At 40.5% G+C, this 66209-nt stretch overlaps 3 protein-coding genes across 7 annotated transcripts in view; 2 read left to right on the top strand and 1 right to left on the bottom strand.

Annotated features, from left to right (window-relative positions):
• Positions 1-1135, bottom strand: part of LOC106035751 (interleukin-5 receptor subunit alpha-like) — a 47239-nt gene extending 46104 nt beyond the window's left edge. The window contains exon 1 of one of the 3 annotated variants that reach the window (XM_013180791.3): positions 1-1135. This exon is cut by the window's left edge and continues 293 nt beyond it. The gene's annotated coding sequence lies outside the window, so the exon portion shown is untranslated. The other 2 variants (XM_048081158.2, XM_013180792.3) reach the window with 2 other exon arrangements.
• A 16122-nt stretch (positions 1136-17257) lies between these two features.
• LOC106035717 (granulocyte-macrophage colony-stimulating factor receptor subunit alpha-like) lies at positions 17258-59350 on the top strand. 3 transcript variants are annotated; one of them, XM_066982997.1, is made up of 19 exons: positions 17258-17416; positions 23531-23660; positions 23753-23922; positions 26062-26201; positions 27841-27879; positions 28761-28899; positions 29443-29530; positions 30103-30184; positions 42041-42134; positions 42315-42448; positions 44428-44554; positions 45870-45999; positions 46093-46268; positions 48186-48325; positions 49906-49944; positions 50972-51101; positions 52619-52715; positions 54195-54276; positions 55435-59336. In XM_066982997.1, exons 1-19 carry the CDS (start codon positions 17350-17352, stop codon positions 55504-55506), a joined length of 2076 nt encoding a protein of 691 aa, XP_066839098.1. In that variant the 5' UTR covers positions 17258-17349; the 3' UTR covers positions 55507-59336. The 3 variants fall into 3 exon arrangements, with proteins under 3 accessions (XP_066839098.1, XP_066839113.1, XP_066839106.1); XM_066983005.1 differs by lacking the exons at positions 17258-17416; positions 23531-23660; positions 23753-23922; ... (3 more) ...; positions 29443-29530; positions 30103-30184 and adding an exon at positions 39626-40217 and having other exon boundaries at positions 55435-59350; XM_066983012.1 differs by lacking the exons at positions 42041-42134; positions 42315-42448; positions 44428-44554; ... (6 more) ...; positions 54195-54276; positions 55435-59336 and adding an exon at positions 31866-32308.
• A 5386-nt stretch (positions 59351-64736) lies between these two features.
• The window catches only part of LOC136786937 (granulocyte-macrophage colony-stimulating factor receptor subunit alpha-like), a 23575-nt gene continuing 22102 nt past the window's right edge, over positions 64737-66209 (top strand). Inside the window, exon 1 of the mRNA XM_066983039.1 lies at positions 64737-66209. This exon is cut by the window's right edge and continues 699 nt beyond it. The gene's annotated coding sequence lies outside the window, so the exon portion shown is untranslated.

The raw sequence follows: 66209 nt of genomic DNA, 5'->3' as shown, positions 1-66209 counted from the left end.
TATCCTTTTTGCTATAGATCAGTTTACTCACCTCCTTGTGTGTTACCAGATCAGTTAACTCTTAAATTAGAGTCACTCCCAGGCACTACCTCATTTTTTAACCCTTTCTAGTACACTTCTTCATGCAAACAGTACCAACTCTCTTGACGCAAGAGAACTAATATTTTCCCAGATGAGTCAGGGTTGTCATCGTTCTGTTAAACTGCTCACTGCTTTCAGCTGAGTCATATTCATTTCCCCACTTCCATTTTGCTTTATCTGACAAGTATATGTGGCTAAACATTTTCTTCCTTTTAAGCAGTTGTTCCTTAGTTTAACAAAATTTTATTCCTGAAGAATCACCTCAGGTGCTCCAATGCTGGGAAAAAAAATAAGAGGAAGATAGAGTAAACATTGTGCAAACAAAATAGAGTTAGCTAGTATTTGTAGCAGGTAACCACCCCACTGAACCTACCAGTACCAGTATCAGATGACGAGACATTTGTGGCACTATGCAAAGATCTATCTCCACATCAGGAGTTTGAGATTCACCTGCCATTCCTTAGGTATCTAAGATCCCTAAGTCTGTGGTCATTATCTTGAGTTCCCCTCATAGAGAAAAGAGAAAAAAAGTTGTTATGATTTATGTATCTGTAATCAGGTTAATCTCATCCCATCAAGCAGAGCAAATGAATTTTCAGAGCTGCTCCTTTAAAGCCCTCTTGGGTGAGACTCTGGATCAGACGTAGATATAATTTTCAGAGGGTTAACATTAGAGATAAACCTCAACCTATGCATTTGGAATGACTTTTCTATTAAAAACTGGCCTTTTATATCTATTTATATCTATGATTATATTATAGATATTATATTATAGATATTGTAATATATATCATATATTATATTAATATATTATATATATTATTATTATATCTATTTATATTTATTAGGAACTCAGATTTGGAAAAATAACCCCATACCAAAGCGTCTTTTGCATACATCACATGAAGACTGTTCAAATCTCCATCTTCTCCTGAAGTTACTAGGAACCTATCTTTATTGGGTCATTAGTTCTGATAAACTTACTATTTAAGTTAAGGAGCAAGAAATGTTCCTGCATACTCTGACCTGTAACTGTTTTGCTGGCGAGAAAGACTACACAGATTACACACCTGAGAATGTGCCGTTGCAGAAGAGGAATTCTTATCAGAGTATGTGGTGTACAGAGATACTCTAGTTCAATTTTACTTCACTCTTCTGATTGTTTTAGGAAGAAAAAGGTAAAAACAGAGTTCCTGAGAGACTACCGACATTTAGGTGGAAAGGGTACTAATAAATACTTGATACTTAGTGTTTTAAAAAGACTTGAAAGAAGAAAAGGCAAGCAGGATTGGCTTGGATAATATACCATGAACTTTAGCAACAAAACAAAACAATGAATGAATGAGAACAAATCTACTCTAAGGAAAAACCTCACTAGAAAGTAATGATCAGAATATGATAAGCCCAAGCTTACAAAGAAATCCAGAAAGGCAAAGGAAGAACGTCATTAGTTAACTTCCTCAATATATTTTTTCAAAAAACTCAGAGTAGCCCAGACTGGAAACCTGAGCACAATTCTCCGTGAGTCAGGGTACAGTAGTGAGTAAATAGGAAAGAAATGAAAATCCTTACATTACTGAGCTGGAGGACTGTTACCATGGTAATGATAAACTCCCAGCCAACCCTGAAGTTGTGAGGGATTTGCTGCTCCGTCTGGATGCATATAAGTCTATGGGGCACAATGGGATTCATCCCAGGGAACTCAGAGAGCTGGCTGATGCCTTCACAAGATCTCTCTCAATTATTTTCCCATAGTCTTGGGAATCTGGAGAAGTCTCAGTCAAGTGAAAGATGGCAAAGATCATTCCAATTTCAAGAAGGACAAGAAAGAAGACCCTGGTAATAACCAGCCTGTCAGTGTCACTTCTGTGCCTGGTAAAATTATGCAGAAGATTATTCTGGAGGTTATTGAGAAACACCTGAATCAATGCAGTCATTGATCACAACCAGTACAGTTTCACAAGTCCTGGTTAATGAACTTAATTTCCTTTTATGACAAGGTTACCCATCTAGCTGATTGATGGAAGCCATTTGATGTCATCTTTTTGGATTTCAATAAAGCCTTTGATAATATTTCTTGGAGTATAGAGCATAGAGTCCAGCATAGAGCTAGGTAAATATGTAATATGATGGGAGAACAATTAGCTGATGGCTTGGGCTCACTGCAACTTCAAAGACAAATTAATTTTGAATTCAAGAAATGTTTTGTTTTGCTTTGCTTTGTTTTGTTTTTACATTGGAGATATTTAGATGTGCACAAATTAGGTCCATCTATTGTTATTGTCAATGAAAAACTACACTTTGACAAGAAAACATTTCATTCACCCCATTCATTTCACCCAGAAATCATCCATTGTTCATGAAGTGAGCAGACAGCACCAAAACTAAGGTGTAGATTGCAATAATATGAAGTTTTAATCTATAGTCCAGAAATGAATCCCATCCTTGATGTCTCATTTAACCTTCACTGTATGAATGAACTTTAAAAAATGACTGTAAGCAAAAACATTATTTCCTCTGGTCCATAAGCCTACCTGCAAATGCAGCATTGATCTGCTCTTCATCAGTATATAAAATCTGTTAACAGAACTTTTATTTGGGTATATTTTGATTTTTAAATTAATTCTGGTTAGACAAAATAAAATAAAATAAAATAAAATAAAATAAAATAAAATAAAATAAAATAAAATAAAATAAAATAAAGTTCAAGACCAGGATTTATCAATATCTGTAACTGAAAATCTTTGTCTGAAGTATGTTCAGTTTTCCGCTTTTTAAGCAATTTGGTGTACATTGGGAAAAAGAAGATAAGATAAATTGACACCACATCAAACATTCAGTTTGGATTTCTTGATGAAGCGATCCAACAAAGAATCCTAGTCAGTTCTGCAAAGAATATAATAAGGATGTAATTTATTTTTAAATATTAATTGGATTGTACATGAATAAACATTAGTCCAGTAAAAGAGCCTTTATTTGGTACAAGGTTCTGGTCTACAGTATAGGCTTCCATTCCACCTGGAGATCTTTCCTACCATGATGTCTGCAAAGCTACACCTTTACATATTTCCGTATTTGTTTGTTTTGATATACAATCTGAAGTAATATCTCAGAAGCATAAGCTTTGGAGCATGTTGGCTAGATTCCAGCCATACAATCTCATTTACATAAGGATGGTTGAAGCTCTGAGAATGGTGTGCATGAAGAGAAATACACAACATAAATAAACCTATGTCTTAGAATTTAATGCCTGGAATATCCCAAAGAAGCTACTTACAGAAAAACTTGCACCTTTTCCTTTCTGAAATGAAGGTACGTTTTGTCCATTTTTAGGGGTTTGTTTGTTTGTTTGAGGGGGAATGGGGGGGAGGGGGGGGTAAAGCAGGACAAAACATACACGAATCAAAGGGAAGAATGCCTAAGAAATAAATGAATGCAATTAAGAAGCAAAATTAAACCCTCTGAAAGCCACATGTGGATTTGATGGTGTACATAGACAGTGCCTTGGTGTTTTCCAGGCTGAGAAGTAATCAGCCTTTAGGATCCTGTTACTTGGGAAGATTCTCAAAGTGGCCACATGATGGTAGCCTGTGATCAACGACAAGCAAGCATCAACTGCTAAATCACGTAAGGAAAGGAAATTACTTCTTGTAAACTGAAATCAAAGGAAACCTCTAAACCCGTTGGTACCACAGAGGGAAGAGCTAAACTGTATTTTGGCTTCCAAGCTGAGTAATATCCACAAAAGGGCTCTCTAGTGTACCTATTGGATAGACTTGCATCTAGATATGGTCTGTGTCTGGAGTTCTGTGACATCATAGACGAATTTACAGCTAGTGAACTTGTCCTTACACTTCTCTTACATGTGAGGTCATAATATCATGTCATGTCATGTCATGTCATGTCATATCATATCATAATCAGCTACAATTTCCAGTTTTATTTTGAAGTGCAAAACAGGAGTAAAAAGTTTAAACAAATCTCCTTGCTACAGTCTCAGAGTCTCTTGTGCACTATACAAAAAAAAAGCTTTGGCTGTATGCCATAAATAAAGGAAAAGAGGACTTTTTTTTTTTTTTTTTTATATATATTGGACAGTATCACCCAAATTTATAGGCTAGGGATACCTGGCAGTATTTGCTGTTTTGAACTGATTACAGGTAATAGTTTCTCATTTTTGGAAGGATATGAAAATTGCTTTTAAGATTTTAAGCTTATTTAGTTTGTGTAAAAAGAAAAGCCAGTTTGTGTTCAACAAAAAAATTCACTGTCCCTGAAGCCAGCTTGGGGCCTGAGTAATTCTAGAGCACAAATGTATCTGTTTGTAAGATTAAGAAATAAAAATAATAAGGAAAAAATAAATAAAGTTCTAATCCATACCCAAGTTTCTAATATCATTTTCTTTCTAGGTCTGGTACCTCCAAAGAAAAGCGATAAATTTAAAATACATTAAGGCAGAGAAACAAAAATAAAGATGACTGAAAGATTGTCTGATTATCAACTTCTTCCTGATCAGCAATCCTCTTTCTTATGCATGCAGTTCTTTAAATTGTTATGTTTCAAGTTTAAGGTTAGAAAGCTAGTCATATAAAGCCTCTGCAATGATTCTGGTTTTGAAAAGACCACAGATCGGCCCTAAAAGTCTGTGGTATAATGTGCTGGTCTAGTCAGTGGTGCTTTTACACTACTCTGGCATGCAACTCCCCTCCATTTCATAAGCAAACCAAATCAATCTTCAGACTGACAGAGCAACTATGGGGAAATTCACTTTCAAGTTGACTGTTTTGGTAAAAACATCCACGTCTAGGTCAAACACTGATAATAAACTGCAAATAATAAATAAATAAATAAATAAATAAATAAATAAATAAATAAAAGTGGGATCCAAACCCTCTTCAGAGCTTACTTTGTGCATTTTGTGATTTTCTGTCAAGTCATATAATCATAGAATCACAGAATCATAGAATGGTTTGGGTTGGAAGGGACCTTAATTATCACCCAGTTCCACCCCCCTACCATGGGCAGGGACACCTCCCACCAGAACAGGTTGCTCAAAGCCCCATCCACCCTGGCCTTGAACACTTCCAGGGACAGGACATCCACAGCTTCTCTGAGCAACCTGTTCCAGGGCCTCACCATCCAATAATTTCTTCCTAATATCTAATCTAAATCTACCCTTTTTTAGTTTAAAACCTTTGTCCCATATCACTCCCAGGTAAAGAATAGCTTCCCAGCTTTCCTGTAGGCCTTCTTTAGGTCCTGAAGGCCACTATAAGGTCTCCCCAGAGCCGCCTTCTCTCCAGGATGAAAAACCCCAACTCTCTAAGCCTGCCTTAATAGGAGAGGTGCTCCAAACCCTTGATCATCTTTGGGGCCCTCCTCTGGACTCGTTATAATAGGTCCATGTCCTTCCTGTTCTGGGGGCCCCAGAACTGAACACAGTACTCCACGTGGGGTCTTATGACAGCAGAGTAGAGGGAATCACCTTCCTCAAACTGCTGACCATGCTTCTTTTGCTCAGGATACGTTTGGCTTTCTGGGCTGCAAGCACACACTGCTGGCTCATGTTCAGTTTTTCATCCATCAGTTCGCACAAGTGCATCTCAATCCGTTCTCCGCCCAGCCTGCATTTGTGCTTCGCATTGCCCCATCTCAGGTGCAGGATCTTGCACTTGGCCTTGTTGAATGAACCTCATGAGGTTTACACAGGCCCGACTCTCAAGTCTGTCAAGGTCCCTCTGGATGGCATCCTGTCCCTCCAACATGTCAACCACACAACACAGCTTGGTGTCATCTGCAAACTTGCTGAGGGTGCGCTCAATCTCACTGTCCACGTCACTAACAAAGATGTTAAACAGCACCAACCCCAATACTGGTCTCTGAGGAACACCACTCGTTACTGATCTCCACTTGGACATTGAGCCATTGACAGCAGCTTTTTGAGTGCAACCATCCAGCCAACTCCTTACCCACTGAGCAGTCCATCTGTCAAATCCATGTCTCTCCAATTCAGAGACAAGGATATAATGGGGGACAGTGTCAAATGCCTTGCACAAGTCCACGTAGATGATGTCAGTTGCTTTTCCCCTATCCACCAGTGCTGTAACTCCATTGTAGAAGGCCACCAGATTTGTCAGGCATGGTCTGCCCTTATTGAAGCCATGTTGGCTGTCACCAATTACCTCTCTGTTTTTAATGTGTCTTAGCACAGTTTCCAGGAGGATCTGCTCCATGATCTTACCTAGCACAGAGGTAAGATTGACTCATCTTTAGTTGACCAGGTCTTCCTTTTTATTCTTTTTAAAAACAGGGGTTATGTTTCCTATCTTCCAGTGAGTGGGAACTTTACCCGACTGCCAGAACTTCTCAAATATGATGGACAGGTGCTTAGCAACTACATCCGCCAGTTCCTTCAGGACCTGTGTATGCATCTCATCAGGTCCCATGGACTTGTGAACCTTCAGGTTCCTTAGATGGTCTTAGTTCATTGACTACGTCTACACTGGTTCACCATTTTTCCAATCCCCACCTTTGCCTTCTGGGGTCTGGGCTATGTGGCTCAAGCACTTTTCAGTGAAGACTGAGGCAAAAAAGTCACTGAGTACCTTAGCATTCTCCATATTCCAGGTCTCCTGTTTCCTTCTGGAGAGGGCCCACAATTTCCCTAGTCTTCTTTTTATGAATGATGTACCTATAAAAGTCTTTCTTGTTCCCCTTGGTGTTCCTGGCCAAATTTAATTCTAAGAGGGCTTTGGCTTTCCTAACCTGATCTCTGGATGCTCAGACAATGTCTCTGTGTCTCTTCCAAGCTATCTGTCCTTGCTTCTGCTCCCTGTAGGCCTTCTTTTTCTGTTTAACTTTGGCCAGAAGCTCCTTGTTCATCCATGCAGGCCTCCTGGTGTTTTTGCGTGACTTCCTCTTTGCTGGAATGCATCCCTCCTGAGCTTGAGGGAGGTGATGTTTGAATATTAACCAGCTTTCTTGAGCCCCTCTTCCCTCCAGGGCTTTCTCCCATGATACTCTACCAAGCAGATCCCTAAAGAGGGCAAAGTCTGCTCTCCCAAAGTCCAGAGTAGCAAGCTTACTGTGCTCCCTCCTCACTGCCCTCTGAATCCCAAACTGCACCATATCATGGTCCCTGCAGCCAAGGCTGCCCTTGAATTTCCCATTCCCTACCAACCCCTCTTTGTTGGTGAGAATGAGGTCCAGCACAGCACCTCCTCTCACTGACTCCTCTATCACTTGAAGAAGGAAGTTATCATCAATGTATTCCAGGAACCTCCTGGATTGCCTATGCCCTGCTGTGCTGTCCCTCCAACAGATATCGGGGTGGTTGAAGTCCCCCAGGAGGACCAGCACTTGTGAACAGGAGGCTGCTTCTCTCTATCTGTAGAGGGCCTCATCTGCCTGGTCTTCTTGATCAGGTGCCTCCAGCACACTCCCACTACAATGTCCCCTGTCCCTGCCCTCCCTGTAATCCTGACACTTAAACTGTCTGTCAACTCCTCGCCCATCTCCAGGAAGAGTTCTATGTACTCCAGCTTCATATTGACACAGAAGGTGATGTCTCCTCCTGCCATTTCCTGATGGGAAATCATACATTCCCAGAAGTTAGTTAGTTAAAATACTTACACTGAAATTGATAGCACATTGTTTATTCTGTATAGATAATGAGGGTTTTAACTGTTCTAATCCTTTTTTTTCTTTTCATAATTAAGGAAGTTCACATGGCAATAAATTAACTTTTATATTGGCTAGTTTCCTGTATCCTAATTCACTGTAACAGTTACATCATGACCCAACTTCCCCAGTACAGGAACTTGCTGTTCCAAGTGTAATCCTGTTATGAGAGTCCGCAGGGCCCAGTTTCAAGAATTACAGAAGCTGAGTAGCCACATGAGTCACAGGACTATCTTCAACCTGTAGTAGGACCCTTTCAGTTCCTCTACAGATTATTAATCAGAACAACTCAGTTCTGAGCAGCTCCATCATAATTAGTTCCTTTGCTCTCTCATTTCCTGTTCTGTGAATACAGTAATTGTACTGAGTAAATACATTGTCCCATAATTCACAAGATCACCCAATTTCACATACATTAGCATAATGAAATTTGTCAAAATAAAATTTTGACATAATTGTGGACTTCTATCTGGCACATGTTTATGGGTGTGCTTGATGCAAGTATTTGTGCGAGGACTATAAAAAGCTACACAACTTAGCTTGTCTCAGTTCAGTACCACTATCATTGCACATGCTCTGGCATGCATGTGCTTCAGTGCTTCAAGGCTTCACTGCTTCAGGAAGGTGTTTCTCTTCCTGGAAGGACCTTGGTAATAAGCATTATCAGGTTGTGAAGAAAAAGCAAATTCTGTGTCTTCTTACTGAGACCTGTTGGCTTCCTCATCATGACCTGTCCAGTTTGCTTACTCTACCAGGTTCAAAGAGGTTCTCTTGATTCCCCTGTGAAATAACAACATTAACCATTCCCTGTGTGTTTATCATGTGAAATGTTTCATGAAATCACCTTCAGATCTAACTCAGGGTTACTGATGAAGGAGAAACAAAATTTAAACCATAAAATAAATCCCCACCTCCTCCTTATAACAACCTCACCACTAGCAATAAAGCTTTTATGTAAGACAAACGCATCAAATGAAGTGCCCATTTTCTTTGGGGCGTTCACATTGGAATCGGTCTGCAGAATGCCCTGCACTTTACACCTCTGAAGGCAAGGCAGAGCATTTGTTTACCTTTGTCTTTGGATTCTGTTTCCATATTTTCACAGTAATTCTACATATCTTCTTTTAATTGATCCCACAAGCCTCCAATGAAAAACCCCTTGCCATTTATGCAAGCTATTACTCTTTAGAAGAAAGGGAACAAATAAGTCATAATATTTTCTCTTAACTAAGAAAAAACTAATGACTTCCCTCAGCATTACTTCATCTGCTGTTAGCCACAGTACATGCATAAACACCATTCATCTAACTGTATTTTATGCTTAATGTACAAGAAGCCAATCGAAAAAAAAAAAAAGAAAAAAAAAATTATTACAATATAGGTCAACTACCTCATTCCTTGTGGCCACATTATAGCAACTACTGATCATACAATTAGTTCTGTTTCCTTTATTTCTCTGTTGCTATTCTAAACCTTGTGATCTGGTTACCTGACCAAGCAACTTCTCTAAAGTGCAGCTTTACAGTGAATTTTCAACTTTTTACCACATTCATTATCATAGTGAAAGTATTCCAGCAAAGGCAACTTTACAATCAGCAGACAATGGGAAAACGTATTTTAAACTACTTTCACTCCTTGAGAATGTGCAGATGAGAGAATTGCTCACCTGATGAGAGAAATGCTCACTATTGCATTGGAAATGAACTGCAAACCTAGATAGAGCTTGAAAGCCGGTTCTTTCCTGAGGTAGGCAGATAGCCTGGCATTCAGAGAAGGTCCCTGAATAACAGGCAGGCCTAACCAGTTCTGCCTACTCAGCACAAGGTGGAAATTATAGGTAAGGGTATTCTAAGCCTTTCCTTGGCTTGTGGGAGAAACACTAGCAACATGGAACATACCTATGGTAGATGTATCCATCAAGAAAATGTTGTGTGGACTCTTGCAGAGGTTTTGAGGGAAGCCATTCCAAGCACTTGCCAAAGCATTCCCTTCACATACATGCACTCAGCATGCAGAAATGTTAATACGAAGGAGAAAGGTAGCAGAATTGGTGCTTTGCCTTGCAGCAGGAGTAGAATGCCACTTGGTACTTGTATTTTTCTTCTTTACATCATCAGTAAAAGGAGTATGAGTAACTTGCATGCTGGATTGTCATGAGACCACTTGTCTTACATCTCATCTGGTACCAACTTGGCATATTGCCACAGGTGCTACATGGGCAGAGATGGTTTGACTGAATTTTCTCTCATAATGAGATTTTCTCAGTGACCAAGGGGAGAATGCACACTAGTCACAAGAACCCCAATTAGCTTTTGCTTTACCTGAGCATAATAACATAAAAACACATTTCATAACTTAGTGGTTACCTTTCTGTACACTATAGAACAGTGACATAGAAACAGAAACATATTTCCAATAAGATCTGCCACATGGACTGAAAGATGTGCCCTTATTTTGGTGATTTCACTTATCTCCTGATATTAGGTCATGGTTTTTATTTTGTTTTCATTTTTAGTTGCAAACAATTTATATATTGTTTCAAGGAAGATGGAGTGATTGCATGCAACTTCACCACATGCCACAACTTGGGGCTAAATTAAATACTAAGGTCTGAACCAAATGCAAGGTAAAGTTCTCCCTCTGTCACTGCTGACAAAGAAAACATTATAGTTTTCTACTGTACAAAACAAAACAAAAGAAAACAAAATAGTTTTCTTCTGCATGATCCCACATTGCAGTTTTCAAGAGTGGCTTCACCTGAAGGCTTATGTGTTCCATGATAGATTATGTAGGAATTTGTATGCAGCACTGATGGGTTTTGAACTCTTCTGCTCTAGCTTTCATTAATCTTTCAATTGCTTTAACTTCCAAGTTTCCCTATACAATTTGCCCCTACCAGGCACAAGGGCAGGGTGGCAAAGTCCTTCTTTTGTCATTGATTCATTAAAGGGTAGTATAGAATTAACTGATGTCTTAAAAGACAGTATCCATTACACAACAACTAGAATTTCCTTTCTTGCCATCCTGGAAAGTTTTGATGTCAGAGATTAGAAGAGGACAGGCAGTCCCTGAGGGAGCCTTGGTTGACATACCCTGACTGAGCTTTTCCAAACACACAAGCAGTGCCACCAATTTGAAGGGCAGGAGAAATTGGGTTTCTCCCTCCTGCTTTCTATTGCTCTTATACTCATGTGTTTGCCCCTTATATATTCCTTACCTTCCTTTAAAAGGGAAGTGTTAATATGCCAATATATATTCTATAGTTCTATCTAGAAAAAGAAAAAATATATGAAGAAGCAGGCATATTTTGCAGGGATTCAATATACAAAGAAAAAGCAAAGATATTTTTTTGTCAGTGCAGGACCAATGATGCATAAATGTATGGATGTAGACAATAATAGGCAGAGCATCAGACAGGAAAAGTGATATGCTTTTCATCTTGGGGAAGATATATGAACAGAGGGGTCTTTTTTGCCACATAGATGAGATGAGGAGGGTTTGATAGCTGCAGAGAGAGACCGAGGGCTTGTTGAGAGACCTCTGAATGTCTCAGCCATGTTGTCAGAACTGATTCCATGCCTCTGTCCTGCTCACAGGTGATTTTATGTTTTACATCCTTTCCTGTGATACAGTTTAGTAGCAGCCCATTCTGCTTTCTACACGGGTTAATGTATCACTCTTCTACATCCCATATTCATATCTACATCTAAATTTCATCTCCAAGGATAACCTCCCCTCTCCCCACTTTCTCAGTTCTTTACCAATCATCCCTTTTAAGGATTCTGAACTATTTTTCAAGGAAAAATTAAAGGAGCAAGAGTTCTTTGTACAGCTGAACTACACTACATCTCTCCTTCCTACGCTGTTTCCTTTTCCATGCTGTTGCCTTCTCTTGATGGTGTAAGCTGGTGGCTTCTTGTTTTCATGCTGGGATGGAGAGAGCTCAATCTCTTGTTATTGACATGAGTGTTTAATAGTCATGCAAGCAGAACTGTCTCATGATGGCTTACTAAATATCCACTGTAGCAGACTCTGGATTTGGTGCCTAGATTATTCCCCTTATTGGTTATTCAATACAAACTCCAGTCACACACTGCACTCTGCAGAGCTAGAAACAATGCCGATGAATCAAAGAAACCATAGGCCTCTTTTACTCTATTTTTAATATCCTTTCCAGTACTGGCTAGTAGAGCTTTTACTGTGAAAATATGCAATTTGTTTTTTCTGAAAATACGATGAGTAATTATGTTTAAAATCACAGCTGATAAAGAGAATAACCTAAGGGCTTTGGATCCAGAGAACGTTACAGCAGAAAAGTAACTAGTTTAATGCTTTTTGTGCTATAAAGCTTCATATATCCAGCATACATAAGTTACAGTAGTTAACAGCAATGGTTTGCTAAGATTTCCAATACTGTAATTGTTAATTTGTATGTAAGTTTCAGAGGTAAAAACAAAATTGCTCTTAAAAATATTAGCTAAGAAAAATCAACAGTATTCTACCTTTTATGAATTTGTTTTATTAACATAATACAAAAGAAATGGAAAAATGGTGAACTCTAATCTGATGTAATTTCAGTTGAAAGATGAAATAAAATATAAATAAGAAAAACCTTTTCTGGGTTGAATTCATGTAGCTCTTACTCAGCTATATGACCTTTAAAATGGAGTTGTTTTAAAATTTTCATGCAAATAATTTTTTCAGCATAAAATGCTGTTTTGCGCTATAACTCAGCAGACCATCATTCTAAATAAGCTCATCAATTCTGGTCAAATTTGACAAATTGCTTGCATTTTAAAACAGAAAAAAAAAAAAAAGAGAGAGAATTTAAAAATAAAAATATTTTATTATTTTGCATAAGTCACACATTGTTTAACTGACTGTGATATTTTAATTTTAGTGTTTTCTACCCCAATAAGTAAATAAATAAATAGTAATTTTCATAGAGGACCAGAAAAAGAAAATGAATTTGCATCTGCTGCCATCCCTGGGGGAGAACCCATCACTCCCAGGCCTTCAGAATTCCCCTGCCCCTGTGGGAATTAGATGGAACCTTACAAGTTTACAGGGCTTCTGTTGTATTTTTGCTTCATCCCTACACCTGTCATGTAGTGTGCGTTACAATTACAGGAGCAAAACTAGGGTTTCACGACAGGCACATTTTCCTGCACCTGACAAACTGATCAAGTTATCAAGCACTTGAGGTGGAACACGAGATTCTCATTTGCTTGTTCTTTTGTTTCTCTTTCCCATGAAATCAGCAAATCCTGGAAAAACAGCTCTTATGTTCAAGCTGATGTAAAACCATAGTAGGAGCAACTTTAGGTGTATGTAACTAATGCAGTTTCATCAGATACCACTGCTCAGATAAGTCCCAAATCCTTTTCACAGGATCCCAAATGCCATGAGTAATTTGGTCAGCTGTCCAGCTGTGGTTCTTTCTCACTTCCACCTGAAAACACACCTGAGTCACTATAATGAGGTTAAAGGTGAGTAAAGTCCTTATAATTATGGCAATGGAGGGGAAATAATATTTCTTCCTATCTAATCAGTATTATCTTACCAAAGAAAATCTAAATGTTCCTATGTGATTCCAAATGATTGCATGAAGTGAAGCATCAAGTATATGAGAAAACATGTCTATATCTCAACAATTTCACAAGTCTTCCCTTAAAAAAAGTCAAACATACAGTTAACTAAGAGTTGAAGCAGTTTCCCATATCACAAAAGAAACTGTCCATGTACCATGTGATTATTTAATAGAATTTTCAATACTTTAGAAAGTACAATTTAAATTAAGAGTAAATTGTGAAAGTAGAGCAAAATTATCCATCCTCACTTATATTTGCTTATACCACCCTATTTCTTTTGGGATGTGTGCATATTAATTGTGACACAGTCTTTAATTACATAATTATATCCTTTCCACAGAAGATTTGTTTCATTCTGTGCACCTTACAGATGAATACGAAGGTCAATTTTTTAGCTTCCAACCTTCTCAGCACTATTTTCATCTAGCTGGATGGATTGTATATACCTCACTAAAAATGACATTTCAGGCTTGCTGATAAAAATTTATCCCAAAACCACATTTCATTCCAGTTTTAAAATAAGTCTCTACCATAGAAAGTGAGAAAGAGAACAGAAGATCTTACTTGTACAGCTTCTCAAATGAAGTGTCATATCAGGGAACAGTCTAGTGTCCTGTTGGCTAATCTATGAATACAATTGAGGAAATGAGACCTGAAGAAGAGGAAACATCTTCTCAAGAAACTCCCAATTCCTCCTCTGCTCAGAAGGGCAAGAAAAACAAAGGGTTATAGGAAAGAAGCTGTACAAGACACAAGCAAACAGAAGCAGGACAGATCTCAACTGATTTACCACTGTTCAGTGATATATAACGAATAAGTGTAGAAACACAGGTACACTCAGTGAACATTATAAGTCATCAGATTTAAATGTTGTTGTTTCATAAACTTATTTTCCTGTTCAAGTAATTCAAACATGAGAAAGGCAGAGGAATCAGTAATCACAGTCATAAAATCATATAATCACAGAATGCTTTGGGTTGGAAAGGACCTTAAGGATCATCTAATTCCAACCCCTCTGCCATGGGCAGGGACACCTCCCACCAGAACAGGTTGCCAAGAGCCCCATCCAGCCTGGCCTTGAATACCTCCAGGGATGGGGAATCCACAGCTTCTCCAAGCAACCTGTTCCAGGGCCTCACCACCCTCAGAGTAAAGAATTTCTTCCTAATATCTAATCTAAATCTACCCTTTTTTAGTTTAAAACCTTTGTCCCATATCACTCCCAGGTAAAGAATAGCTTCCCAGCTTTCCTGTAGGCCTCCTTTAGGTCCTGAAGGCCACTATAAGGTCTCCCCAGAGCCGCCTTCTTTCCAGGATGAAAAACCCCAACTCTCTAAGCCTGTCTTAATAGGAGAGGTGCTCCAAACCCTTGATCATCTTTGGGGCCCTCCTCTGGACTCGTTATAATAGGTCCATGTCCTTCCTGTGCTGGGGGCCCCAGAACTGAACACAGTACTCCACGTGGGGTCTTATGACAGCAGAGTAGAGGGAATCACCTTCCTTAAACTGCTGACCATGCTTCTTTTGCTCAGGATACGTTTGGCTTTCTGGGCTGCAAGCACACACTGCTGGCTCATGTTCAGTTTTTCATCCATCAGTTCGCACAAGTCCATCTCAATCCGTTCTCCGCCCAGCCTGCATTTGTGCTTCGCATTGCCCCATCTCAGGTGCAGGATCTTGCACTTGGCCTTGTTGAATGAACCTCATGAGGTTCACACAGGCCCGACTCTCAAGTCTGTCAAGGTCCCTCTGGATGGCATCCTGTCCCTCCAACATGTCAACCACACAACACAGCTTGGTGTCATCTGCAAACTTGCTGAGGGTGCGCTCAATCTCACTGTCCACGTCACTAACAAAGATGTTAAACAGCACCAACCCCAATACTGGTCTCTGAGGAACACCACTCGTTACTGATCTCCACTTGGACATGGAGCCATTGATAGCAGCTTTTTGAGTGCAACCATCCAGCCAACTCCTTACCCACTGAGCAGTCCATCTGTCAAATCCATGTCTCTCCAATTTAGAGACAAGGATATAATGGGGGACAGTGTCAAATGCCTTGCACAAGTCCACGTAGATGATGTCAGTTGCTCTTCCCCTATCCACCAGTGCTGTAACTCCATTGTAGAAGGCCACCAGATTTGTCAGGCATGGTCTGCCCTTATTGAAGCCATGTTGGCTGTCACCAATTACCTCTCTGTTTTTAATGTGTCTTAGCACAGTTTCCAGGAGGATCTGCTCCATGATCTTACCTAGCACAGAGGTGAGATTGACTCATCTTTAGTTGACCAGATCTTCTTTTTTCTCTTTTTAATGAGGGTCTTTTCTTTAATGGAGAACTGCCCCAAACTGCTGGACATCCATATATAATGAATCTCAACTTCAGTAGACTTTTTCACATTCTGGTTCTTCAGATCGAACTGGATCTTCTCCAAAAGTGGGAAGTTCTTCATTCTCTCAATCCCTGTATTTGAATTCCGTGAATTCGGCAGTGTGGCTAGAGCACTTGCCAATGATGACTAAGGCAAAAAAGTTGCTGAGTACCTCAGCCTTCTCCATGCCAGTTGTAGCCAGGTCTCCTGTTTCGCTCATCAGGGGGTTACAGTGTCTTTTATCCTCCTTTGTTTCCCTATGTATTTCAAGAAATCCTTCTTGTTATTTTTTACATCTCTAGCTCCAGCTGTGCCTTGGCTATCCTGACGCCTCCCTGAACTCCCAGGCCATATCCCTATAATCTTCCCAGGATATTTATCATTACTTACACTGCCTATGTGTTTTGGTTTTGTGCCTGAATTTGGCTAAGAGTTCTTAACTTAGCCAAGCTGGTCTCCTGTTTCCCTTGCCCAATTTCTTGCATGCTGTGATTGAGCTCTCTTATGCCCTAAGAGAAATATCTTTAAATATCTCCCAGCTCTCATTTGCTCTATTATCTCTAAGGGCAATTTCTCAAGGGATCCCACGTGCTTGTGCCCTGAACAGCCAAAAGTTTGCCTTTCTGAGTTTTAGGGTCTCAGACTGTACTATGCAGCATAAGAAAAGGCAGGTGCTATGTTTCTCAGTTCACAGAAAGACGCTTTGCTGGACAAATGTCTTTCAGGGCCCAGGCACGTGCTTCAGTCTCAAAATCAGACAAAAAGCCTTGGGCTACTACAGAGCCTGTTAACCTGGGCAGTTATGCATCTCCGTGCCTGGGTAGTGTGATAGCTCAGGACTATGCTCACATCACTGAATGCATCTGGAAGGAGGATACAGACTCTGCAGCCAGAGGGCAAGAGGGACTGTACACCATCCCAGGACCAGGGCACTAGTACAAGCAGGTGCCATAGTGCTGTTTTGGTACACTCAGGGCATTTGCATGCCAGAAGAAACTTTTCCTTGACTGTGCATTGAATTCACCCCCCCAAAAAAATATGTACGCATAGAGGACATTAACTTTGTCAAGTAGAAAAGCTGTGGAAGCTGGTGATATTGGTTTTCTGCCCGTCTATGGAACTCTTCACGAACTTGCGTGTCATGGGAGCTGTCTTTAAGTATGACTGAGGCAGAGCTGTGAACAGCTGTTATGAAGTCCACAGCTCCAGGCATAATCTCCCATGCAGGGCAGTGAACCTGGGCAATAAGCTGAAAACAGTGGTGTGGTTTGTAACAATGGTGCTGACCTATACCTGAGCCAGAAGTTCAACTTGCATCTTCATCTGCCTTTGAAGTTGTGCGCGGTATGGAAGCCTCTGTGAAACACAGGTGACAGGAACAAATGAAAATTATGCAAAGGAAGTGGTGAAGAGCATGTCACTCTCCTCTTACTTATTTGCCTTCCTGTAGCAACACAATGGATGTAGCTGTGCTTTTTCCCTGTTGCCTTACGGAAGTGTGGGGTAAGGGAAATGAGTAAGACGTAGGCGGTATTTTTACACCCTCTTACGTGAGCAGTTTAGAAGACCTTAATAATGAAATAACACTAACAAAGCACAGAAAAATATGCCTCCGAGGCAAATTTATGGCTTCCGTCCCTTCTGTGCCCCTTTACTATAATCGTCACAGGGAAACATCTTTGCAAGGAGGAGGTATGTTTATTTTTTTATTTCTCTGTTTTTAACTTTTATCCCAAAGAAGCTAGGCAACGAAATACTATTTTGTCATTGTGTTGCTGTAATATTCTTAAAATAACTCCGTGAGGGGTGGATAGACACTACTTAAAAAATGCATGCTTTTGTCTCCAAAGACTGTCTTAGACAACGTTTTGATGGCTTATTAGCACGTTTTTTCTGCAATCTGAAAATAGTTATTTAAAAATATCTAAAAATGAAAAGTGACCATATTAACAGCATTATTGGGTTCATCCAAGTAGCAGTATTTTGCTTGTTACAGCAAAACCTGCATTACAGTATTGAAGAGTACCTATGTCACTTTCTGTATTCTCTTGCAGAACGCACAGCTTGCCTGGAAATATTCAGATTTTTAAACTCATAGAGCAAAATCTCTATACAGAGTAAATTCCTTTGAGTAGTACTGCATTTAAGTACCAGTTGAATGGAAGTATTTATGTGTCTTTTCTCTTATTCCAATTTTAATACTGAGGTAGAATATTTCACAATATCCATAATTCTCTAAAAATGTCAGAGGAATGTAAGCATAAATTTATCCTCATAGCACATAAAAAATGTAAGCAATAGTTACAGCTCTAATACTCCCCTACAGGCAAAAATAATTCTCTAAATGTCTCAGAGGTAAAGCTGGGAAATAAACTCAGAGGTCTAGTCTTAAGTAAGATGCCCAGCATTAATAAGGTATTCCCTCCCTGCCCATCCCCCCCTCCCAAGGTGGGGGGGGAGGGTGAAAGTGTTATTTTTGTTTGTTTGTTTGTTTTCCAGTAAGAAACCTTCCTTTCCAATGGTTATAAAAGTCACAGCATTATCAGACATGATAAGCTACATGGTCATATATTACTTACAACCAGCAGGTTATTGGGCAGATTTTTTCTTGTCTAATCAGTCTCTTTTATTCTCTAATCAGTCTGAATGAGAATAGTCACTGCAGCAGGATTTCAACCTAGATAATATTTCCAAATTTCTAAAATAAACATTGTCAGTGGACATTTCTCAGGACTGAGCATTTTCAGAAAAAAAGTAATTAAAATTGACTTATTCTGCAGTATGAAGTCCAGCTGTAGCCAATTTTCATGGAAAATTCTACAATGCAGAAAGAAAACAGCTTTGCATGGAAATACTTTGTTTCGTTAAGATTTTGGTCAATAATCTGCACAGCAATTACTTGAGATGGAAAAGAAAGTTTTTCCCACCACTGAGGAAAAAAAGTACAGTTCTACTGCAACTGCTTTTCTAAAGAGAAGAAATATATGATAATACCACAGGTATAAGAAAGTGAAGGAAAAGATATTTTCAAAAATAGTTTTGTGATTTTCATAGAAAAAGAAGAAAGGCAGCATTTCTGTGTAGTAGTTACATGTGGATTCCAGATAATGAGAGATGCAGAATGAATTATTCCTCCTGAATTAAAGGCAGAAAACTTTGTTATAGAGGGATGCCTCTAGGCTGGTCATCCTGACCTATCTTTCCAGTGACTGGTGGGAAACAAACAGAGTGAAGGCTTTATTCATCAAATCCTAGCTTGAATAAACAGTCTTAAGTATTGTTTCTTTCCGGCCACTATAAAGGCAACATAGAATTACTGGCTCCCTTGTGGGCACAGCTATACAGCGCTTGTATAATGTTAAGTGAGATGAACTCCACCCTGCAGTCTGGTGGCATCTTCAGAGTTAGGTTAAAAGGTTAAAGCAATTTAATTTCTTTTTGTTTGTTTCCAATAGTAAAGTATGATGTTTTAATTCCAAATATGTGATTTGTAATCCTTTACAAATTATGTGATCTATTGCGTCCAAGAGCTGAGAAAAGTTTATGCATTTTCTATTCAGGAACTTTTGAATAAAAAGTAAAAATGGTCTTGGACTCAAGGCCCAGAAGAGATCCAGTCCTTCCTTGTTAGCAATCCTGATTACCACAAAGAATGCAGAGTCAAATTTATTTTCTTTGACATTTTTCTGCAGATACAACTCCCACAGTTTATAATATCCACAGAAGTGATGGAGCTAATCTAAGTTGACTCAAAGAAAGCAAAGAAAGAAAGATAGATAGAAGCAAACACACAAACAAAGTAAAGAAAACACTGTTTGCTTAAAATAATGTGTTGTTATAGAGTTGGGTGCAATCACAATCATCACATCAGTTCCACTCAATTAAATGCCCTACCTCTTTCACAAAAAGATATAAAGAATGCCCCCCCCCGAAAAAAAAAAAAGAAAAATCATACATAGTTAAAGATACTAAAATATGGGGAAATAAATTATTCATGTTTGAAACAAAGGATGCTTGTGAGGATATTATATACAAGCTAGTATATTTGCTTGTGTATTTCATTATCATTATTAAACAACTTAGGAGGCAGTTCAGAAGAAAGAGTGCACTACAGAGAAACTAAGCTGTCCTTTGGCAGCACAGCATACAGAAAATGATCATGACAGTATGGTCTTACTTTTTTTTTTTTTTAATGAAATAGTGATAAAGAAGTTATCAATACAGGGTTATTAAAAGAGGAGGTGTTAAGCAAGATGCCACTAGAACAATTTAACTAATTCTCAAGCACAAACTGGAAGGAGAAAAAAATCAGTATCTCACTGAAATAATGGGAGAAACATCTCATGAAGACTTAGTTCCATTCCAGATGTTATTAAAAATAAAAGTAAAATTGTAAAACTAACACTGTAGGTGAATACAGTAGGCTCAAAAATCAACAGCATCTTGAAGAAAGGTTAGCCATAATTTTGTACACCAGAGAAAGGTGAATAAAGAAGAAATTAAAAATAAATCTCCACAAAATTTGTAATGAAAGTCCTATCCACAAAGCAAATGTCACTCATGCATGTTTGAGTGAGCTTCCCAGTGTGTACTTGATTTTGATCTGAATGTGACACTTTACAGATGGTCATGGCTGGTTTGTATACAGAGTAACGTTGTGGCTGCAGAACTCAGGCTCTTAAGTTTAAAGAATATTTGAATATGTCTCTATATGCTTCTCTTGGATATAAAAAGCTGAAGCCATCACTGGAGTGGCCAAGGAACTGGTTTCATTTGCCTTTCCTTTTACCACAGTGCCATCTTAGGAGTTCCCTTCACCCTATGTCCTGTGTTCCCAGTCAACTCAACTGTTTGTTGGGACACACCTGAACCAGATTGTTGTCTAATCTGACACCAGAATAGCCTTTTTTTCTTTTTATTTATTTATTTATTTTTGATTTGTAGCATCACCAAAGGCTTTACAAAACCCATACCTCTAAGACCCTTGTACAGCACCTGTTATCTAACTTCAGACTACTGCAGTTACTTGACGGGAAGAAAACTTCCCTATTTCCATTCCAGTAATATTTCCCTTTTGTAAATGCAGATATGAAGTGCATAGATTTGATTGACCCAGGGTCATAAAGTGAATCTGTGTCGGAAGAGACAACTGAGTGAAGCTGTCTGTCACCTTACTACTGAACCATACTCACTGGACTCTCAGGAGTGGGATGTTATACATATATATAAATATGTATATAAGTTGGGATATGTATATAAGTAATCATTATGATGCGTGCTTACATGTCTCTAGCATCTAGATAAGTTCAACATTTCTTGCAACAGCAGGAGTAGCTCAGATAATTCTCCTTAGATAGCTGTTGGTTGCTAACCCACACCATCATCTCAGGTGAGTTTTTTCCATTACTTATAATAAAAGGTGCAAAGATAGATGGAAAAGCAATATGAAATAAGAACTACTGGGGTGGCAAAGCATTATTGGTTTTGGAGATGATCACTTCTTCAGCTCATCTCACTAGGATGCTCTGCAAGGAATGGCACAGCCAGGGAGGCAGGATGGAATCAGGAAGGGGCCACGGAGGATAGAGAAGGACAGAAAATGCTTAAGCCAACACTACTGTTGAAAGAAATGTTGTTGAACTGAGCTCTTGAAAGAGTTCCAGCCTTACTCTTGGAAGAGATGAAGCTTTCCAGAGATCCAGGAGTATTATGGCAAATTTGTAGTCTCTTGAACCATTCCACTTTATTTCCAAAGGTATACAATTTAGATGGTTGTTACTCTTGGGACTTCTTTGCAAGATCTTGTCCCTGATAACATTTCCCGTAGTGTCTGCTGACTACCCATGTGGTGAGTGTTAAAGGGATATTTCCACCGAGGTGTTCTGAGTGATGGGATTTTATTCCTCTCTCTATATATCTAGCTAAGGTATATAACATTGTATTAGGTCTTCTAGATAGCAGCCTCATTGTATTAGGTGTCCCAGATAGCAGCCTTTGCCTCTGGAAACTTTGAACCAGGCCACATTTATTATGTGCCTACATTCCTAGTATGTTCAAATGAAAAAGAAAAAAAAAAATCCCTTCTGTAGAGTAGTCCCAAAAACCTTTATACAGCACAGTAACTGCCTGAATCTAGCCAAGAAAAAATATGAGGTACAAGGTATAAGAGTGTATTCTTGAGCACCTTTTCTGGAGAAAGATTACTTTTTCTCACATCACTGCTGAGGACAGAAAAGGATCCAGAAGGAAAATACACCTTTTGAATTCTCTCCTTGCTCACCCAAGGGATGTGGCGGAGGCCAAATAAATCATAGAATCATTAGGGTTGGAAAAGACCTCCAAGATCATCTGGTCCAACCGTCACCTTATTACCAATGTCACCCACTAAACCATGCCCCTAAGCACCATGTCTCAACCTTTCCTTAAACACCCCCAGGGACGGTGACTCCACAACTAAAAAAACAGATTTATAAAGGATGGAAGAAATTAATGGGGGATCAGGCTTTCTCAGACTGCTAAGTACAGTGATCGATGAAGTAGCTCTTAACTTTGAAACCCCTTAGGACACTTCTCACCAGCAGCTGAGAGACTGTATAAGTGAAGGCTTGTTCTGTGCTTTCTCTTTTTTTTTACTTTTCTCCCTAAGAATTCACTGATATCAGTTTTGGTCTGCTCAAATACAGCATTTTGTTCGAAATCAGTGCTGTCGGCTATGTGATCAGTTGCTCTATGGGGAAATAAAGAAAAAGAGGCTTCCAGCTTGGACTGCAGTAAAGCTTGGACAGGAGACAGCCAATTTTTCTCATAAGATGATGACTTCTTAACATTGTTTGGGAACAAGTGTTTGACATAGGGGGTGCTTTAAGGCTCACTATGAAGGTACATCCAATGGTAGGCAGTGATGGTGCTTAAGCTCAACGATTCACTGTCTTGGAAAGCTGTGATGCAGTCCTTCAGTTCATGATGACAGTAGCTGCTGCATGATTATTATTTCCCATTGAAGATCTTACCTTTTGATAGGGAAGACACAACACATGGAACTAATTCCTCATGGGAATATACAACCTGAACAGTTCTTTGATGTAAGCGAATTATCAATTTACACTTCATTTTTTTCTTGTTTTTGCATTAATGACATAGATATTTGGGCATATCAAGTCCTGTGCATTCAAAATTCCCCATATCCTTGAATCCAAAGTGCCTTAGTCTTGAACAGATTAACAATGCTTCTAAATTCAAGATTGAAAATACGCCATTCTCTCCTCAAAATGATGACAGTTCTGCAGGAGCTAGTTTTGGGAAAGAGTCTCAGGGTAAGATTGTAAGCATCTAATTGTTACACAATGAAAGAGGTGGAAAACTTATTTTAAATCCTTAGTCCTTTATAAATCAACCAAACTTCACTGCATAACACAGACACAGGATAGAGAACTTTCCTGGCTCATAGTTGCAGAATTTATATTCCATTGTAGGCTGGACCTTAGACAAACTGAGGATCTAAACAAAGGACTCAACAGTGACCGTCTTCATTAGTAGTCTCCACTACATCATGTCCCTGAGCTGATTAAATCATAGTGAAATTTTCAGTATCTGTAGCAACGGTAGATAATCCTCAGACTCAACACAGATAAAATCACTGCTACGTTGAAGTAAACATGTAATTGCAAGACCCAACTAGTATGCAGTTGGTTTTGTTAATCAGGTGCTTAAAAAATCACTAAATAGGCATGCAGAGCTCTACAGGGTTTAAGCAGTTACACAGTCTCTCCACAGAATTGATGTGGGATATTCTTCATCTGTTTGCAGACATGAATGGCACAGCCATAGAAAATTTTATCTGTGTGATATATAATGTTTCCTTCATGAACTGCACTTGGCATGTGAGCAGGACAGCTCCAGGAGATACCCAATATTTCCTGTACTGGAAGAGCTCACGGTAAGTAGGTCTTCTTGAGTCTTGGGAATTTTGAACTCTGGTCTGACATGTGACATTGCTAGTATTTAACTGAAGCAGTTTGTCATATACAGGAAAGAAGATTTCATAGGATGCCAGAATTATGTCAAAGATAATTGTGGAAGGCACACCGGATGTAGATTCCAAAATGTGACAATAAAGAATAAGAGTGCTTATTTCCTGGTAAATGGAAGTGGACAAAACATTCAGTCCTACAAGAATATGATTGCTCTGTACAAAATTGGTAAGGATGTATATTTTTTTCAATTTTATTGCATGAATCATAGAATGGCCTGGGTTGAAAAGAACCTTAAAGATCACCTACTTTCAATCCCCCTACTCTGGGCAGGGTTGCCAACCACTAGAGCAGGCTGCCCAGAGCCGCATCCAGCCTGGCCTTGAATGCCTCCAGGGATGGGGAATCCACAGCTTCTCTGGGCAGCCTGTGCCAGTGCCTCACCACCCTCTGAGTGAAAAACTTTCTCCTAATTTCTAACCTAAATCTCCCCTGTCTTAGTTTAAAACCATTCCCCCTTGTCCTATTACTATCAACACACATAAACAGGCGTTCCCCCTCCTGTTTATAGGCTCCCTTCAAGTACTGGAAGGCCACAATGAGGTGTCCCTGGAGCCTTCTCTTCTCCAAGCTGAACAAGCCCAGTTCCCTCAACCTTTCTGCATAGGAGAGGTGCTCCAGCCCTCTGATCATCTTAGTGGCCCTCCTCTGGACGTGTTCCAAGAGTTCCAAATCCTTCTTGTGCTGGGGGCTCCAGGCCTTCACGCAGTACTCCAGGTGGGGTCTCACAAGACCAGAGTAGAGAGGGACAATCACCTCCCTCTCCCTGCTGGCCACCCCTTTTTTGATGCAGCCCAGGATATATGGCCTTCCAGGCTGCAAGCGCGCACTGACAGCTCATGTCCAGCTTCTCATCCATCAGGACCCCAAAGTCCTTCTGCACAGGGCTGCTCTCAAGTTCTTCTTAGATCAGTCTATATAAATACCTGGGATTTCCCCAGCCCAAGTGCAACACCTTGCACTTGGCCTTCTTGAACCTCATTAGGCTCTCATGGGCCCACTTCTCCAGCCTGTCCAGGTCCCTCTGGATGGCGTCCCCTCTATTGTATTGACTGCACCACTCAGCTTGGTGTCATCTGCAAACTTGCTGAGGGTGCACTCAATTCCGTTGTCTATGTCATTGATAAAGATGTTGAAGAGCACCGGTCCCAAGACTGACCCCTGAGGGACACCACTTGTGACTGTCCTTCACCCAGGCATAGAACTGTTGACCACAACCCTTTGGCTGCAACCAGCCAACAAATTCTTTATCCACCTAACAGCCCATCCTTCAAATCCATACCTCTCCAATTTAGAGAGAAGAATGTGGTGAGGGACCATATCAAAGACTTTGCTCAAGTCCAGGGGGTTGGAATTTAAATCTCCTCAGAACAGATTTTTTTATTCCTTTTCCTAGTCTTAATGGCTGAAAAGCCAAATGTACAAGAGTGAAAAAAAATGAACAGAGAGACAATCTGAAACCACAGGTCAGATAATTTTGAACATTTCAGTCAAATATGTGTTCTATGAAAGAACAAGCTCATCTTTTGGAATTAAGTAGCTATGGATGCCTGAGTGGGACTAACTAGATGTTAGGTCTATACCAGTATCTCAGAATTCTGAACTCTGTTCATCCACAGAATACAAAAGAACCAAGTGCCTTAGTACAATGAGTAAAATATTTTTTCCTTTTTTTTTTTTTTAATGGAAGGACAAGTTTCTAGTTAGAAAAAGAAAAAAAAAAAGGAAGGAAATTGATTTAATTTAATATGAACACAAAAAAAAATCGCTGCTCAGATTAAATTTCTCAATTCACTAAAATATTACAACGGGTTTGTTTCATAGAATCATAGAATAATTAAGGTTGGAAAAGACCTCCAAGATCATCTGGTCCAACCATCACCCTACCACCACTGTCACCCACTAAACCAGGTCCCTAAGCACCACATCCAACCTTTCCTTGAACACCCCAATGGACAGTAACTCTACCACTTCCCTGGGCAACCCGTTCCAATGCCTGACCACTCTTTCTGGGAAGAAATTTCTCCTAATTTCCAACCTGAGTTTGTTTGTTTTAATTTCATTTTACCTACAGTTACTTCTGATATTCCAGGCTGCTCAACTGGAGTGTTAAATCAGGAAGTTCTGCTTTTGAATATGGGGTGAATCTGGTAACTCTCACAAAGCTGCATTACAACTTTTTAAACCAGTTGCTTGAACAGCCACCTAGCCACCTATATTTTAAAAAGACACAGTAAAAAGACTTGTTTTTTAATCAGTTGTATTCATAGATGCATAATAATTTTATTCTTAATTAAATTATTTCAGAGAAGCTCACCCCTCCATTAAATGTCACTGTGAACTGTACAGGACTTTCTCATAGTTGTGAAATTAAGTGGCAACCACCTCGTACAAGTCATGTGAAAAGAAACACTTGTTTCAAATATCAAGTTGTCATAGAAAAGAAGGTAAGAAGAATTGATTATAACACTTAACTCTTTTTGTCTGCTTGTATTTGCACACACACTACCATACAACCGATCCCCTGTTCTTCTGTTTGAGTGACCCCTCCATTTTTTATACAAGGTGTCCTTGCACAGTTATAGGAGTGCTTTCAGTCAGCTGGCCATTAAAGAAACTGGGCAAGGATCCCCACGCTGAGGGTGAATACACAGAGCTAAATCTTCCTCACCATTACCACTACCACCTCCCTCCCCTCCCACCTCCCCCCCCCCCAGAAAAAAGAAAAAAAAAAAAAAGACACCCCAGCTTGGCCTTCTTGGTTTTGCTATGTGTGGAAGTTGCCTGACATGAACATAATTCTGCTAAAGGATGTAGTTAGCCAATAAAGTGAGTTACACAGTGAATTCAGTGTGTAACTGGAATTCTTGGATTGTTGCAAGGGCTCAAAATTGCCTAAAATTTTAATTTTAAATGGAGCTAGCTGGTTTAAAGATCAGAAATGTATGATGTTACTCATTTGCAGTGCACTAGAGGAAAAAAATTGAGTGATGCAAAGTAGAAAAGTGGATGGTTTAAATAGATAATGCTAACAGCAATATTTAACATGCTCATCTTATAGCTTGTGCCAAGTTCTCCCTAGTGGTTTTGTTTTTGTTTTGTTTTGTTTTTTTTTTTCTTGTGTGTTTCCTGTTTTACTGTTAACTGGAATTCTGTAATTCTTTTGTATGCAGCTTTTGTGCAAACAAGCATCCTCCCAGATCCAACTGTCTACTTAGATGACCTCAGAGTCTGTACCTTATCTGATTCTGAGGTTTAGCTAAAGTAGGTCTGCACCTTATATACAGTTGTGAATTTCACTGCAGCTGTCACAATCAGATATAAATGGGCAGAAATACACATCAGTTCATTGTGGGTTGTGGGAGGGTTTTCTTTTTCTTTTTCTTTTTTTCGCTTTCAGTATATTTTTTTGTTAACTTAAAGTGGAAAGAACCTTCCATGTCTTAATACATATGCATATATATAGTCATGTTATTAGTACAGAATATCCAGGTTTCCCAGAACTTACCTATATATGTTTGTTACTATACATTTTAATAATTGCAAGTATTTTGATATGGATGAATACACACAGTAATATTATATCCATCAAAAATATTGCTTGAAATATTTATAGGAACAGTTGAATTCATTGTTCCAAAGGTAAAAAATAAAAATTAAAAGGAAGACATAACATAACTAATGAAAAGATTAACAGTGCAAAAGTTACAAAGACAAAAGTTTTGATGGAGAAAACATTGCCCCAGTTTGCTAGGATTTTTTAAGATACTCTTACGTACAAGTGAAACATACACTTTTCATTTGTGGGCAACCTGAGCCTTTTGTTGTTGTTGTTGTTGTTTAGTTCTTTGATTCACAGTTCTGCAATCAAAATTAAAGTGTACATTATTTTAGAGCATTAGTGGTAAGCAAAAATGTTTCAGTGGAAGAACTGTTTAACTTCATGGTCTATAAAAGAAGGCATATGAAGCATGTGGGGTTTTTTGTTATTGTTTTCTGAAAATCAAACATTCATAAGGCAAGACACTTTATTATAAAGAAACAAAAGGAACAATCATAAACATTCAAGTTCTCTGTTGTTGCTAGGCTGATCCTGAGAAAGGCATCAAAGACACATCTAAAATGGTAAGTCTTTATTACCCTATTAATCTAACATTTATGCTGGGTTGAAAAGCCATCTGTATAAGAACATCCTCCAATCAAATTGCCTTGGTTTCAGTATACTGTGTATGCTTCTCATTGACAAGTTTCCTCAACATAGTTTTAAACTGTTTATAAAATATATTCCTGCATATATGAAACTTTATATTATTTCTTTGCAAGTCACAAAATCTTCCATTTTACAGTTCATTGTACTTCCTAGCAAACTCAAACTTGTGTATAAATATGGATCATAATTCCACGTTGTTGTTGTAGACAAGAAAAAAAAAAAGGAGAACTGTGGAGATTTGTACTTTATTAATGGTATCTGGGAGAGGTTGAGATGAAGGATGCAGGAAAATGTCAACTGAAAGATTAAATCAGTATAAAGGAGGAAGAAGAAGAAGAAGAAAAAAAAAAAGCATGTTTTCAAGAAAGCTCAGTACTCTTCTGAGAAGCATTTCCATATATGTCAAATGTTTCACTTCTATGTAATCTGGTTGTTAAACTTTACTTCAGTTTTGAAAACAATTATGGGAAAGGGAATGCCAATTCTTCAAAGGAGTTCCTGCTAAAAGACTTACAGATTGAAAATACACTATTGATTTTTTTCCAAAATTCTGCTCTTTAGCAGAGGTTAAATGCTGCAAATTTCATCCTCCCAGCATCACCGAAAAAAATGTTCATACAAAAGGAATTAAGATGGAACAAGCTAATTTCTTAAGGGATGATTTTCTATTTGTTATTTCACTCATCTGTCGATCGATACATGTGCAAAATTTGTAAGTGTCTACGTCATTAAATGAAGCAGACACATTGTCATCCAGCAAAGAAAAAGCTCTCAGTCTAGTTGTTTTCCTATTTAGGAAACAAACATCACTGGAAACTCCTACATATTTGACAGCTTCAATGCAGAAAAAAGATACAGCATCAAAATCAGAGCTACTGACAATGGTTGCTTAGTGAGCAAAAACTGGGGGGAGTGGAGTACACCTGTAGAGTTTGGTAAGAATGAAAATCATTTTCTTGACCTAATTTTCTCTCAGATATTACTTGTCTGCCTCACTTCTTACTTCACAGATAGAAACATTTTTATATTTGCAAATTTCTTCAATTTGCTAGGATGAAAGGAGCAAAGAACCGGAATATCTCTTAATATAAGGGAGGTTTCCAACCATTCTGTTGTGACAGTTAATTCTTCTTGCAAGAAGATAGTGTATAAAGCACATTTTTTTCAGGTCTTCGTTGCTAGCTGTTTTCTTTCTTCTATTTCTACTTCTGTCTTTATAAACTTCTCATTTCCCTGTTGCTCTCTGCCACTTTGAATTTTGAAGTACTCAGTAGGCCTCAGAACCTCACAAAATGCTTGGTAGTCTCAAGTTACTGGAGATGGCCCACATACCATCTGCCATCCTACTCTTTCACATTACAGGATCATGAGGAGCTAGGCTAAGGAAGAAGTGACTTCATACTGGTGTTTCACATAGTTGAGCAATCTTTCTTTTTCTGTGATACTAAACAACATTTTGATGACTACATGTCTTTCAGGAGGAGAACAACTTATGTCTACTTCATCATATGTGCTACTTCTGGTATCAGGACTGGCAGCAAGTATCGTATTTTTTCTCTGTGCAGTGTAAGCTTTGTTTCTTGTGCATTTATTTTTATTTTTATTTTTATTCTGTACCTGAAATAACTCCTCTTTCTCCAATAGAAATGTTCTGGTGTCTTTTAAGGAGGGGGGAGGTGGGAAAAACTTTCACTGAATTATTGCAGGAGTCATGACACCATGGACATTCCTCAAGTGGGCTCTACATTTCTGATTGCCAACCTTTTTACTTTCTTGATCAACATTGCACAACTCCTTTCAAGACAAGGTCTTATATCAGTTCCCCTTTCCTACTTTCAGATACTGCAATGTAGAGGGGTGGCATGTAAAATTTCCTTGTTTTAAGAATATTTCTCTTTAAGAGGATGAAAAAACTTCCTATGATTTCTTAAAAAGTCATAAAATAGATTATTATAATCCAAATTCTGAACAATGAACTGATGCCATTGTTTTCAATTCACATAATTTTTTAGTTAATCTTTCATTATTTTTGTCTTGGAGGAAGAAAATGATAACTCAGGAGTATAATAATAATATAGTATATTTTGATATGTTTGCATGCTGAGTCTTTTCTTCACCACCCCTTTTTGTCACTGTAGAAACATTTATTTGAAAATAGTACCTGCTAGAGTACTACAGCCAAAAGACCCATTCCATGAGATCGCTCCAGTGAATTTCCAGGTATATTTTCCTTCCATTTGTCTGAAATTTGTTGTAAATGAGGATCCATTGCAGTTTCAAAGGTATGACCTAAGTGTCAGAGAAATGTGTAGAAGCACAATTTTTTTTTTCCTTCTATTGGTGTACTGAAAGAGGAGTTCCATATGAAAATAATTCTTCTGGTTTTCCTTTTCCATTCTAAGATATTTGTGATATGTCCACCTGGAGCATTTGACAAATACATAATTTCACCCAGCTCTCCCTATAAACCATATGTTATCACTAAAAGAGAGCTGAGCCTAAGCTCAGCACAATAATAACGTAGATCCAGGCTGCTGCTCAGCTATGGGGTGAGAATGGACAGAGAAATCTACTTCTGGTCAAAAATACTTGTGTCATAGCAGATGCTGAGACCATGTTAATATTTGGCAACACTGCTTAAGAAGTGAAGTTTTTGAGGTTATGGTAAGAAAGCACAGTAGAGAGCTAAGAGATTCTAGCTTACGCAGAGTGCTCGAGAGATTCATGAGAGCAAGGAACAGATTGCAAGTAACAGGGGAACTGACAGTCTGGAGAGCATTGTGCAAAACTTGCTGCAATTCAGAAAGTATTTGAGTTGGTTACAGACAGGCCTGGAAGCAAGAACATGTCCACAAGGAAACACTGGATCACTGGAAGCCTCTCTTAATCCTTTTAATTTCAGTTCCTTAGTTACACAAACTTTCCAATGTTAAAAAAAAAAAAAAAAATTAGATTTCTGGCTTTTGAGTGGAATAACCCCAGGCACCAGTACAGGCTGGGGGGTGACCTGCTGGAGAGCAGCTCTGCAGAGAGAGACCTGGGAGTCCTGGTGTGCAGCAGGCTGACCATGAGTTAGCAATGTGCCGTTGTGGTCAAGAAGGCCAACGGTATCCTGGGCTGCATTTGGAAGAGTGCTGCCAGCAGGTCAAGGGAGGTGATCCTCCTCCTCTGCGCAGCCCTGGTAAGGCCACACCTGGAGCATTGTGTCCAGTTCTGGGCTCCCCAGTACATGAGGAACATAGAACTACTGGAGTGAGTCCAGAGGAGGGCTACTAACGTGATGAGAGGGCTGGAGCACCTGTCGCATGAGGACAGGCTGAGAGAACTGGGCCTGTTTAGCCCAGGAAAGAGAAGACTGAGGGGAGACCTCATAAATGTGTATAAATATCTGAGGGGAGGGTGTCAAGAGGATGGAGCCAATCTCTTTTCAGTTGTGCCCAGCAACAGGACAAGAGGCAACGGGCACAAACTGAAGCACAGGAGGTTCCAGCTAAATACGAGAGGGCACTTCTTTACCGTGAGGGTGACAGAGCACTGGCACAGGTTGCCCAGGGAGGTTGTGGGGTCTCCTTCTCTGGAGATATTCAAAACCCACCTGGATGCCATCCTGTGCAACGTGCTCTAGGTGATCCTGCTCGGCAGGGGTGTAGGATTAGATGGTCTTCAGAGGTCCCTTCCAACCTCAGCCATTCTGTGAGATGTCCTTTGGTCCTCTTTGCGGAGCTCATCGTGAAGGGAATATCTAGATGCTACTACTTCAGTCCTCTCACTGACAGAGTCCTACAACAGCTTCTATATAATAAATAACTACCGTTTAAATAATAGGAGGTTCAAAATTGTAAACTAGTGACTAATCTAATGCAGGAAACACTAATTAAATATTTTATTCTTCCTTTAATAGACAGAATATGAGAATCAATTAATAAGGCATGAAACTGAAGAAATAATAACCGTTATTGAAGAAGTGGCATAATGGCATGCAAGTGAAGAGAGTCAGATTTTGTTGTTGTTTTTGTTTTTGTTTTCACATGAACAATTATGTATCTTGTTGGCAATAATTTATAGGTTTTTCATATTGTCCTTCTTGTAAACAGAGATAACAGCATTGCCTGTAGAGGCAGCTCCTCAGGAACCTGTCTTTGAAAAACTCCTTGTATTTGCTTGCATTTTCCAAAAATATTTTCAGTTGTGTGAACTTCCTTCTTCCTATGACGATTTCTTCATTCTTCTTATGAAGACCATTTTTGCAGTGTTTTAGCAAAAATATTTCAGTAGAGCTCTGGAAGTTATTATACTACTTTTCAATCTCATCCAGAAGAATATAATAGGAGCAACCAAATTTAAGTGTTTTATTCAGAACCTCCAGTGGTCCACTGCCTAGGAAGCAGCTTGATCAAGGCTGTAATCAGGAGTAAAAATTTATCATCTCTATGAAAACCCACTGAAAATAGGCCAAGATTAAACATCTCAAAAATGCTCACTTGCCCACAGAAAATGAATATTGTTAAAGATTTCAGGAGACAATTTTCTCATAAACCCATTTGTTGCCTCCAAACTATGTTGCTAAGTCCTTCAGCACAATATCACCTAGAGGCTGACCCTCACTATTTACAAACCCAAAGGTTTCTTCCCACTTCTCATCACTTCATATTTGTGGTAGATAAAAATATAACTTGAATTGTGAATACTAACAGGCATCAGATAACTGGGAAGGGAAGGAGGGATGGTGTGCAATGTCAGAAATTAAACGTTTGAACTTTCAACCAGAAGCCTGTCACTTGCAAGCTCTAGTACAGGCTGGCTGTTTTTATAACACCTGGACAAAACAGAAGTGACACATCCTGAACCTCTAACTAGTAAGCAGATATGAGACACAACCTTAGTGTGGAAGTTAATCATGCATTTCACTTTAGCACGTGGATCATTTCAGTTGGGGAAACCAAGGGTTAGAGGTCATTCATAACCATGGGGTGCCCAGTGGCCCATCTCTTATTCCCCCTGTGCCTGTACACCTCATTATCGTATCCTGTGTCTCCACTTCTAAAGGCCTCTGCTGTCATCCAAGGATACACTGCATCAGTGGTGGTACCTTGGTGGTACCACACAAATATAAAAGTAAACAAATTAGCTACAAAAACCTGTTCAATGGTCTGTTACTAGCAATAGAAATACCATATTACAGGACTACATGGCTACAACAGCTGAGTTCACTATTACTGCCATTGTAAACGATCTGTTTTTCCTCATGCCAGCATTACTGGCATGACTGTCTCTCCAGGCTCAATACTAAACGTCTCCCATGCCTACAAAGCAATTCTGTTCCTTACTGTTTTTTCAAAAGCTTTCCCTAAGACTACTAAAGAAACTTATTCTGGAATTGGTTTCGTCTTTGTTTCTGTGATTCTGCCAGAAAAAGAATCAAACAAACAAACAAAACAAGCAGACCCCCTGGCTGGAGGGAAGCATGCCTTGAGCCATCCCATAGCATGAACTGAGGTCCACCAGGCAGGCACCAAGTGAGTTCCTGCAGCAGAGTAGGTCCTCAAAGTCAGGAGGAAGCAAGTGGGGGTAGAGGTCTCGGAGACCCTAGTCTGTGTGGTATGAGAGGACACCTCTGGAATGGTAAGTTGTGTGCCAGGGGCAAAGGTAGCAGATGTCAAAATCTGTTTAAAGATGTTACTTGGGACTGAAAGGGATGAGCTGTGGTCTGTATCATGGTATCCAAGACACAGCAAGAAGAGAAAGGATGTTCTGGAACCTAAATCCAGGCTTCTGGCAGGACACTTCCATAGAAGTCTCTGAATTACTGCCAGTCTCCTAGCTAATATGTGAGAGACAGACAGAGCTCTGGATCTGAGACCCTATCCTGCCCTGAACAAGCTGAAGTTGACTCTCATGACATCCAATGTATATATTACACTATTTGCCTTTCTGCTTTCTCTCAGGATTTTGAAGTCCATCACATCATAGTCCTTGCATTCAAGACTGCCCTTGACTCACATCCTTGACCAGTTTTTGTTTAATGAGTTGCAGATCCAGTTGAGGAGCTCCTGTAGTTCGCTTGTCCAGCATATGTATCTAAATATTGTTTCTGGTGATTTCTATAATTCTCCTGTTTTGCATGTATCCTGACACATTGCCCTTCCAGCAGGTCTCAGGATGGTTAAAAACATCTCAGGCAGCTGAAATCCCATCCTGGCAGATAAAGTTCACTCAGGGTGACAAAATTCCACTAGTCCACATGACCTTCAAGAAGTCCCCTTTGAAACCAATTTTTTCTGATTCTGTGTTTCCAAACAAGCTTTTATTAACATTTTCTTTCAAATACCTTTAAAAACAGTAACAGAGAAGGAGCCTACTCTTTAAATTATTGCTTCCTAACAATAAGAGCTTCTGCATCAAAAGTGTCCAACTAAAGGCAGAGTTTATTTTAATTTAAGGGAAATGAAACAGATAAAGTCTACTGGATCCTCTCACTCCTGTTTCGCTCGCATTCAATCATGGCCATTGGTGAACTCCTTGCATCCACACTGCTTTCACTAGGAAAGCTGATGAGGCTACAAAGCCACTCAACAACCTGGAATTCACTTCTAGCATCCTGATGAGAACACGAGAGATCCTATCCATGACAGAGTGGAGGAGGGAGTCGGTGTGGGGTTAAGGTATCCCTTTCCCATCCCTGAGCAAAGGCCCCATATAATGACAACTACAAAAGGATGGTCAGGCTGTGTAACCTTCTATTCAAGTGATTTGAATGTTCACACAGATAGAAGTCCTGCATTCTGGTCTCCTGTTGCTGTTCCTCTGTTCTGTGGAAAACATCATCTCCTGAAAAATAGAGAATCTTTGGTGCAAGGACCAAGAAGAAGGTCTTTGTAATGTTGCAGTCTATACAAAAGTCATAATACATCAGTAATACAAAATGTCTAGGCAGTTCATGTGAGTACCCTTATTGCTGTTGGATCAATGAATTATTCTTCAAGCTTTAGGGACTTTTAGGAAAGGTTGTTTTTAATTCTGTTTCTGCAGTGACTTTACTCCTTGTAGAGCTCAAAGGTGGGAACCAATCTCAGTATCTCTGCCCGGTTTTCCTCTGGAAATAGCCTATTCATCTTCCTCTCCTGGGTTATAGTGAGACAGCTCAGCGCTGGTTTCCTAGACTCCAGAAGATAACAGGCTTTGATAACATCATCAACTGCACTGGCCTTGCTTGGAGATTATTTTTTTTTTTTTTACATTTTTTAAAGCCTCAGGTGAGGATTTGCCCTAAATATAGTTAAACAAAGAAATCCCCTGGGTAGAAGAGTTCCTTTGTGGTGGTTACAACACTGTCCTTGTGGGCTGTTTGGATTGTTCTGCTGTAGTGTTTTCTAATTAAAAAAAAAAAAAAAAAGTATCCAAACCCTAAAACCTCAAAACCCAGACTTCCTCAATGTGTTATGCAGATCCACAATCTGAGAGAGTGCCAGAGAGCATGCCACTCCTCTGCTGTTTGCTACAGGCTTGGAAGCTCTTCAGAGTGGGAGCAGGAAGATCTGTCTGGGATGCACAAGTAACCATGTGGAGTTACAGCCCCCTCACACCGAGAGTTGACATTAAATGCCATCTCTAAAGTGGTGCAGGATCAACAAATGCAATTTTGATTGAATTGATCCTTCCTCCTCTCCAGCCCAATCTCTGGGCTCAACTCAACTCCCTCCCTTCTTTGCTCCTGCAGTGTGAGGTGCCTGGAGGTGAGCAGAGCTCCTATTTTGGAGGTGTCTGCTGCAGGAATGGGTGGGAGACAGCTTAGCACTCTGGGAGCTATATTGTTGGAGGAGGGAGAAAAAGGGAAGTAAAAGGCTGGGAGAAAGGAGAGTGAAAGGCACAGAAACTCTGTCTTCCTTCAATTTCCTGAACCCCATTTGATTCTCCCAGGAATTTCCTATGGCTTTAATTTTATTAGCCCAGGCACTTTGCCCCCTTCCTTCTCTATAAAATGTAATCACCATAAAAATCTGTTACCACCATAAAAATGAGTGACTTTCTTCCAAAGGTGAGGACACAATAAAGCGTGTTTTTGCTTGTTTGTTTGTTTTTAATTCTTTGTAGTCGGAAGTCCTTTCTTCTACCTCTACAGCTCAGTAAGTGTTCAAAAGATATCTGCATCGGCAAGCACGGAATTTCTTTTATCTGGAAGTGCAGTGAATCTTCGGATGATATACTACCTTTTCCTCTGAATGTCCATGCTGGGTTCAAACCTGAAATCTGAACTTTCAGTTGTTTTGTCTATTGACATCTTCAATGCGATTGAAAAAGTGATTCTCAACAGAAAGAGCTTCTTCTGTAACTAAATCTGTGCTTTTTTTTTTAACAAAAAAAAAAAAAATCCACCTATTCCCATTTGCTCATCATTCCTGTTTGCTTCACAGTGTTTGTTTGTTTCATAACTATGCTTCAGAAAAACTTTGCCACATTTTTATTCTCTCCTGAAATACAGAGAAAGTGCACTCCCAAGGGACTCATGAATGCATCCTCATAACACCACCATTCCCACCAAACCTTTCCATTTGAAACCATGAAAGACCAAGCCAGTCTTTCTTGATTCCCTTGTGATTACTGTTTCTAGGGATGACTGGAGGTTTTTTGTTTGTTTGTTTTTTGTTTTTTTTTTGAGTTCTGAATGCTCAAGGTGAGTTGTTCATCTTCTAAATCAATACTGAGTTACTGATGGACATGATCAAACGCATGAACTCAGTGACAAGGTGTCACTTAATACATTGCTCTCCACTTCAGCCTTGTTCTACACTTCTAATACATCATGTGAGCATAAGTGGAGGTGGTGTGATTTTCATTTCTGTAGAAAAGACTTTTGCAGTCAAAAAGCTGATAAGGAGATTTACTGTGCCACACTAGTTCTCTTTTTGAATTGCAGAGAAGAAAGCAGGTCAGAAATCCATTTGGGGGTGATGGTTGGTCTTAGTGACAATTCAGTATCATTTATGTTTACAAGCAGTATAAGAGCATGAACCTGGAAAACAATGGCACACTTACGGCTCATCAGTCATCAGTCTCACACTGCAGCGGGAATTTAGACAGTGGAAATATTCATGAGCCCACTGCGTTATATCTTTAGCTTTTTCCTTTGGAAATAACTGTATCATAGCTATATATGACTAGCTGATATACAAACTAATACTGATATGGTTATATCTTTCCATATGTCAATAAAGCAGTAGCAGGACAGGAATGAACTGGGGATTTTGACAGAGAATGGTGACTCCTGGAGCAGCCTGGTAGGGTGCTGGGCAGCAGCCTTTTTTTTTTTCCAAATATAATAGGCAAGAAACAGGAGTGGTAAAGGAGCACATAGACAGACTCCTGTAAGATTTTAACCACAGTAGAATGCATCTGCCTGTTCTTAAGAAGAAAATGTTGTCATACTGTCCTGGTTTGGGCTGGGATAGAGTTACTTTTCTTTGTAGAGGCTCACTGATGCTGTGTGTTGGATTTTTTATTAAAGTAGTGGTGATAGCACACCGATGTTTCAGTTGTTGCTGAGCAGTGCTTATGCTGCCCTGTCAGCAAAGAGGCTGGGAGTGCTCAAGAAGCTGTGAGGGGACAGAACCAGGACAACTGACTTCAACTGATGAAAGGGATATCCCATCCCATATGATATTGTGCTCAACAATAAAAGCTGAGGGACAAAAAAGGAGGAAGTGGTGATGTTTGGAGTAATAGCATTTGTCTTCTCAAGTAACCGTTGCATGTGATATGCCCTGCTTTCCTGGAAATGGCTGAACATCTACCTGCAGTGAGAGGTAGTGAATGAATCCCTTGTTTTGTTTTGCTTGTGTAAGCAGCTTTTGCTTTAACTAGTGAATTGTCTTTATCTCAACCCATGAATTCTCACAATTTTTTACCTTTCCAATTCTCTCCCTCATTGCACCTGGAGAGAGTGAGCGAACTGTGTGGTGCTGAGCTACCTACCAGGGTTAAACCACAATACATATCTTACTGTTTGAAAAAAAAATATTTTCTAATGATGTTTCAATTTCAATAAGTGGTGAAATTAGATTACTTTATGTGGACCGCAAAGCTCCTTATTAAGTAAAGTACATTGCCTTGTGTGAAGAAAATCATTTCAGGGTATAAGAGAATTTTTACTTTTTTTAGACTCTTTATAATTACCCTCTCCTCTAGAAAATAGATAGCTGTGACCTGAGAAAGGAACGGATGTTAACTTGCTTTTTTTTTTTTTTTTTTTTTTTTTTGTCTGTTTTGCTGGGCTTCTGTTTTGGGGGGTTGTTTGTTTATTTTCCTGACACTGGGACAAGTGGATTCAGAACAAACTCAAGGCATAACTTCTGGTTCAGTTGTAGCTTATGAAAAGACTTGAGATCCAAGATTTGAAGTTCTCTTTTTCCACAAGCTTAAGTAATTTTTAGAGTTTGCACTGTCATGTCACTGAGCATCACCCTTAAACACACCAACCCTGTCCTCCCCCACCTGCCAAGGCCCAGGCCCCCACATCACCCTGGGGTCGCCAGCCCCTGCTCCAGCAAGGCTGCAGCAGGGCCAGGCTCCAGCTCACCATGGCCAGGCCCGACCATGAACCCTGCCCAACAGGGTCCAACCACAGGCTCATGTCCTGCCTGTCCCCAGGGAAATGCCCAGGTCTGCAGCTGAGGCTGTGCTTGTGCCCCCAGCTGCCTGCTCCTGGCAGGGTGGTGCGATGAGACCTGGCTACCATGGCCCACCCACCCTCATCAACCATGGGTAGCCCCAATGACTCCTTGGGTGAGAGGCTTTGTATTGAGAGATTCTTTGTACTACTAAGCGTTATTTAGAGCTGTGGTGGTTTTACTCAGGCAGGCAGCAGAGCTCCACCACAACCACCCTCTCACTCCTCATCCTCAAAGGGAAAGAGAGAGACAATACAATGAAAAGGGCTCAAGGACTGAGATAAAGACAGGGAGATCACTCAACAATTATCTTCACAGGCAAAACAGACTCAGCATAGGGAGAACAGAGAAATTTATTGCCCATTAGTAACAACCTAGAGAAGTGAGGAACAAAGAAAACAAACAGAAACACTGCTTCCCTTCATCCGCCCTCTTCTACTTCCTCCTCCTGAGTGGTGCAAGGGAACAGGGAATGGGGGCTGCGGTCAGTCCCTAACACTGCCTCCGCCGCTCCTTCACAGTCCCTCCCTGCCCCTGCTCCACGTGGGGTCCCTCCCACGGGATGCCGTCCTGCCCGAACTGAGCCTGCGGGGGCTGCCCACAGATCTTCCAGAACTGCTCCCACACGGCTCCGTACCACGGGGTCCATCCATCCCCCAGGAGCAAACTGCTCCAGCACGGGTCCCCCACGGGCGGCAGCTCCCCCCAGACCCCCTGCTCCTGCGTGGGCTCCTCTCCACGGGCTGCAGCTCCGGCCCGGGGCCTGCTCCTGCGGGGGCTCTCCATGGGCCGCAGCCTCCTCCAGGCCACATCCACCTGCTCCACCGGGGGCTCCTCCACGGGCTGCAGCGTGGAGATCTGCTCCGTGTGGGACCCATGGGCTGCAGGGGGACAGCCTGCTCCACCAGGGGCCTCTCCACAGGCCGCAGGGGAACTGCTGCTGTGTGCCTGGAGCACCTCCTGTCCTCCTGCTGCACTCACCTGGGGGGCTGCAGGGCTGGTTCTCAGTCCTCCCAGCCGCTGTAGTGCAGCATTTTTTTTCCATCCTTCTCAAATATGCTCTCACAGAGGCACAAACAACATCTCTTATTAGCTCGTCTCTGGGCAGCAGTGGGTCCCACTTTGGAGCCAGCAGAAACTGGGCCTTATCTAACATGGGGCAGCTTCTGGATTCTTCTCACAGAGGCTATCCCGTGCAGTCCCCCGCTACCAAAACCTTGCCACATAAGCCCACTACGAAGAGCCAGACATAAATATCTGTAAAAGAAATTTTTTATGTACTTATTGGATTCCCTAGCATAAGCAGACTCAATACAACAAAAAATTTAACAAGCTAGCTGCTTGTTTGAGTTTAATGAAATTGTGACTTCTATAGTTGCATTAATTTAGTAAGAATCAGGAAGGAAGTGATGAACATCACATCTTGCAACACTTCCGATGGTTCCGACTGTTCTCTAAAACACAAGTGACAAGCAAGACAGCCCTATTTGTAACTGTACAACCATTTCAACAGTAAGTCTTTCCATCTTCTCTGAGCCTCAAGTCTATGATACAAAAATAAGGGAGACAAAGAAGTTTTGAAATACAAGGTAGGTCCATCTTTATGTGTGTGTGGTTTTTTTTTTGTTTGTGCTTTTTGTTTGTTTGTTTGTTTGTTTTTCTTTTTTCTTATAGAGGTATTTGGTAAGGCTCTAGGATAGATACTGGAAGCCCAGGGCTGGAGGGATGATATCCCAGGCAAAATCTTAAAAGCTGCAAAAGAAATATGTGGAGCTAAGTTGATTGAAGTTTTTTTGCAAGGACCTACTGCCTGCTAAGAAAGTTCCCAGCCATATGGTTTATTCTCTTTCTAGTTTTGGTACTGAATTTGTAGTAACAGTAGACACTCCTACTGGATTCACTTTTATGCATGTACTCAAAAATATCCTTGAAAGTACATGAACTATTATGAGGTAACATGATCACAAAACTTACTGATCAATGGGTAACGAAAGCTGACTGATATTGAAAATGTCTCTATGTCCAAGTGGAGGCCAGTGACGAGTGGTGTCCCTCAGGGGTCTGTCCTGGAACTGGTACTGTTTAATATCTTTACCAGTGACACAGACAGTGGGATCAAGTACACCCTCAGCAAGATTGCAGATGACACCAAGCTGAGTGGTAGAGTTGATACAACAGAAGGAAGTGATGCCATCCAAAGGGGCTTGGACAAGCTTAAGATTTTGGCCCACGTGAACCTCATGAAGTCAAAGTGCAAGATGCTGCACCTGGGTTGGGGCAGTCCCAGACATGAGCACAGAATGGGAGAAGAACTCATTGAGAGCAGCCCTGCAGGGAAGTACCTGGGGGTTCTGGTGGACAAAAAGCCCAACAGGAGCCGGCAGTGCACACTTGCAGTCCAGAAGACCAACTGCATCCTGGGCTGCATCAACAGGGGAGTGGCCAGCAGGGCAAGGGAGGTGATTGTGCCCCTCTGCTCTGCCCTTGTGAGGCCCCACTTCGAGTACTGTGTCTGTGGGCCACAGCACAAGAAGGATGTTGGTCTGTTCAGGCAGGTCCAGAGGAAGGCCACAAAGATGATCAAGGGGGTGGAGCACCTCTCCTATGAAGAAAGGCTGAGAGAGCTGGGGATGTTCAGCCTGAAGAAGAGAAGGCTCCGGGGTGACCTCACTGCAACCTTTCAGTACTTAAAGGGGACTTTTAAAAAAGATGGAAAGCGACTGCTCAATCAGATAATGACAGGACAAGGGGGAATGGTTTTTAACTAAAAGAGGGGAGAACTAGATTAGAGATTAGGAGGAAATTCTTCACTCAGAGGGTGGTCAGGCACTGGCACAGGTTGCCCAGAGAAGCTGTGTATGCCCCATCCCCGGAGATGTTCAAGACCAGGTTAGATGGGGCCCTGAGCAACCTGATCTAGAGGGTGGCATCCCTGCCCATGGCAGGGGGGTTGGAACTAGATGATCTTTGAGGTCCCTTCTAACCCAAGCCATTCTATGATTCTATGATATTGCTGTGACCGATTTTGATATTTTCTGTTTGCAGCTGTTTACCCACATGCTTGAGGTCTACTCATCCTAACCGTTCTATGCACCAGACATCTTTAGGCCTTAAGACAGCAGTCATAAAATGTATGCATTTCTAGAGTGATTCCCAAATAGCTTTATGAATCATCACACAAGTTGTTTTTCTGCAGAAAAGAACAACTTCATTAACTTTGTTACCATTTATTTGAATGTTTCTCTGACTGCTTGAGAGGTCTATTGAATCTTTTCTTGCTCGGTAATTGAGAGATGGGCAGATGGTGTGGAAGCAGGCAGCATGAGCAGATCAGACCAGACAAATTCAGGGGACAGTGATTCAGTCTGGTGTCTTTCACCTTGGGCAAGTTCTGCTGCTTTCTGTCTCCAAGGAAGAAGAGATGCTTGCTTGTCTTGGACTCATCTTCATGACCCAGTGGCTGCTTCTGGTCGCCCAGACGTATGTTGACTGGCAATGCACAGATTGTGAGTAGAACACTTCCATGCAGACATCCTCCAAGATGAGGCGTAGCATGCTTCTCTTTACAGGTAGTTGTCTTCCAGTTACCTTGTGTCTTAGACCTGATAGGTAGTAGCCTTTGCACTCCAAAAAATTGGGTAGCATCAATCCTGCACCTTACTGATCCTATTATGTGATATTTTCAGTGGAGATGCCAGAACCACCTATCAGAAATTTGACACTGAATCCTTGGAAAATGGAACTGAGTTGGATAAGCAGTACGAATTTCACCGAGTACGAGTGTTTTGTGGCTGCAGACAATGAAAAGGCCATTATAAAGGTAAATTTTCTATATAGTTTTAACAGAAATAAATCACTACACTTTGTTCTTTCTCTTTCATATTCTTAAGTAATTGAAAAAGGTATTCTTGGTTAGAACAAGATAGTCTCTGTTTTAGCAGTTTTTTCTAGTTTTTATTAAGGCCCATCTTGGTACTGAGATATGTCTGCACTCTCTGGCCATTCTTGTGAAATTCTTGCCTTGAGATCATTCTTGGGAGATCAGAACCTTGATGAGACGTAAGTGTAAGATTGCCTCTTTTCCTGGTTTCAGAGGATCTTCAGTGAGAGGCATCTCATGCTGTACAGATGCTGTGCTTAAAGTACGGAGGAGAAACTGAGTTAGATACATGTGTCCTGACTGACTTACCTAAAAATAAGGCATTGGAAATGTAGTGATATACCTGCTCAGGACTGACTGATGTGACACAGAAGCCTGTGAAGGGATAATATTTCTGGAGTAGCTCCTGGGAGCTAAGCAGGTTATCTGGGGTATTTCAAATGCAGCAGGCATCTTTGTATAGGCCAACGGAGCCAAGACCTTAAAAAACGTGTGCCTGAGCAGCCAGCAGCTCTGTAGCTAGACATTCTTGGAAGGCATGCACTCTAGATCACTCTGCAAGTCAGCATGTTCCAGATGCTCATCTTAGCCTGATGCAATTGTTAACCTATACAAAGAGCTAAAAAGGAGAAATACACTGGATTTTTAAACTACAGATCTAACCTTTTGATAACAGACGGAGGCATGGAACTCAAATCTTGTGTGAATGGATTACCTGAGAAGTGTTCTGACGTTATAGAAAGGTAACTTCTGCTTCTGATTTAGTCTGTTTTCAGAAGTTCTCATGCAGAGAAGATTGCAAGCTAAAACTTTCCCTATTTGGTAATTACTATGCACGTTAACCAGAATAGTTTCTCTTTTACCAGCCTCTGCAAACTGCACAGATACATTAAAGCAAGTCGTGAAGTTGTTCCCTTGCACTTATTCTTTCTTGAATACGTGTATTATTCCAGCCTTCACTAAGCTCTCTTCCGCTACATCCCAAAGTTGCATTAATGTTGAAGTCTATCTGGCCAATATTTCTTGTGCATCAGATAGAGTAGGTTATCTCTAAAATCGAGTTGTTTCAGGAAGAGGAACTGTAGCAGAAGTCACTGTTTTTGATGCTGTATTTTGCACTAATAGAGGGTAAGCATGTTATGCTACACAAGTGTGTCAATAAGTCAAATATATACCATGCTTACTGGTTCTGTAGGCAGTTCCTAGAAAAGTCTGACTTTGGGGAACTCTTTTAATACTCCATGCAGTTATATCACCAGTATCGCTAATCACAGATCAGAACAGGGTTATATCACCCTCATTTCAGCTATCAAAGCATGGAAATTGTAGTCTTCTAAGCTCTGACAGGTGTGACTAGAGAGGTATAGGCCCTGCCTGAAAACAGTGTATCTCATACGTCTCAGATGCTAACATCTGTGTTCCCCTTCACTGCTGCACAGACAAGGCAGATACATGACTTGTTGAAACTGGCTGCTAGTATTCAGAAAGGTAATGTTACTGGAGATGAACCTCAAGCCATCTCCTTATGCAGGCAGTCATTTGTGGGGTATCTGCCTTTGTCACTGAAAGGAGAGTAAAGCACACTGAAGTCATCTTTTGATTCTTATGAAGGAGCATAAGCTCCATTTTGAGGAGGTACAGTAGATTTGTTGGAAAGAGGGGAGGAACTTCTACTTCTGGCACTGTTCTGTCATGAGATTTTCTGGAGGGAAGCACCAATATCTTCACCTTGCACTGTTAAAGGTTCATTACACAAAACTTCTGGGAAGGAGGTTCTTAAACCTGGGGAGACATCAGTACCTACTTCACTATTGTAGTGGTTACACTGTTAGAAAGCAAGCACAAGATTTCTACAGGAAGTGTTATGTAAACCGTTAGGTGAAAAACTGAAAATAAACCACCTGCATGTCATTTTTCAGGCGGAGGACATGACCTGCATATTTGATGGAAATCTATTGTTTCCTCTGCACAACGGGGCAATCTTTTCAGTTACAGCAGTGGACATCAACAGTACATACTCAAGCACATGCAGCTGTATTCCTCGAGGTAATACACTAGACTTTGAGAGAGGATTTGCCTACTTCCAATGGCCTGAGGGTCAAATAAATAAATAAATAAATAATAAAAAAATTCTTTCATTACTAAATTCTTTCTTTCCTATAAATGGATAGCTTCCTGTTCACACCCTTATGACAATCTTTCTTAGACAAGTAAGGGAGTTTCCTACAACTAACTCAGTAATTCTTTAGTCCTTAGTTGCTGCCTTGCTTGGTGCCATCTTTTTAATTGCTAATTCTCTTTTAAATGTTTGTGCTAATATTTTGTTGACTGCATTCGCATGTCTATGCTATTAAAAGTCAAGGTGAAACAGGTTTGTGTCTGTAGTTTTTAAATTCTTACTTGAGAATTCTATGACACCTTAAATTTTGTCACAGCATAACTCATGGTGTTATGCCTAACACTTTGTTCAATCCACAATAATGAAAGTTCTGACAGAATCTACCCCTCTTTGTATGAGAGGGATAGTAGATACAAGAGTGTTAAGAGAATGAGGTACATGATCTGCTCCTTTAAGCAACATGGAGTTGGCACGTATGGAAAAAAAAAAAAAAAAAGACACTACTTCCCATCTCATCAGGCTCAAAGAAATCGTTGTTTCCTTATAAGAGGGAGAATGTCATCCTTCCTCTTAAACGGCATGTTTAGTCTCCTTATTAGTCTTTGCTGGGGGTAGGTGCTAAAGAGCTAATTGAAACGTTTGTGATACGGGGAAGGTTCCTGGTGTTTATCCCAGGTATAAGAAGGTTTCCCTGCAGAGAACACCTCAGATGTTTACATATTCACTTCCATGAAGTCTGGAAAATCTTCACAGCTCTGCATTTGACCTTCTCTCCCTCTATGGAGTCCTCAGTGAAGCTCCTCGTGCTCTTCATTCATCTGACAGAATGCTGAAGAACATCCCTCAAACAAAAATGCTATGGCAGGATCCTGAAAGATGATAGGCAGAGATTTCAGTCTGCAGCATTGGACACCAGTGTGTCCTTTTGAATCAGAACAGTTCAAAGCACAATGGTGGCCACTTTGGGTGTCAGCCTGTTCTATGGCAGTATAGGCTTCCCTGAGCCTCATTCTAACAAATACAACTGTTATTTTATCTTTGGAGGACATAGCCACATTAAATTTTTCATATCAGTCCAAGTATCTTCCAATGCTGCTACCTAAAATGAATTCCATCATTACTAACACTAGCAGTAATTGGTTGGAGTTGCAGGTATTTAGCATATCTAAACATGTGCCAAGATCCTCTATCTTGGAGCAGTCACACAGTCCTTGCTCCTAACAGAGATTGCTGTGTTTGCAGGCATGAAGGGGTCAGCCATTGAAAACTTCTCCTGTGTGATTTATAATGTTTCTCTCATGAACTGCACTTGGCAGCCAGGCAGGAATGCTCCAGAAGATACCCAATATTTTCTCTACTGGAAGAATTCAAGGTAAGTAAGCCTGCTTGAGTCCTGGGAAGCCTGAATTCTCACTCAACACATTACACTGCCCACCTTTAACTAAAACACTTTTGTTATATGCAGAGATGATAATGAGACAGAATGTGAGCTTTATATTAAAGATGAAAATGGCAGACACATGGGATGTAGATTCCAAAATGTGATGATTAAAGACAAAACTGCTTACTTCATGGTGAATGGGTCTAGCAATGTCTCCCAGATCCGGTTCTATGATAAATACATCGAACTGTATACAGTTGGTGAGTAAATAATTTATCTCTGGTTTATTTCCATTATTGCATGAGGGTGGTAGAGCACCCATCCCTGAGATGGAGACTGAATTCATTTCAGAATTGTCACCCCACAAGATAGTCTTTTCTTTTCTTTGAAAAGCTTTGATCTTGTCCTCAATTTCTGCAAAAATATAGTTCCAAAGTGGACCACAAGAGGAGGCAGAAACATCCAGAAACAACTGTTCAGAGAAGTCTAAACACCCTAACAGAATTCTCATTGTTGAGAGTTAGGATTTCCCGGTTTGGACATCATTACCTAAAAAATATGTGAGCATTTGATGTTGGTATCAAAGTTTCAAAATTCCAGTTGAAATCTCTACTTATGTCTTCATGTAGCTATAGTGAAATTTTGTTGCCTAGACTGTCAACTGATTTAGCTGATTATTAACCTAAAGGACAATGAATATTGACTTCATCACTGCATTTACTACAGACCTCCATACCATTTTCTATTATACTTAAAACTTCTGAAAATGGTCTTATGTCTGGGATCAGTGCTTGGCTGCATAATTTTACTCCAGTATACTCCTCTGTGTAATCATTTTCTTTTGATGGACTTTTTACATGTCAGTTCAGACTGCAGTTAACCACTTGCCAGCATCATTGGACAGAATGTTTTTTATTTAAGAATGGTATCCATTGAGGCAAGCCCTGAAATGTCCTTTCACATATGATCGTTTTGCAATTATTCTATTCTCATTATACTATACTCACTTCGTTTATCACCTGTGACAGTACCCTGTCATGCCTTTAGACCTAGGGTCAAAGGTAAGAGACTGTAGCTTCTTCAGGAAAATCTGTTCCCTAAGCAAAACAGCCCTGAGGGAAAGTAAGCAAAAAAGCTTCACAGCTGCAGCCTCTCTCAGCTTCTTTAGCAACCTACTCTAATTGCATTTAAGTCTTTCTCTAGCAGGGTCCACAGGACTTAGAAGACTGCAATTCACATTGCTGTCTTTTCAGTGATGGCCACAGACATTTCAACTGAAGAGACTTTGCAGAATAACCTTCTTTGGGCAATTGCTCCTCCTTCTCATTGCCAATAGGGATAGCGTGAATGGACACCATACCCTTGACTAAAGAAACCAACATGTATAGAACAGCTCAGGTTTTCATATGCACTTGCACATATGTTGATCTACTTGGAAGCTTCCTGTGCAATTATTTATACTATTGGTAAAGCCTTTTTGGCAAAGCCCTACTGATTTTGGTATTGCCTCCAAAAATGGACAAAGCTTCATTCTATAAAAAGAAATCAAGCTATAATATTACTTCTGGGACATGAAACAAGAGTGTTCTTTGTCTGTAAAGACTGGTGCAAGGTAATCTAACTGAAACTATTTCCTCTATCATCCTTTTATCACCCTTTTAGTCAGTGACTATTTGTCTTTTGCTGTTACAATAACCATCAAGTCCTTGGCGATGATCAAAATTCAAAGGTCTGCAATACTTTTGTCCACACCTGTGAAGTTAGGGGAGATATATTTGTGAAGTTCTAGATTCGTAAAACTGAATTCTTAAATTTGTATGACTATGTCTGGAGGGGGAATAAGCTGCATAGTTCACAACACCAAGCAAGCCATAAGTTCATGTAACAGAAGAATCATGCAAGGAGTCTTAGAGAAAGAAATGAAATTCAGATTTCTTACATTAGGGCTGTCATCATATTGTTCTTCCCTGGTCATGTTCCATGTTTTTTTTTGTTTGTTTGTTTTTGTTTTCTGATCCTATGGACAAGATCTAGGGACCTCTGGTCTTTCAATTATTTCTAACAGAGCTCCCAAGAAAAAAATAGATATTTCTTCACAGACATGTTACCTGCACTCTCTTTTATCAAAGCAAAAAGAGATTACATGATTATTTGAATTCTCGATTGTATCATTTCAGAAAAGCTCATGCCTCCTTCAGATGTCACTGTTAAATGTGACAAAAATCAAAATGATTGCATAATTCAGTGGCAACGACCCCAAATAAGTCATTTGGACATAGACAAGTGTTTTAAATATGAAGTCAAAATAACATATAAGGTAAGAGGAGAGTTTCTTGATCTACATTTAACATTAATACATACACTTTGTTTTCTACTACACATGGGTAAAAAGAAAATCTCTCTCTCTTATATGGTGTAGCCTTCCTCATATGTAGCACCATATTTCTTTGTGGTTGTGCCTTTCTTGCACCCTGCCATGCTGTACTGCCCCACTTTTTTATCCCTCTTATCCTGAGTGCCATGCATACACTGAACATACACTCAGTGACTATGACTGCGTGGTACTAAGAGGGGAAGGATGGTTAATCAAGACTTGAATAGACTACAACTTCAGTTGTGACAAAACTCAGAAAAGTCACTTCTTTCAATGAGACCTGCTAGAACTGTCCTGGACTGGATTTTTTCCAGTAGCAACTGTATCTTTTTGAAACAGCAGAGCTGGGCTGTAAATACTGGATGGAGAAATGGACGTCTAGTTAAGGAACACGAATTGGTGGAGGGGACTGAAATTTCTATATATTCAAAATGCAAACAGCTTACCAGATATTATAGACAAGAAACACACATTTTAGTCTAACACTTGAAGCTGCATAATATTATGTAAAATGAAAACAAATGAGAGAAAGCAGAAAGGCAGTGTGACTAAACACAGGTTATTGTGTAGAACCATTTAAGCTACTAAAAGTGAAGTTCAGATCTTGATTTTACAAGGTTTTTTGCACAAAAAAAAAAAAAGAAAAAAAAAAGAAAAAAAAAGAGAGAGAGAGAGAGACTGCTGTGTGGCACTGCATGAAGAGTAGACCGAAAATACTGTGTCAGAATTGCGGCAAATGACCACAAGATGGCAGATAGCGACTATGAAGGAAGAACCTGCTTGTGCTACTACCAGACAGCCACTGACACGCTGGTTGAAGGCATTCGCTGGATTTCTCTTATTTGGACTTTAGTCCAAAGACTAAAAATCTTTAGACTTAGGGGCTTGCTACTTCAGAAATGAGTTTTTTTTTTTTTTCACAAGCCCAGCTAGCTACTGCAAAAAAAAAAATTACTTCTCTGATTCCCTTTGCCTTTGTTTTTCTTTGCAAAGAAAGCTTATACCAAAGTCCGTGTGACTTTAGCATAAAAATCACAGTAAAACAATAAATAATTCTTTAAGACTTCATCTGAGACAAAATAATAATAATAATAATATTTGAATAGCATTTGCAATTAAACATAGTGAAATTTATTTTAAAATACAAATACTAAATTTAAAATAAAAAATCTCAAATATTTTTTTCTGGTATGTGTAAGAATGAAGCTATAGTTTTCATTCAGATCAGGTCTGGTTTGTTTGTCTTCAGTCACAAATTGTAAATAAAATGTATTTCTTGACTCTAGTAGTAAGGAAAACAAATACTTTTCCAAAGAAAAATTAGCTACTCTATAAAATTGGCATTGCAGTTGAATTACATATCAGAAACTAAACATTAGGTAAATTGTTGGTTCTTCTGAACAAACTGTAAAGTAGATAAGAAAGTAATGTAGTAATGTAGATAAAGGACACGGTAGATTAAAATGACACCTCAACAAAAAACAAGCAATCATAAAAATAAAGGTTTTCCTCTCAATTTACAGGGTAATTCTGCAGAAGAGGTCATACATACTTTTACAAAAGTAAGTCTTGCCGTTTCTATTTATCAGCATCAAATGTTAGTTTCATAGTCATTTGTGAAAATTAAATACTATGTAAATGCCTTTAGTATCAGTATCCTATGCTTTATGGGATCGTTATTTATAAGTTTCTTAGAAGTGTCAAACTGATAAATAATTATGATAATTAAGTAATTTATCACACATTTAAAGAGAACTTTATTACTATTCTGCAACTACTTTGGAAAAAAAAAAAACAACTTCCATTTTACATTATATTGTTCCCTCTGCCCCTCAAATGTTTGGATCAGAACTTGAAGTTATACATTAGCAACAGCAAAGAAGAGACACATAACACACCTCCTAGGAATTGAATTTTATTTCTGAAACACAGAGAACACAAAAGCTTTGTGGAATGGGGGCTGTTCTTCAGGTACGCAGCACTTTCTTCTAACCAGTGAAGTTCGGACATCCCCTTGCTATCCTGAAAGTACCTCAGAGTAACCATGTTTCAGGAACTTCTAGTAACACTGAATATTGCAGTATTCTACTTATTTTGCACGTTTGAATGGGAATTTATTCTTGTCCTGAAGAGTCATAATCCAAAGACTGAGGAATGTGAGTGAGGTGCATGGAGACAGTTTATTACTCACATCATGTATTATAGCTGTAATAATATGAGACAATTTAAGATATTTTTCTGCTTCTGTCAACTTGCCAAGGGAAACTATCAATAAATCAGGCTATATCGTAAGAAATTGTAGGCTACAATGTCAAAGATTAAAAGCTTCTGAACAGAAGAATTTACAGACTGTCAAACTATTTTTGAAAGAAGATACATAGATACATATCCATTACATATTTAAAAACATGCAAGTTTATTTTCTGCTCTGTAACAGCATTCTGCTCTAACAAGCAATTCTCTCATAACCTTGTGAAATTTCACTGGTAAATGGAACTTGCATATTGTCAACATCCAGACATGCAAAAAAGAAAAGCTCAGTTTAATTGCTTTGTTTATTGTTCTTGCTGTTTGTTGTTGTTGTTTAAGGAAAATGAAAGAAGCCACATACTTCAAAGTTACAATATGGGAAAGAAGTACCTTGTGAAAATCAGAGCAGCTGGCCAGTACTGTTCTGTGAATAATGCCTGGGGGGAGTGGAGTGCAGCTGTTGAGTTTGGTAAGAACAAAAATCTTTGCTTTGGTATACCTCGCCTAGCTATGAACTATCTACTCTGCACAGTACTGCAGTGGTGGTTTTACCCAGCTGGGCAGCAGAGCTCCACCACAACCACCCTCTCACTCCTCATCCTCAAAGGGAAAAGGAGAGAAAATAGGAAGGAAAGGGCTCAAGGGTTGAGATAAGGACAAAGAGATCACTCAACAATTATCGTCACAGGCAAAACAGACTCAGCATAGGGAGAACAGAAAAAATTATTGCCCATTATTAACAAGCTGGAGAAGTGAGAAACAAAGAAAACAAACAAAAAACACTGTCCTTCCCTTCATCCACCCTCTTCTACTTCCTCTTCCTGAGTGGCGCAAGGGAACAGGGGATGGGGGCTGCGGTCAGTCCCTAACACTTCATCTCCGCTGCTCCCTCACGGTCCCTCCCTGCCCCTGCTCCCCGTGGGGTCCCTCCCACGGGATGCCGTCCTGCCCGAACTGAGCCTGCGGGGGCTGCCCACAGGCAGCAGCTCTTCAAGCACTGCTCCCACACGGCTCCGTACCACGGGGTCCATCCCCCAGGAGCAAACTGCTCCAGCACGGGTCCCCCACGGGCGGCAGCTCCCCCCAGGCCCCCTGCTCCTGCGTGGGCTCCTCTCCACGGGCTGCAGCTCCGGCCCGGGGCCTGCTCCTGCGGGGGCTCTCCATGGGCCGCAGCCTCCTCCAGGCCACATCCACCTGCTCCACCGGGGGCTCCTCCACGGGCTGCAGCGTGGAGATCTGCTCCGTGTGGGACCCGTGGGCTGCAGGGGGACAGCCTGCTCCACCAGGGGCCTCTCCACAGGCCGCAGGGGAACTGCTGCTGCCTGCCTGGAGCACCTCCTGCCCTGCTGCTGCACTCACCTTGGGGGCTGCAGGGCTGGTTCTTCTCCCATGTCCTCTCTCCCAGCTGCTGTTGCGCAGCAGTTTTTTTTCCCCTTTTCTTAACTCTGCTCTCCCAGAGGCCCACCCAGCATTACTTCCTGGCTCAGCTCTGGGCAGCGGAGGGTACCTTTGGAGCCAGCAGAAACTGGCCCTTATCTAACCCAGGGCAGCTTCTGGATTCTTCTCACAGATGCCAGCCCGTGTAGCCCCTCACTACCAAAACCTTGCCACGTAAACCCGCTACAACTGCAGACACACAAAAATATAAAGGACTGTTAAACATTATCTTTCATTCTACCTTATCGAGAAGAAGAAGAGAGAGAGAATTAGTTCATCTCTTAGCAGTAACATTGGGAATTAATATAAAAGTAATCCATTTGCAAGTGGAGTGCCTACCTGCTTACTGCTAGAGATTAACAAACAGGTTCAATGTTGATCTGTCCCAGAAAACTGTACTGCTAAGTTGCTAAATTTAAGAGTTGATTTTTATTCCAGGAGAAACCTTTCAGACACATTCAGCAGTCACTCATCAGAGACATGTTTGGCATAGCTGTGCATCTATTGCTTTTCATTAACAAAAATACTTCATGACTTTTGTTCTTTCAGGAAACGAAGACATTTTTTCTTCTTCAGCATGGATTTTATCTGTGGTGGCAGTTGCAATATTCTTCGTGGCTTTTTTCACAGTTTTGTTCTGCAAAAGGTAAACTTAATTTATGCATTTTTTAAAATTTTTGGAGGTTTGTGATGCGTCTGCAATTCTTAAACAAGTAAATAATGTAGAGATGCCTTTGAAATATAGGTGCAACTGTTTCGCTCACACTGTAGTGGAAGCCAAACCAAAATGGTGGTCCTGAGGCAGGTAATGTAATTGTGATGCCCAATGTCCTTCTTTGGATGATCCACACAAATATTTCCAGGGTCTCTTCTGTCAATATGGCAAAGAGAGCAATTATATGCAATCACTTAGATTGGCATTACAGCTACTGGATATCTACAATATAGAATAGAATAGAAAATAGAATAGAAAATGAACGGAACAGAACGGAACAGAATGGAACGGAACAGAACAGAACAGAACAGAACAGAATAGAATAGAATAGAATAGAATAGTTTAGTTCAGATGGAAGGGACCTTCAATGATCATCTAGTCCAACTGCCTGAACACTTCAGGGCTAACCAAAAGTTAAAGCATATTATTAAGGGCTTTACCCAACTGTCTGTTGAACACTGACAGGTATGGGACATCAACCACCTTGCTAGGAAGTCTGTTTCACCACCCTCATGGTAAAGAAATTTTTCCTAATGTCCAGTCTGAACCTCCCTTGACATGGTTCTTTCTGGCGTGCAAGGAAGATCAGCACGTACTTCTCAATTTCCCCTCCTTGGGAAGCTGTAGAGAGCAATGAGATCACCTCTCAGACTCCTTTTCTTGAAACCAGACACATCAGGTGTCCTCAGCCTCTCCTCATAGGACATGTCCTCCAGCCCTTTTATCAGACTTGTTGCCCACTTCTGGATGCATTCAAGTATCTCACTATCCTTGTTATACTGTGGAGCCCAGAACTGCACACAGTGTTCAAGGTGAGGCTGCATCAAGTGTAGACTGTTTACCAACATGTAGACTGTCTGCAAAACAAATCTGATTTGTTGAAATGTAGTTATTGCACACAACAGGCTGATTGTACTTAACAGTAAAGATTTTGCAACATTCACTAAAATTGTCCTAGCAAGTGAAATGGATCTAAAACCACAAAAACTAAGCAGGTTGTTTCTTGAAATAAACTATGCCAGGGAAAAAGAAAGAAAAATGATAATCTTCTTTATCATACATTTCATATAGAAATATACAGTCATTCAGAGAAGATACTGTTCTTCCAAGTTGTTTAAATGTTTATGTTCACTTTACACTGGTTGCAGTGACTTAAAGAAGAGGACAATAGGAAGTTCCTTTTTCTTTCAAAGAAGAAAATAACTATTAATGAATGTTTTACCAAAAATGAAACTATTAGCATCCAAATTCTTAGTGTTATCCTTATATATGTTCATTCTGTGCTGTGATGGTGTATAGTTTTCTTTTCTCTTCTATCCTGGAAGAGTAATATAAGAGCTGGGCACAATGGTTTTGATACATGCTAGATACTTATTTTTTCCTTTTAACTCCATCCCTTTTGACCTCCAGGACTCATTACTGGAAAACAGCATTTCCAAAAGTCCCAAAGCCAAAAAATCCATTTAATGGACAGCCTGATATAAATCCAGAGGTAGGCTTTCTTTATATTAAATATATGAAATGCATACTATACTTTACTGAAGGTTGAAAGGTATTATTTAAATGGTAAGGAACTTAACACAAAGAATAACTGTTTTCTCTGCCATATTTTGAGGAATTATGAGAGAAAATTAACAGGGAGTTTGCTAAGGGAGGTCAAATGCAGTGGCCTGCCAGACCCAGAGGGTTTCTCCCGTTCCAATCTAACAGGTACAGGGATTGATGCTCCCATTGGTAGGTCCAGCCAGCAGCAAGGGCTGTGTATTTTCCCAATACAAGGCACACACATGCACAAACACACACACAGAGGACACTGAGATAGCCAGTCACACAGATCAGCACAGGTGCCTTTACCAGTACCACATTAACGCTGACACTGGTCACATAAACAGGATCACGGACACCCCAGTCCTACTTTTCCTCTCCACCTGAGCAGGGCTGAAGTTTGCCAGTGAGATGTGCACACACCCTCACTCTGCATTCACAATCACTACACATTCACAAATCCTTCACATCTGATCTTTGTGCCCAGACTCTGGGTCCTCCCACCAAGGCATCATCTCACCTTGTCTTTCCAGGTGTGGATCTTCCACTGACCCACTATCTCAGCTTTAATAAAGTTTGTTAGCAAGTTGCAAAAGAGGTGACACAGAAAACAGTTCAAAACAGGATTTTGTAAGATGATAGGGCAGACTGTAATTGTCAGACCAGACAAACATACAGCCCAGCAGCTCACTTGCACCCAGATATCCTTTTTCTTGGCCAGCAGATTCTCATGTGACATTCAATAATTTCTTACGGTCTGCTCAATTAGCCAAGCTTCAGGCCAATGTGTCTACTTGCATGCCTTTAATCTTTTTGTTCTGATTCTTTAGAAATGATTTGTGGTAATCTGTGGTGTGTTGGAGAAAAAGCACGTTCTCCCTATCCACTTCCAGGCCAGCCAAAAATCATGTGTCAGCATTACAGAGATGTTGAAATTTCAATTTTTTGACTTTCTAAGGAAAGCTTATTGGCTAAAGGACTAAGAAGTGAATTATTTTTATAAAATATGCAACAGAAGTTGAAATACTGTCAGAATTACACGAGTAAGTAGAGTTCAACTTATCCATACGTACAAAACTAATGGACGTTTTTATTTTCCTCTCAGCTGATGGAGTGCAAAATGCAGTCAATAACATCTGAAAATGAACAGATTTTAGTTGCTGAATTAGTAAAATAACAAAGAAAAATTGAGGAACCTGAAAGTGTATTTCGCAGCTCAGGCAACTGTATGTCCCTGTGGAAATTCAGGAATAATAATGCACAGGTCTTCACTTACTTTCTTTTCTTGGCAAAAACAGCAGTACAGCCAAGAGAGAAGATTACTTCACATATAATTTTTTGAAATTCTATTGTATTTTCTTTTAATTTTGGCTGACTTTAACTGTTTGTGTAACTGCCCTTATTGTGTATCTTCCATTTTTAATATGATGAATATGATGAATATGATTTAAATATTTCAGTAAAGAAGTTTCAGTTACATTTTAATTTGTTTAAGGAAAGACAATGTGTTGTTTTTTTTTTTCTTATATTACAAAGAATGTGTTCATTGAGGTTAATAAACTTTTTTTTTGAGATTCCTGGCTGCTGAATGCTATTGTTCTAGTCAAGAATATGCCTATTCATACTTCAAGTTTCCTCAGATCTCTTAAAATACGTATAGGCAACCTGAAAATTAAGAATGGGATTAAAAACTGGATGGCATATTCAGTGGTGGTCTGTAATCAACAGAAATCTCAGAGAACATGTAAGTGTGTTATTTACGCGTTAAGAGATCGGCCACCATTAACGTGATAGCAGCCCAGAATCTACTCTGTAGGCATCCAGCTCTTTTTGTTCTTACTGCTTACTTGCTTTCTCATTATTTTCGTTTTTCTTTATCTACTTCATATTTTAAAACATGGAGTGTGTGACTCAGTTAATCTCTGTGTCCTTTTATTTGAATAGAAACCTTTACTACTCAGTATTTTTCAGAGTCATGGTGTTAGTACAAGGTACCAGGAAAACAGCCCAGGCTGTTGAATGCACTGTCTGGCTATGAGCAATGCTTCTACAGGATCAATGCTAAGACTAATACTGCTTAGTACTAACAACAGCTTGGACAGTGGTATGAAATGCAGCCTTGGCAAGACATGTATGACAGCAAAATGGGAGTGCTGCCTGATATACTGGAGGGCAGTCCTGCTACGCAGAGGGTCCATGACAGGCTGATGAAATGGGTTGATGGGGACTTCACGAAGTTCAACGTTTGTTTTGCAAATGCAAAGTCCCATATCTGGAACAAACTAAACCTATGAATACTAGAGAATGTCTGACTGGCAGGTTTGCAGAAAAGGCTCTGAAGCAAACACAAATCAGCAATGTATCCTTATCGTAATAAAAGCTATCCATATAGTAGGCTATACTGGGAGGAATGAACCCAGCAGGTCAAGGGAAGCGATTCCCACTGCTCAGCACTCATGAGCCTGCACATGCAGCTCTGTGTCCAGCTTTCAGCCTTCTTCAGACATTGGCAAACTAAAGAAGTTCAGCAGAGAGGCACCAAGATGACTGGGGAGAGCTGAAGCACACACTGTTTCAAGGGAGGCTGAAGGAATATTTTTTTCAGTATGGTGAATAGAAGCTGTGGTGATCTTTTGCTGTCCTCCACTGAATGCAGAGAAGAGAGAGTAGTCTTGTCTGGCAGTTGCACAGTATGAGGATGAGTAGGAACAGTCACAAGTTGTAGCTAGAGAAATTCCAATTTGACATAAAGAAAAAAATGATTTACAGGTGAGAGTGGTTGGGTAACCTCTGAAACAGGTGTGAAATCTCCATCCTTGGATACAGAATCAGAGAACCATAGAACAGCTTGGGTTGGAAGGGTCCTCAAAGATCACCCAGTTCCAACCCCCCTGCCATGGGCAGGGATGCCACCCACTTGATCAGATTGCCCAGGGCCTCATCCAGCCTGGTCTTGAACACCTCCAGGGATGGGGCATCCACAGCTTCTCTGGGCAACCTGTGCCAGTGCCTCACCACCCTCTGAGTGAAGCATTTCCTCCTAACAGCTAATCTAACTCACACCTCTTTTAGAGTAAAACCAGCAAAGAGTTGCTCTCCATGTTTTTTATAAGTCTGCTTTAAGTACTGAAAAGCCACAACGAGCCCAGAGCCCTCTCTTCTGTAGGCTGAACAGCCCCAGCTCTCGCAGCCTTTCAAAGGCTGTTCAAAGGTCAGCTGGGCAAGGCCCCAAGCAACTGAATGTAACATTGAAGTTACCTCTGCTTTAAGTGGGAGGCTGGACTCAATGACCTTCAGAGGTACCTTTTAACCTAAAACTTTCTCTAATCCTTTAAATTAGGAAAAATAGCTCTTGTCAAAACTGGCCAGCCTTTATAAATCTCTGCTGTGAAACAATAGGGCCCATCCATACATTTTGAGCAACAGAAAATAGATGGAATAGCACCATGTACTGGTAAAGTTTCCTGGAGAACTGCATAACACATGCCTTTTCCATTGGGAGTAGGGCTTGACTCAGAAGGATCTCCTTGTTTCTTTTCAATACTGAGATGGAGATTGGAGCCCCTTGGAATGTTTAAAATGAACCCAAGAATCAGCATTAGAACACACCTTTGAGAAAACATTGTTTTGGGGAATAGTGTTACTGTTTTATGTTGGAGAATGCCTGTAGTTAGTAAGAGACTTAATGTAAGTTTAAGTCAGCACTTCTTTTTCTTTTTCATTCCCGGAGGCACTCTCCAACAAACAAGTAGACTTATGGTTAAGGTTAGGACTTGGGGAAGCATAGCAGCATAGGAAACCCCAATACTGTGAAAGATGAGAATCTCATGTAATGCATACATTTCCTGTGGCAGGAAAATGTAATAATGTCATAATCAATATATCAAATTTGAGATTATGTTTTGCAGAAAAGGCCCTGCTTTAGCAGTGCTGGGTAGACTACTGTAAAAACCTTCCCACTATATGCTGGGTTTAGCTGACCGTTGCAGCTAGTCTACGTAAGCCTTAGAAAACTGCTACCATTTCATCCGTTAAATTTCTCCTCCCTCCTAATGACACAAGGCCAGGTTCCGGTAACAATTTTATTAACTCACAAGTGCTTACTCCTTCTAAAGCTAAATCACTGTGTTTCTTCACAGTCTTGCTTTGCTGTATACCTACACTGACCTGCTCTTATGACTTAGAAGACTAAGTGGTTTCAGAAGAGATTCTGGCCATCCGGTGATGTCTCCCATTACTGAGGACAGATTGAGTTGGCCATACCCAGATAATTCACACAAAATATTTGGAAAATATTTTAAGCCTCCCAAGTCAAACATTTTAAGACTGAACAAAAAAAAATCTTCGGAAATGTATCCTATGGCAACAGCAATATACAGGGACATAAAGGCCATACTATAACAGAGCAAAATGTCCAATCGGTCAGCCAAGCACTTCTGCATGTTAAGATTTTTCTTAACCATGTATACAACCTTATGTTTACATACATAATATTTCATCTGCCAGTTTATCATCCAGTCACTCAGCTCTCAGTTTATTGCACTTCCCCAAAGTCATCTTTCTTTTCTATTACACCAAACTACTTATAACTATTTATCCATGTGAGGATCTTCCTTTTATCTCACTGCAGCTTAGGCTTTTCTCATGGTCTAATGATGCAGTGCTGATTTGTTTCTCTAAGTCTTTTGCTTCTCTAAGTCCTAAGACTGGCACTTCATTTTCAGCATGGTCTTCCTTCACATGCTTCTTAAAGAAAAGTTCCAGCATGAAAGAAAAGTTCCAACATCCTTGGGGGCCTCTGCAATATCAATTACTCACCGAGACTTTCTGCTGCCACTTTACCTCCCTTAATAAATCTTTAAATATACCTTGATCATCTGTTTGTCCAGTTATTTCTGGTGAGCTTCCTTTTTTGGGGAAAGATTTATTACTAGATTTCTTTTATTCCTTTTACAGGGTTTTCTGTAATATAAATAAATAAATAAATAAATAAATGTTTTGGCCTGACTTACTGTGCTGTAACATTTATCCTGTCAGGATTCACTTGCTTTCCTATTTTTCTTCTGCGGATAAAGCTCCAGCACCTTGACAGATGCCTTCTTATTTTCTATATCGTCTCCCACCCTGTTACCTTGCTAAGCCAGGATCAGGGAGCTTTATGTTTTTAAATAGGCAAAAAGAACCCAAATATTTGATCTATTTGTATTATCAATGAGGCCCAAAGAAGACATTTCAATGTTTGATTTAGCTGTGTGGGAAGATACCAGAGTAGTTATAGCTGTGTCTTTATCACACACTGCATTATTGTTTCCACATGTGGTGCTCAGAAACCATCTGACTGCTTTTGGAGCAGTAAAGAATTTATGTAACATTTGTACAGAATAACAGTACTACCCGTGCTTGACAAAATACTATTTTCTACATCCTCTACAAAGTGTGATAATGAGCAAATGTAAGCCCCTATAACAGCTAAGTAGTCAGTAGAGACTGTGAGATTGGCACAGAAGACAAGAGGCAAATATCCTCACCTTCTGTGGCATCTCTTGATCTCTTGGCAGAGATCAGAAGCATAACAACAAATTGGTTTACTGATATAACTTGATTTCTGAGTTCCTTTCTTTCGGAAGGAAGCATATTCCAACTAGTAAATCAGAACTTGGTCAGTTAACAGCAGAGCACAGACACGGCTTCATACTTCAGTTAAAGTCTAGTTCCGTACAAGTCTCATTCTGGATCTGGAGTTATACCAAACTAATATCAAAAATATACCAAAATATCATCTGACTTCCCAGTTTGGATGGCTGTCCACTGAGCCATCCACCTGTTCCAATCTGAGGATGTAATGTTGGAAGCTCACCATGATTTCAAAGGTGGTCTTAAGGTTCAAAGAGAAAATGGACAGGAATTTTGCCCCCGTAACAGAAGTAGCCTTTGAGTATTTTCATTCACAACAAAAATAACCATAGAACCATACAACAGCATGGGTTAGAAGGGACTTCAAAGATCACCCAGTTCGAATCTCCTGCCATGGGCAGGACACCTCCCACCAGACCAGGTTGCCCAAAGCCCCATCCAGCCTGGTCTTGAACACCTCCAGGGATGGGGCATCCACAGCTTCTCTGGGCAACCTGTGCCAGTGCCTCACCACCCTCTGAGTGAAGAATTTCCTCCTAACAGCTGATCTAAATCTCCCCTCTTTTAGTTTAAAACCATTCCCCCTTGTCCTGTCATTGTCTGCCTGAGCAAAGAGTTGCTCTTCATCTTTTTTTATAAATCCGCCTGAAGTATTGAAAAGCTGCAATGAGGTCACCCCAGAGCCTTCTCTTCTTCAGGCTGAACATCCCCAGCTCTCTCAGCCTTTCTTCATAGCAGAGGTGCTCCAGCCCTCTGATCGACTTAATGGCCCTCCTCTGGACCTGTTCTAACAGATCAACATCTTTCTTTTGTTGGGGGCCCCGGACCTGGACACAGGACTCCAAGTGGGGCCTCACAATGGCAGAGCAGAGGGGCACAATCACCTCCCTCGCCTTGCTGGACACTCCTCTGGTGATGCAGCCCAGGCTGCAGTTGGCCTTCTGAGCTGCAAAACTTTAATCTTTAAACTTTTAAACTTTTAACTTTATCCTTTAAGTTGCCCCACTGATTTTTATAGCTCATATATATCACTGCTCTTTTTGGTCTTGGAGATTCAGATTTTGGGGATCTTACTATGGTGACACTATAATTACACTATAAATTAAATAAATTATACTATAAATTTGATTATTAGACTATATATTCCCAGGACTACTTTCTCACACTAAGGCCAATTGCCATGTAATTTTTCTAGATACATTTTATTAAATCCTTAAGTAAGGTTGATACATGAAAACTGCCATTAGAAATTAGCCCTGATCTGAGATAACCCCTGGACTATGCCCAGGATTTGTTCAGGACATTGCTTGCAAGTCCTGGCCAAGTCAATGCTTGGAATGGTTGTTCCTGGATGCTTTCCAATGCTGGGGAGTCTTCCAACTACCAGCTTAGGCAAGGGTCTATCCCCCACACTGTCCAATTCATACAGGAGCTAGATGCAAACAGCTCTTGGTACACCCACAGCCTTTGACAAAGTTAATGATTGTCTTTTGGTCAAAGACTCAGCTGGGAATCTTTTTTTTTTTTTCAGAAGATTAGAACAACAGGGCCAATTTCTTAATGAGACTGAGTTCATGCTGGACACACATGCAAACCAACTTTGTGTTTCTTTCATTACGCAGCAGTGGCCAGAGTTGAAATGCTCAGTCACATGCTAAAAGAGTGATGGGGTTGTACTAGACTGCAGTAGTTTGTAAAACCTTTCATGATATCTTTCCTCTTGTGCAAAATTGCCAGAGTGAAGCATAGGTTGATTGTAATCTGTCATAACATAGCCATGAGGCATAAAGCATACATTGGCTCGCTATAGGGAAGGGAAAAGGAAAGTTTAATAAAGACAGTACCAATACACTCAGGAGATGGTATTGTTAAATTGATATGGTTAAATAGATGCTAAGCAAACTCCTTATTTGTTTCCTGTTTTCTCCTGGTAAGGGATAGCATATTTTAGCTTATTCAAGAAAGGAGCTTAGGAAAAGCTGGCAGGTCACTCAAGACAGCATTCTCTAAGTAGAACAAAGAGTCATCGTGATACTCAAGGAAACAAGCAAACATACCAGGAGACCAGCTTGTAAGAAAAAAGGGTACCAGGAAAAAAGAAACAACAAAGCAATGGGTGAGGGTCGAAGGAAGAGATTAAATGAAAAAACTCAAACATACATGCTCATGAGCATGTATTACCTGGACAAGCTTGAGATTTGGGCCCACGTGAACCTCACGAGGTTAAACAAGTCAAAGTGCAAGGTGCTGCACCTGGCTCAGGGCAATCCCAGACATGAGGTCAGACTGGGAAAAGAGCTTATTGGAGCAGCCCTGCAGAGAAGGACTTGGGGGTTCTGGTGGACAAAAAGTTCGACATGAGCCAGCAGTGCACACTTGCAGCCCAGAAGGCCATCTGCATCCTGGGCTGCAGCAAAAGAGGAGTGACCAGCAGGGCAAGGGTGGTGATTGTGCCCCTCTACTCCTCTCTTCTGAGGCCCCACCTGGAGTACTGCGTCCAGGTCTGGGGCCCTCAGCACAAGAAGGATGTGGGGCTGTTAGAGTGGGTCCAGAGGAGGGCCACAAAGATGATCAGAGGGATGGAGCACCTCTCGTATGAAGAAAGGCTGAGAGAGCTGGGGATGTTCAGCCTACAGAAGAGAAGGCTCTGGGGAGACCTCATTGCAGCCTTTCAGTACTTAAAGGGGACTTTTAAAAAGGATGGAGCTCAATCAGATAATGACAGGACAAGAAGGAATGGTTTTAAACTAAAAGAGGGGAGATTTAGATCAGCTGTTAGGAGGAAATTCTTCACTCAGAGGGTGGTGAGGCACTGGCACAGGTTGCCCAGAGAGGTTGTGTATGCCCCATCCCTGGAGGTGTTCAAGACCAGGCTGGATGGGGCCCTGAGCAACCTGATCTAGTGGGTGGCATCCCTGCCTATGGCAGGGGGGTTGGAACTGAATGGTCTTTGAAGTGCCTTCCAACCCAAGCCATTCTATGATTCTATGAGACCCAAAGAACTTTACTCAAGAGTGCTGAGACCTGCCAAACCCATTCTCTCTTCCAAAGGTTGTGGAGACCAGAGAGGTCATTGATGACTGAAGAAAGGCAAGTGTTGCCTCTGTCTTCAAAAAAAGATCAGAAGGTTGTCTCACAGAATTGCAGGCCTGTCAGCATGGGAAAGTCATGGAGTAAGTCCTTGTGGAGCACATTTCTGAGCATATTGAAGAGAATGTCACTGGGAGTAGTAAGGATGGTTGTACCAAGAATAAATATCTGTGACAACTGGAGTACCAGTTTTATCCTGGAACCTGTCCTGTTTGACATCTTTATCAATGACCTCAAGGAGGTCTCATCGTGTTTGTAGATGACACCAGATTGGGGTGATCAATTCATTTGCTCAAGATGAGATTTGCTCAAGATGTTGCTGCCATCCACAAGGACCCACACAGGCTGAAGGAATGTTAAAAGCCAAACAAACCTGAATTTATCCATTACTCAATCGAATTTAAGTTGTCCAGAAGAGGAAAAGGTAATATATATATTTATTTTTTTAGAGTAGTTTTTTCAAAATAAACATTGTGGGGAAAAAAATGCTGTGCATTTCCTAAAACTCTTTGCATTACACTGGCCCTTGTTAGCTTGTTACAAAACCACTTCATACCACATTGGGCAACTTCTTGAATGATATGGAAACAATTGTTCCATCTACTCCTTACTTATGAAAGATTGGTAACATTTCCAAGCTTTCATTAGCCTGGTGTGTTTTTTTGTTGTTGTTCTTTTTTTTTTTTTTTTCCTCAGGGCTTCACCTAACACTGCAAAGCTAATGCTAAACCAGTCTATTAGTAGTAGTAGATTTTTCAGACCATGCAAATTAAATTTCTCTCTCTTTCATTTATGATAAACAATTCATGAATTGGCTAGCTACACCTGCATCAACGCTGTGGAACACAACCTGTGAGAGGTTTCAGCAGAACACCCTACACCTGTGAACCGAGAGCTCTGGTGATGGAAGGGACTCTCTTCACCACTAGCTACAGGCCTCCAGCTAGACTCTGCACCACTGAGCACAACCCTCTGAGCTCTGCCATCCAGCCAATTGCCAATCCACTTCACCATCCACTCATCTATCCCACACTTCCTCGCCTGTGAAGTTGTTATGGGAGACAGTGTCAAAAACCTTGCTGAAGTCAAGGTAGACCACATTCATCTCTCTCCCTTTATCTACCCAGCTATTCATCCAATCATAGTAGGCTATCAGATTGGTTAAACATGACTTCCCCTTGGTGAATCCATGCTGACTACTCCTGATCACCTTCTTATCCTCCATATGCTTGGAGATGACCTCCAGGATGAGCTGTTCCATCACCTTTTACAGGGATGGAGGTGAGGCTGACTGGCCTGTAGTTGCCTGGGTCCTCCTTCTCGCCCTTTTTGAAGACTGGCATGACACTAGTTTTCTTCCAGTCCTCAAGCACCCCTCCTGTTCTCCACGACCTTTCAAAGATAATGGAGGCCAAGAGAAAGTCCTCATTTCTCCAGACTTCCTCTCATGTCTCCAGGGTCTGAGATTCTGGAGAGCTGGTCTTAGCAGTAAAGACTGAAGCAAAAAAGGCATTCAGCAACTCTGCCTTCTTCGTGTCCTTTGTCACCAGGGCACCTGCCCCATTCAGCAGCAGGACGACATTTTCCCCAGTCTTCCTTTTTCTGCTGATGTATTTGAAGAAGCCCTTCTCCTCTTGGGAGAACTGAATAAGTCTCTGCCTGTGCCTCACTACTCCTAGGGGAGTCTCAGTTTCTGATGCTGACAACACTGAACTAGAACAAAGCACAGAATAATACATACACAAAACCAAATCTTTGCTGTCTTATCATAAACACCAGGATATGGAGTGTCTCAGTTCACAAGCTGTTGAGCTGATAGCTCCCAGGAGAGGGTGGGGACTGTTGAAGGGGGGCACAAAAGAGATGTCTTGAAGGAAGCTGGTCTCCAACAGAGTCACAGTCCTGGGCTTGGCTATGCAAATATATCAGGGCACAAAGAGGGTCACTTGCCCCTGGGAGGGAACCAGGACCTGAGGAGAGCCATGGGGCCGGCAGACCATGCCCCCCCTGAGCAGGGCCCACCCCACAGCAGCCGTTGAGGGAGCAGGGGCAGACACAACCCAAGCAGAGGGGAAGATTGGCCGAGCCAGTCGGTGCACACAGAGCCGTGGTGAATTAATCCAGACTAGAGTTTAAAACAGGTTAGTCAAAACTAATTCAGCTACTCTCTGAACAGCCTTAAAGTACTAGTTGGATGAGACTGTTAGACAACCCTCAAGTTACCCAGAACCTGACCAAAAATGCCACCACAACAAGAAGTAAATTCCTTGATAAAAATTAATTGCCTTTCGGGGGAAATAAATAAATAAACAAATAATAAATAAAAGTGGGTGTAAAATGGTTCAAGGTTGTCTCTGAACACTTAATTGATCATTTATTTATCTATTTCCTCCACCTGGAATGACTTGTCTTGTTACTCTCTTAGGCCCCATCATTTAGACCATCTTCAACCATTTTCAATCCTTGTTACCCTTTCTCCTCCCAAGTGAAAACCATCTTCTGATAGCAGACTCAGGTGCAAATCCTCCCCTGTACCTATCACAAGGCTGGAGGAATGTTCTCAACCACCAACAGACAACAGTGAGCAATACTTGCTTGAATTGTGTCCTGAACATTGTTGAACTATTTTAATTCCCACTATCAGAATAAACCCAAAACAGAAAGGGTATGAGAAATATCTGAGAACTCTCTATTGGTGGATCTGATCACATGCACAAGCCAACTACTACTACTAATAAGGAGAGAGATTTTGGTTCAAGGAAAGCAGGGTTAAGAACTGCCCTTCCTCTAGCTGACTAAGGATCCTGTCCCACTCCTAAGAAGCCAGGGAGTTCTCTTTCCTGTTATTGTGCCTGTGCTAGAGGTGGAAGGTACAGGGTAATTCAAATCAGTCTGGCTATAAGTGCTTGAGAACAACATGAAATAAAAAGAACCATCTGCGTGAAGAACAACTAGCTTCTTCTATGTATATCACATACCACGTAAAACCAACTGTGAAGTAGCTAATTCTCAGCATCACCCAGAGCCACATCTAACGTTGCTGAAAGTTAGAGTGAATATTTTGGGTTAGATTCTCACATTTATATCACTGCAAAGTCTTTTACAAACTTGACATTACTCTATTCAAAATATCCAGTACACTTTGGATATTTTCTT

Source organism: Anser cygnoides, chromosome 1 (assembly GCF_040182565.1).
Source record: "Anser cygnoides isolate HZ-2024a breed goose chromosome 1, Taihu_goose_T2T_genome, whole genome shotgun sequence".
NCBI lineage: Eukaryota > Metazoa > Chordata > Aves > Anseriformes > Anatidae > Anser > Anser cygnoides.
Note: the sequence above shows the minus strand (reverse complement) of the source record. Positions and strands in the feature narration are given on the sequence as shown.

Bases quoted from the DNA above. Each gene is read 5' to 3' on its own strand.
- LOC106035717 (XM_066982997.1), top strand. From the start codon at position 17,350: ATGGCTTCCGTCCCTTCTGTGCCCCTTTACTATAATCGTCACAGGGAA. The intron at 42,449-44,427 runs GTAAATTTTCTA...GTCATTTTTCAG, and splicing joins ATGAAAAGGCCATTATAAAG to GCGGAGGACATGACCTGCAT. The intron at 54,277-55,434 runs GTAGGCTTTCTT...TTTTCCTCTCAG, and splicing joins AGCCTGATATAAATCCAGAG to CTGATGGAGTGCAAAATGCA.